A 60,948-nucleotide genomic window follows, 5' to 3' on the forward strand; every position below is an offset into this window, starting at 1 on the left:
AAATAAATAAATAGATCACCCAGCTGGGGGGGGGGGTGTGGGATCCATCACTGCACCATGCTGCTCGTGTGGTGCATCTTGGGATTTTGGGAGACCAGGAATTATTTTCTTCTCCTCCAGAGATCTGCGCTGTTCAGAGCATCATGGATCATGTGGGAGCATGAGACACACTCCACACAGGTGCCCGTGGAGCGAGGAGGTAGGTTCAGTGCAGCCTTCCCAACATCCCACACTCAACAACCTTTATTCATTCTAGGACTGGCCCCGCACTCATAATCCATCCATACATACTTACATCTCCTCTTAGTGATGAAATTACTACTACTACTGCTACTACCACAAATATTTATGACACTTTAAAGAAATGTCCTCAAAGTGGTTAATATAGGAATATGAATCAAAAATAAATACATGAAATAATATGGTTTCCGGTCCCCAGAGGGCTCAGAGTCTAAAAAGAAACATAAGACAGACATCAGCGACAACCACTGGAGGGATGCTGTGCTGGTTGGGTTGGGGTATTTGGTTGGAAGCTGGACATAAATTGTATACCGTGGTTGACATCTACACTAAATTACTCCTGGGTAGTTCTACTGAAATGGAGTTAGAGCTATTGAGTATTTTGTCTGGATGGCAGCCAATATGAATTACTTTTCTTCATGTGCAAGTCCAGCCTTGACATTGATCTTATTCCATTTCTACCCCATTTTGTTTCATAATTAGTCTTATTTTGGATTATTTCTGTGATATTATGAAAATGGGAAAAGCTAAGTCCTGAAATAGGCTGATGGGACTAAAGCTTTGAAAGGGAATAATTAGGAATTAAAATTGGCAGGGATATAAATTGATTCATCATCAGGAGCTTGCAAAGAAATGATCTGACATGAAAGAAAATTGCTGTTAATTTGATTCCTTCTCAGTATTATTTCCTTCAAAATAAACAGGTTTCTCTGTTTTGTTTTGTTTTTTAATGACATAAAAGGAACTCATTTCCATAAGCTTTTAAGAGTGGTTGTGGGTTTGATTGTTTGTTTGTTTGACTCAGAAATGGGATAGAAGAAAGTTGCTCACAAGTGATCCAACTTTAATCCCTTTTATGTAAAATGGATATAGCTTTTCATACAGAATATTCTGCAGGAAAGAGCTATTTATGGTGGGAATGCTGCTAATATCCATAATTCTTTGCTTCCAATACCAAACCCACTTTTTTTTTTTGCTGCTGCTGCTGCAGAGAAAATGTCCTGAACAGGCAGCAGGTTTGAGAATGTTATCATTGCCCCACAAGAAAAACAGCAGTGAATTGGATGTGCAAAATAATAAACAGTTAAGCCAGCAGTGGACAACATCATGCATTTGGGGCACAGTTGTGATTCAGATCTGCATTGCAAAAGCCACATGTCTGTTTTTGCTGAATAGTGTCCTGAGCATGAGATGTCAATTTATGGGTAGGTGGAAATCCATAGAAACTAGGTTTTGCACTTCCCAGATTTACTAGAGGCCCTGCAGTTGCCACCGGCTCGTCTGGTGGCTACACAGAGACGGACCTTCTCAGTTTCTGCCCAGAGGCTTTGGAACACACTTCCTGCTGAAATAAGAGCCTCCCCATCTCTTATAACTTTTAAAAGGGCAGTCAAGATGCATTTGTTCACCCTGGCTTTTAATTAGATATTGTTTTAATTGTGTTTTAATAGTTTTAATTTTTAAAATTCTAATTGTTGAAATATGTTAATCTTTTTATTGCACTGATCTCTGTAGGCTGGGGCAATGTGTCCCAGCCTCCATGTATCCCACAATGCACCGGTCAATGAGTTAAGTGTTTTGGGGGATTCCTCCAGGTGTCAGGTGCTCTAGGTGCCTGCCTCTGGGCTGCATGCTGCCTGAGCACCTACATGTCCCTGGTGCCAGGGTTAAGAGTGCCCTCTAAAGGCCAGGGTAAAAAGCAGGGTGCGGTAGGCAGGCAGTGCCGGGATCGGCTCCGATCCCGGAGCTACATGTGAGCAGCCTAGCCTAGATTGGACTGCCCATATGAATAGACTTAGTAAGTGAATAGCCTTAGAATAGTTGCTCATATGAATAGCCTTAGTATTTGCCAAGAGTGTTTTCTAAGCCCTTTTCTGAATAAGTCTGAAAATGTCAAGCACGATTCATTAGTAAGTTAAATAAACTAACACCATTAGATATTCCGTGTATACTTTTGTTCCCCCGAAGTAGTTACCTCTCATTCTGGTTTGCCACTGCAGAAAGTGTCCTGTCCCTGGTTATCACTCACCTCATCAATGAAAGTGGACACATCTGATGAAGATATCAAAGAGTAAGTGGGTCCATATGAGGACAAACAGTCATTTAGATCCTCTAGTCCCAAAGTGCTTGGGATGTTTAGGAGTAAGAACAAGCACACGGAATTGTGCTGGCAAATAAATGGGCCTCCAATAGGATCCGGTGCTCCTAGAGTGTAGGGAGTCACTAGTAGGGATGTGCACGGGCCGGTTCAGCGCTCCTTTTGTGGTGCGCCAAATTGGTTTGGATGTCTATGTTCAAGCTGATCGTCTGATGAATTAGCAGGCCCATTCCCTTAGGGAATAGGGCTGCTCTGGGAAGTGCATGCAGAAGGTTCCAAGTCCCCTCCCTGGCAGCATCTCCAAGATAGGGCTGAGGGAGACTCCTGCCTGCAACCTTGGAGAAGCCGCTGCCAGTCTGTGTAGACAATACTGAGCTAGATAGAGGGCTACTTTGGTGGGCTAGCCACCATTGAACCACCAGGCTCACCCACAAGCCCGGTGGGGCTCACAATGGGGGAAACTGGGCTGGGCTTCCTTAGCCTAGTTTCCCCCCATCGTGAGAATAGCCTCACTGAATCAGACCATAGGTCCTTCTAGCTCAGTATTGTCTACACAGACTGGCAGCGGCTTCTCCAAGGTTGCTTCTCCCTCAGCCCTACCTTGGAGATGCTGCCAGGGAGGGGACTTGGAACCTTCTGCATGCACTTCCCAGAGCAGCCCTTTTCCCTAAGGGAATGGGCCTGCTAATTCATCAGACGATCGGATTCATCAGATGCTCTTCCCATAGTGCCCCCGTTCCCTAAGTGCATCTTAAAATGCTGACATATATAGTCTCCCACGTAGGGGAGTCTCTATAGGGTTTTACCCTCCACCCTCCCCACAGCCACCTCTGCACCCCACCCCTGAGAAGGGTGGCAAAAAGCTTAATCTGCCTCTGGATGGACCAATGGTCTGACTCAGTATAAGCCAGCTTCCTATGGTCCTTTGTAACGCTATTCACAAGAGCGACACCCCCTGATTGCATAACATCTGAACAAGGGCCAATCATCTTTCAGATTCTACGTTGATGTTACCAGTCACCTGCAAGTTCTTCCTGGCTCTGCCCTGAATGATACCCCAGGTTCCATCTAACACGACCTGTTCTTTAGCTTGTTCTGGGGGACGGGTATATTTGAAATCTATATTTGGTGACTCTGTAGATGAGAGGGAGAGAGGGAGGAACAACTGCAAACCCAGGGGATCAGAAGGAAAACTGCACCATCAATCAAAGTGTTCTGTATATATTTGGACTCCCACACACGTCTATTTCCTACCCTGGAGCATAAGATCGCAGATCACTTATGCATGCTGTACATTTCAGATGTCAAGGAACAGCATAATAGCCAAAATTGGCAACAAATGGTTTTTCCTGCCTTCACTGGATTGTGCTGTACGAGACAATTAAACCCAATGACAATTGCACATATGATCAAGACAGGCCGATTAAGCATGTTCTGCATTCCTCCCATTTTCCAGCCAAATTGTGAGGGACTCTGTTAGGAGATGCTGCCAGACGGGGCTTTTCCCAAGTGGGGAGAGGTGGGAGGAATGCACAGTGACCCATTTCATGGAAATCATAGTATATTCAAGTTTGAAGGGGCTTTGAAGGTCTTCTCATCCAGCCTCTTGCTCGGTGCAGGAAACGGCTACCACATCCCTGACAGATCATCATCTCTCTTCCATCTGAAAATCTCTAATGAGAAACAACCCATAACTGCACAAAACAGATGCTTACACTATCTAATCGCTCTTACAGTCAAGAAGTGTTTCCTAAGGTCTTGCCTAAATCTGCTTCCTTGGAATTTGGTTTCCAAACCCTTCACCAGCTTGGTTGCCCTCCTCTGAACCTGCTCCAGGTAAACTTCTTTAATTGGTTTAAGAAATCAATGTATTCCTTAAAATGTGGGACACACTACAGGATAGTGCAGAATAAAATGGAATTATTATTTCTCTTAATCTGGACACTATGCCTCTGTTAATGCAGCCTAAGATCACGTTAGCTTTTTAAGCAGCTGCATCACACTGCTGGCTCATGTTCACCTTGTGGTCCACTAAGACACCTGGGTCCTTTTCACATGTGCTGCTGCCAAACCACGGGTCCCCCATCCTATATTTGTGCATTTGATTTTTCTTTTCCAAATGCAAGACTTTCGATTTGTCTGTTAAACTTCATCGTGTTCATTTTGGTACAATATCTGAGCCTGTCTAGATCACATTGGATCTTGATGCTGGTTTCTAAAGCTTTAGGTTATAGACTTCTGACTATAGCCTTGGAGAAGCCGCTGCCAATCTTTGCAGACAATACTGAGCTAGATGGACCAATGGTCGGACTCAGTAGAAAGCAGCTTCCAGTGTAACAATGTTCCTATGACTGTACCTGCCTTCATTTTAAAAATGAACCTGGTTACAGGTGCCCTGAAATGTAGGATATTGATAGCAAGTATATTGCTGTAACATCACATGTGAATAACGGTAGCTGTGTACAGATTGTACGAGTGCTCAATATAACATGTGAACAGGGTTTTTTGCTCAATGCCTTGCTGGTATCAAGTACATTATGTCCACAGCATCCCCATGATCTACAACTAATAACTCGATCAAACGTGGAGATAAGATTCATCTGACATGACTTGTTCTGGATCTTGACAAACCCCTGCTGGCTCCTGCTAATCACCAGATTATTCATGAAGGCCATCTGTTCTCGGATATTGCCAGGTACCAATGTCAAGCTGACACAGCAAAAAAGGCAATATTGATGTGCTCCTGTATGCAATTCTATCAATATCCTTTTTGTTTGTTTGTTTACTGATCTGCACATCAGTAAGAACACAACACACATACAGAATCTTGATGGGGAGAAAGACACAAATGAAATGAAGGGGCTGCAAACTTTCGTGCATTACATTCTGCACAGAATCCCCCCCCCCCACACACACACAATGAAGGATTCCTAGTGTATTGATTCCACTTCACAAACAGGATCAGCAAATTCAAAATCCATAGAGAAATTCAGATAGGCCTCCTTCTTGTACTATTGCTATACTAAGGTAACGAACAATAATTTGAAAACCCTCCTGCAGTGTCCTCAGACCTCTCACCCACTCCCAAAGCACCCAGAAAAGATACTTGTGTACTCCTTGTAGAATCACAGAGCTGGAGGGTTCTTGGAGGGCATCTAGTCCAACCTCCTCCTCCATGCAAGACATCCAGAGTCAGAGCATCTTAGACAGATGGCTGCCCAGCCTTTGTTTGGACACCTCCAGAGAACCCACCCAACTCTGACTGTCAAGATGCTCTTATCATTAAGAAATTGTATGATCAGTACTTTCCCTGCTTCCTTCAAAATACTACTGCATTAACATAAAACATTGACCTGAGGGTGCAGAATACCTCAGTCCAGTTGTCCCTTGAATCTCTATTTCCCATCAGGATTCATCTGTAGAACAATCTCTCCCTCATCTAATATTCTGCCCCGCTATGAAGTCATTTCCACAAGATCTTCTCAGTTTGATGACTCGCCTCCATAGCAGAGTGATCTTCCACCTAAAGTGTTTTATTAATGTAAGTCAATTGCATTTATCCTCTTCTATTCAATGTACTTTGCTTTTCCGCCACTCCTGCAATGAGTTGCCTCCAACCACTGCACTTTTATCCAGCAATTACTGTCGCAACTGTGAAAAGCCAGGGAGATCAACAAAGTTAAGCCTGTGCATCCATGCATTCATAAAGAGGTCTTTCTCCAGCAAGTTGATTCATTACTATTTTTTTCCCTCTAGAAAAAAAGAGAAGTGGGTATGTTAGTTATACTGGAGGAACGCTTTAATATTTTCTTGTATCTGATGAATCACTCATGTACCTCCTAGGAGAGGGGATTTTTTTTCTTATTGATCTTGAGACTTCAAACACCAGTCAGGCTCTGTGAAAATGCATGAATGAGATCGAGATGCACATGGTCTCCATTCATCACGTACTCAAGATCAGAGAGATATGGGGTGGGAAGCAGGATGAAGGTCATCTGATCCCTTCATCTTAAGCTGGTGGGTCAGTACGCAGGACTAGGTTGAGCCCTGACCTTTGGTAGGTGCCATATCCATTTTCTTCCCTGTATAAGCACTTCTTTAAAAAGAAGAGCAAGCAAGAGAAAAGGAGAAAGAGATGCAAAAAACAAGGAGGAGAAAACCAAAGACAGAGTCAGAAAAGGAAAATGATGGAGAGTTTCAGAGAGACCAATGGAAATAGAAAAAAAAAGATCAGAGACAGGAAAGAGAGAGAGAGAGAGAGAGAGAGAGAGAGAGAGAGAGAGAGAGAGAGAAGGAAAATCATAGAATTTCTATTACTCTATTTTTTAATATGATGCCCTTAAATAACAATTATCAGGGTGGTTCAGAAGTATAATATTAATAATAAAAGGAATTAAAACTCGGAAGTCTCCAAGGAGTAGCAAGGAGTGGCAGATATTTCTCCAAATATTTTCCCCACCACCACTATCACTCCCCTATCCATCAGATTGGAATTTAGAAGCAAAGTGTCAGACAAAACAGTCATATTATATTCTGCTTCTAGAGCTTGAATGAATTATTTCAAAAGACCTCTGTTGAACAGCAGCTGCAGTATTTATTTATTTATTTAAAACTTTTATACTCTGCCCCTCTTGTACACTCCTGCTGGGGGCAGCTCACAACAATAAAATAGATACAATATGCAATAAAAGTAATAAAATTAACCAAATTAAGGCAAAAAAAGGCAAGTTAAAAACCACAATCAGTATTAAGTTTAAAATTAAAAGTTATTTTTAAAAGCGAAAATTGAGAATTATAAAAACTAAAAACCAAAGAACCTACCAGATATAACCAAAGATGGAACATTAAAAAGCCTCTGTAAAATGATGTGTTTTTAGTAGTTTTTAAAAAAACACTGAGGGAGGGAGCATGGAAAAGCTCTTCAGGGAGGGTGTTCCAAAGCCGAGGGGCCACAACTGAAAAGGCCCTGTTTCTAGTCCCCGCCAACCACATCTCTGTTAGTGGTGGGGCCATGAGCAGGGCCTGAAATGATGAACAGAGGGCCCTGGCAGGTTCATATGGGTACCTGTCAGACCCCAGCTCCAAGCCATGTAGAGCTTGAATGTTCAAGAGTAGCACATTGACTCTAGCCTGAAAGCGGACCAGTAACCAACCAAACAAACAAATGTTAAACAGCATGGGGGACAGAAGAGATCCCTATGGAACCCCATAGGACAAAGTCCATGGGCTGGAGCAGGCACCCCCCAACACCACCTTCTGAGTACAACCCTCCAGGTAGGAGCGGAGCCACCTTATAACTGTGCTCCCAAGTCCCAACCCAGAGAGATGTCCCAAAACGATACCATGGTCGACAGTATCAATAGCTTCTGAGACATCCAGGAGGATCAACAGAGTCATACGCCCTCTGTCTGTCTTCCAGAGTAGGTTATCTACCAGGGTGACCAAGGCAGTTTCTGTCCCATATCCAGGTTGAACTTGGAAGCCAGTCTGGAAAGGATCTAAGTAATCAGATTCATCCAGGGCTGCCTGGAGCTGAGACGCCACAACACTCTCCAACACCTTGCCCAAGAAGGGGAAGTTTGAAACTGGCCGAAGGTTATTTAAGTCATCTGGATCCAATGAGGGCTTTTTAAGGAAGGACCTAATGACTGCCTCCTTCAGGCAAGGGGGTACCACCCTCTGATCTAGAGAGACATTCACCACCCCCACCACCCATGGACCCAGTCCCTCCCTAGAAGCCTTCACCAACCATGAAGGGCAAAGGGTCAAGGACGCACGTGGTAGGCCTCAACCTTGCAAGCAGCCTATCCACCTCCTCAGACAACACAGTCTGAAAACCATCCAATATAACAAGACCAGACAGTGCATTGGCAACATCCAGTTCTGGTGCCACAAAAATCTTAGCATCCAAGTAGGACCTGATCAGGTCAGGGCCTCAGAACGTAGGATGAGGTTATTCAACCATTTCCCACCATGCTACAGTTCCAACAAATAACACAACCTGAAAGCTCTTATTACCCCTGAATAGAAGCTTTTATTAGTGCCAAAGGAAGTTGTTTCCCAGGAATAATAATCTCTTGAAGACACAATTTTTACCCTCATCACATTCAAACATAATGGGAAACTGAAGTTAAATGAGGTTGTATTTCTTGTATGTCCAAATGCATGGAACCTATGTCCTGTTCAAAAAGTGACCTGAGGCTTCCTTCCCCAAATTCCAGTTTGAATCCATGGGTTGCTGCTCCTACCTGAGGTTTGCGTTCCGCAGCTTTACCTCCGAGCACTGAACTGGAGGCAGCCTTCTCCAGAACCGGAGTTGAGGGAAGGAAGCTTCTCCCTCTCTACATTCCAATTGGCTGCTGTGGCTGTCCTTCATGCAATGGAGGAAGCTTGGCAGACAGTCCCCCTGCCCCCCACGGACCCAATTTCCCCTTCTCTCTACAGTCTCCCTGACTGCAGTTCGGTTCCTGGGGGTTATGTCCGAATGTGGACAGGTTAGAGTGCAGTGGGGAGGGTGGAACCGTGGCTCCATTGGACCTTCGGTTCCATGTTATGTGTGAATGCTGCTCCACATGTCACACTGCTGATTCCCCACTCACCTATAACTACTACCTATAGCATCTGTTTCACTGAAAAACAAAACCACAAACAAATATGTGGGGCCAAATTAAGGGCAGGTTAACATGATATGTAAAAAGCGAAAGGTCCAGTTCCTGGAATTCAGCTATGAGCCCAACTAACAGGGGCAGGGTGGTGGGCAGGAAGCCAACTTTTGCTTTGTCATCTGAACCCACCAGTGTTGGCTCTGTTAGCCCTTTCTATAGTTCCGAAACTGACATCTGTATCCAAAACTTGAAGTCACTAACAGATGCTGCTGAAGAACTGTAAGCTGGGACAATAAAGCTGACATTGGTAGGTCAGACGACATGGCCAATGTCAGCTTCCTCCCCCAATATGCCAACCTTTATCCACATGCCTGTTGACACTCTCAAAGAACTCCAAAAAGTTAGGCAAGACTTCCTCTTGCAGAAACCATGCTGAATCTCCTTCAGCAAGGCCTGTTCTTATAGATATTTAACAATTTTGTACTTAAATATGCTTTCCATCAGTTTATCCAACTGATTGAGCCCCTGGTGGCACAGTGGTAAAACTGCTGCCCTGTAACCAGAAGGTTACAAGTTCAATCCTGACCAGGGGCTCAAGGTTGACTCAGCCTTCCATCCTTCCGAGGTCGGTAAAATGAGTACCCAGAATGTTGGGGGGCAATATGCTAAATCATTGTAAACAGCTTAGAGAGCTTCCAGCTATAAAGCGGTATATAAATGTAAGTGCTATTGCTATTGCTATCCATCACAGAAGTTAAGCTAACTGGCCTATAGTTTGTTGGCTCTCCCCCGGATCCCTTTTTGATTATCGGTTTCTCTGGTACAGAGCCTGACTGTAGGGATCATTCACAGATAGATAGATAGATAGATAGATAGATAGATAGATAGATTTTAGTACGGTACTTGAACAGAAACAGTTCACAACAGTTACAGTTCATAGCAAGCATATAGTCAGTACAGTCAATGTATCAAATGAACAGGTAAAGAACAGTTCACCTAATAAAGTAAACGTCTTTGCCTAACCAACTGAGGGAGACTTAACCATTACTTGTCAGATTTTATACGAAATAGTGTAGAGTTTAGCAACACAGAAAGTAACGAGAGCATGATAAGAAACTTATCTCATCAGCAAAAATATATGTTACATAAATTGTAAGGATCTTCCTGGTAAACCTGTGAAAAGATGTAAAATCAGTTTACTGTGTGAGCTGCTATAGAAAACACAGTGAAGTAAAATATGCACCACATCTTCCACTTCTCTTGAATCACAGGGGTACCTGTGCAAATGATGAAGTATATTTTTCTGTCTGCCCTCCAGCCATGCCGATGGAAAGACATTGAGATGGGCCAGGGTAAAAGCTCTCCAACAAGTTACCTATTTGTGCTTGGAGATCAGCAATTTCACATTTGAGTTCCTTCAGGACTCTTGGATGGATGCCACCTGGCCCTGGCGATTTGTTAATTTTTAATTTTTCAAGACAGCTTAGAACATCCTCTCTCATCACCTCAAATTGGCCCAGTTCTTCAGCCTCCAAGCCTGAGAAGCACATAAATAATTAAATAAAAGTGCTCCAAAACATGCTGATATTGGACTGATCCAGGGACCAATTTCAGCTGTTCATAAGCATGCCATCCACTTCTGCCCACTAATAGTCTGATACACAGCCGAGGGGAAAAGAAGGCAATTTCTATTTAAGGATTACAAACTCACCTGCCCAGCAGACATCATTTTCTTCCTTCTTTCGATTCTGAAAGCTTCTTTTGAAAGCTTAGACTTTTTGGCCTCCCAGTTATACATAATGCGTAGGAAATCAGCCTGAGACATATTATTGTTTTAGGCAAACCCAGATGCAATTACCAAAGGGGGCAAAGAAAAGGGAAAAAAGAAATAAGTGCTACATACTCCAGACTGTAATAACTATACTTCTTTCTGGAGATAGAGGTTATAATCTAACCATTAAAATTCCATAACCAACTGCTTTCAGCTATTCAAATGTGTGAAATGCAGCACAGCTTCCAAATTTGGTTCCCACTTCTACTTTGCCGCTTCCAGTCCCCTGCGGAGAGTCATTTTTGTGGAAAGTGACTTCATCTAAATAATATTTAACTACCCAGCAAAAGATATCAACAAAGACAAATTGCCACCATATTTTAACATAATCAAGTACACATTTGGCACTGAAATGAAATGGAGGTGACCGGCATGAGACCCGGTACACCGAGGAACATAGAATGCTCCCAAATTTGGGCACAATCCAGCTCCTTCTACAGACAGAGCAGAGAACACAGGGGCTCAGCACGAGATTGTAGCCCTCCTGTGCAGCCTTGTATCAAACTTGTGGCTTGCCTCACCAGACGCCTTGAAGTGCACCTGTTCATTTATTGATTTCATTCAGAAGATTGCTATCTGGCCTTTTGGTGTTACCGGAGTGACTTACAGAAATATAAGACAATTGAAACAAAACAAACCTTTTAACAACCGTTTTGAAAAGCACAAGCAGTGGCAGCATTAAAACCAGCCCAAACAATATTGGAAACAAAACTTGGATCAATAAGAAGGTCTTTAAAGGTATATCAAGAGAAGCTAACGGCTCCTCCCACCCAAACACCCATGCTAACTGAACAAAAAGTAAGAAGGTAAGGTTGTGCTGTTGAGTTGGTGATGACTCCTGGCACCCACACAGAGCCCTGTGGTCGTCTTTGGTAGAATACAGGAGGGGTTTACCATTGCCATCTCCCAACGCAGTATGAGATGATGCCTTTCAGCATCTTCCTCTATCACTGCTGCCCAATAGAGGTGTTCCCCAAGGTCTTTGCCTGCTGTTGAAAAGACACAAAAGTAGAAGCAAAGTGCATCACACTAAGAGTCTTGCACAAGCAGAGCACCACTCACACAGAAATAACCCTTTCTCTGGCCACTACCTGCTGAACCTGTGGCAGCTGGGGGTATCCCGAGAATGGCCTCAGGTCACCTTAACATAGAAAAGCACCTTATACTGAGTTGGAACCTCAATACATCTAGCTCAATATTGTCTACACTGACTGGCAGCAGCTCTCCAAGGTTTCAGGCAGGTTTTCCCCAGCCCTACCTGGAGATCCCAGGCAGTGAATCTGGGACCTTCTGCATGTAAAGCAGATGCTCCAACACTAAGCTACAGCCCCATCCCCAAGAACTTCAGGCAAGTTCTTATGGGAGTACGTGGCCCTTCAGATACTTGGGCTCAAGCCATATAGGACTTTAGAGGTAAGAACCAGTCACATGAATGGTATTCAGGAGTAGACCAGCAGCCAATAAAGTAGCTAGGGGTATGCACAAATTGATTTTTTGTTTCAATTTGTACTCAAATTGAATCACCCCCAATTTGTTTTGGGTCTGAATTTGCCCCTCCGAATCACCTGAGATTCGATTAGTACCTGAATTTTCAGAATCTGAATCTGAATCTATTCAGGGCAAAAAAAAAAAAAAAAAAGGAGTTCTGGGGGCAAAAGAGTGAGGGGAGGGTTAGTGCTCAATGGGTGGAAGCTACCACCCACATTTCAAAGAAAATGGGCAAAGGGGTGATTTTAAAATAATTTTTGAAGTTGGCGCATCTTTAAGCTTTTCCCCATAGGGAATAATGGGGATTTCAGCAGCCTTAGTTATGACTAGAGATGTGCAAAACATTTCAGGTACAGAACAATCTGTACCCGAATCTAACTGTTTGGGGTGATTTGTACACAAAACAAATCGCCCCTCTGCAAGCCTGGCAAGATTCAACTCCAAAACAAATTGCCCGAAATTTGTAGCCAAATGTTTTGTTGTTTCGGACCTCAGTTTTGTGGTGATCTCTGTGTAGTTTCCATTTTGTGTTTTGATGTCGATTTGAATTTCCCGCCCTTCCAAAGTTCAGATCAGTGAATGGCAGCATGGGCTGATCTGCTGAAGATTCCCTCCTGGTTCCAGATTGGCTCTTTTGGCTCTTGCCACTGCTGGATGACCCCACATGGGCCAGGGGAAGGGTTGAAGAAGGGGCAAGGGTGCAGGGAGTTCAAGGAGGGATTTTCAATGAAATTTAAAGAGGCAGCAGCCACCATTCTGCCTTTCTGTCTTGTGGGAGAAGAGACAGAGAGAGAGAGAGAGCTTTGCTTTGCTTTGCCTTGCCTATTGCCTTCTGGCTTGCCAGCCTGAGCCCAGCCTGCCTTGCCACCCAGACTGCCTGCCCCTGCTGTGTGCCAGCCTGGAATGGATTCTCTGCTGCATTGCTTTTTTGTTCCTGAGAAGAAGGGAAGGGAGTTCACTCCCTTCCTGCTGCTGAGAGAATCACTGCCTGCCTGTGCCTGCTGTGTCTGTGCCAGGTAGCCACCAGCCACAGAGCCCCTGTGGCCACTGGCCAGCCACCCCTCCCCCCGATTTTCAAGGCTTTTGCCCCAACACACACAAGACTGAAGAAGGAGAAGAACTGAAGATTGAAGAAGACAGAGTAGACTCAGAGACCAGACCACAGAAGTGGACAACAGTGGACATACAACGTGGGTGAAGCCCTAGACTGAGTGAGTACCCATTTCACACACAGACACACAGAGACACACACAGACACACACACACACGTCTCTGGAATGGTGTATTCTTGGGGTTTTTTCCCCTGTTTGTGGGGGAGGTTTTGGGTTGAACTTGAATTTAAAAAGTTGTGAGCCGGGTCTCACAATTAGTGAGACCCGGTTTGTGCAGCAGAGCGGGGAGAGCAGGCTAAGCCCACTCTCCCTGCAGACGATCAGGGAGGGAGCCCTGGGCGACTGGATCGGCCACCCACATGATTGCCGGCTCCATGACAGAGCCAGTGGGGGTTAGGGGGAGTGGGGGCCGATTGGCCTCCGGAAGCTCCAGCATGCCCTGTAAGAGCACGCAGGGCATGCTGACGAGACCCCCGGAGCCGGGAGGTGGCTTTTCACCTCCCCTCCAGGGGTCTCCTCATGAGTAGCCGTGGTGCGGAGCTGCGCCGTGGCTACTCACGATTTAAAAAAAAACCAGGTTTGTGGAGTGCTCGCTCTGCAAACCCAGTTTTAGCGGAGGGGTACTTAGGCGGTCAGCCGAAATCACACGGTCAGCCGAAATTGGGCTAGGCTCCCCTAGTCTGATTTCGGCTGATCATGGGAATAGCCCCTGTGTGTTGTTTAGTTTAGAAGACATTTAAATAGGGGTTCTGTCTGTGGGAAGGATCCCCATTAGCTCGTACTAGTAGGTGGTTAGAAGGGTAGCATAGCCTCATGGTTTTAAAAAACAATTCTGTCTTTTTTCTCATTTCAAAGGGTTTGGGGGTGGGGTGTTTTTTTGTGTGTGTTTTTTTACATTTTAAAAAAACAGAAGCCTGTCCTCCCACCCACTGTGTCCATAATAAAGATCAGTATTAATAATCTCTGCCCAACAGCCTACAGGCTCTGAGTGGGCACACACTCCAGCCTCCTCACTGCACATTTCGTTTACCACCCACCCCCAACTGTAGCCTTGAACAAGGAAAGCCTTCAGCCACCACCCCTGTCCAGCAGCTATTGTTCCCTGTCCAGCAGCCTACAGGTCTGGTGCAGAAAGGGGGCAAAAGGGGACATAAAGGCAGTGCGCAGCCTGATGAATTGATGCCAACATGAAAATGATGAGTGTCCGTGTGATAATATGATGCTGATGCTGATGCTGATGATGTAATGATGAGTTGTTCATGTGTTTCTGTTTTGTAATGTGGCTTTCCCTCTCTTTAATGTTTGTTGTCTGAGACTTTGCTTTGCTTTTTTCCACCCTTGGAAGGACTGTGACGGAAGCAGCAGCACATACACACATGCACCCACCTACCCCAGCGTATTTTGGGGATGTCATGGATGGGCACAGGACAGGTTCTCTCTCTTTGTGTGGACTTCTTTGCAATGAAGATTGGGTCATATTGTGTCCTAGCATCAGCAGTATTTTTATTCAAACCAGATTGCTTGCATTTTCAGTAGGTTGTGTTGCTGGTGCCACAGGCTCCAATCTGTTGCAGAAATGTTAAAAAAAAAATGCACCAAAGAATTGCGTGCCATTGCTGTCATCATCACTCTTCTACTCAAGTGGGGGGGGGCAAACCCCACTGTCCCACTGGCCGAATTTTGTTTTGCATCCTTACTTAACCCGCTTTTGTGGCTGGGGGCCACAGATGTAGCTGTGTCTGTTGCTTGTGGATGAAAAGGAGGGAGGGCAGAGCACATTTGATGCTGTTGTTGGCCCTAGTCTGCTGCACCTGTGATATCACACTTCTTACTTGCTGGCTTGTTTCTGGCTGCTGCTGTTATCCTGCATTGGGAGGGGACATGTAGGGCAGTGCATTTCATTGCTGTTTCACACTGTTGTGTGTAGATTGATTGCATTTCTGTCGGGGGTGGGGAGATGGTGGGACAGTGGATGTGGTGAGTGACACAGTGGATTGCATGACCTTTGGAAACCTTGTACTTTGCAAAGCTCTGCTGTTGTTGATGTGTGCTGCAGCCAACCTATGGGACAATTTCTGCCTGTGGGTGTCTCCTAGGAGTGCCAGAGAGGGCCGGATGGTGGTGTCCCAATGGGTGCCTCCTACCACCCAGATTCCAAAGGAACTGGGCAAAGGGGTGATTCTTAAAGAATTTCTGAAGTTGGTATGTCTTCGGGAAAGATTTGGGGCAGAAAAGGCGCTTCAGGGGCAGAAGAGTGGGTTGGGTGGTAGTGCCCCAATGGGTGCCCGCTAACATCCAGATTCCAAAGGAATTGGTGAAAGGGGTGATGATTAAAAGATTTCTGAAGTTTGTGCATCTTTAAGCTTTCCCCCCATAGGGAATAATGCGGATTTCAGCAGCCTCAGAACTGCAATTGGGTGGCACCGGGGTGGCCCAGAGTGAGTGGTGGTGTAGTGCACATAGGATGCTAGCCATACCCATACCCATAAGCCCAAGGGGTACTGGGTTTTGTTGTTTCTGAGGTGTTCTGAGAGTAGGTTCTCTGGTAGCAAATGAGAGTGGATTCATGGTTTGTCATTGAAAAAGCTTAAAGACCTGCAAAATTCAGAAATTCTTTAAAAATCACTCCTTTCACAAATTTCTTTGAAATCTGGATGGTAGCAGGCCCCCATTGGGGCACCACCACTTGAACCACTCATCTGCCCCCAAAATCCCCTTTCTGCCCTGTGACAGCAAGCATGCCTTGTCCCCTTAGCTAAGCAGGGTCTGCCCTGGTTGCATATGAATGGGAGACTAGAATTGTGAGCACTGTAAGAGATTCCCCTCAGGGGATGAAGCCGCTCTGGGAAAAGCAGAAGGTTCCAAGTTCCCTCCCTGGCAGCAATTCCAAGATAGGGCTGAGAGAGATTCCTGCCTGCAACCTTGGAGAAGCTACTGCCAGTCTGTGAAGACAATACTGAGCTAGATGGACCAATGGTCTGACTCAGTATATGGCAGCTTCCTATGTTCCTATGACCCAGCCCGCCAGGGATGTGGTTGCTTTATGCGCAACACAGCATGGCATAATGTCTGCCTCTCGTCCAAAGTGCTCCACCCCCACCATCTTCCTTTCTCTTCCCCATTCTGCCCGGCAACAGTGTCGAGTGCAGTATATTTAAAGAGACACTACCCTTTTCGGCTACACCTGGCTTTCTGCCGCTGTCAATATGGCTGGGGCACCCACTCACCACAGATTGTGAGTGGAAGAAGATGGGAATGATGAACAGAGGAGAGGCAGTCCAACTCATTGCTGCACCTGTCTCGCCGCTCCAGCCAGGCTGGCGGCCATATGTGCAGACACACAGGTGCACACAACACAGCGCTTCACTCCAGCAGGAACCCCTCTAATCGAGCACGGCACTCCACAAAAATTCCTTTCAGATTTTGTCCCTAAACCCATGAAGTTGTCCCACCCACACCCATCATAGGTGGCCTGGCAAGGTGCTACCTGCTGCACAGGTGTGCAAGAACAGCAGCCACCCTCGCCGGGGTCTTGGGCAGATGGAAAGGTGGTGGGCATGGGGTGCCAATGCACCCAGAGCAAGGGCTTTCTTGTCCAGAAGCAGAAAAGCAGACTTTGATACTGCTAAAAGCCAGGGACACAGGCGGCCCTTGCTGTGCTCTGCCTGCAGAATCTCTTCATTTGTTTTTTGCTCTAAATGTGCCAGTGTGAGGCAGTTGAATTCCAGCAAGCTACTGGCATGGGGGTGCCCCCCCCCACTGGTCTATTCTACCTTGGAGTGTATCTTGGCATGGGTGTGAAGACTATGATGGGGGAGGAGGCCCCCTTCACCCACGCAGCACACTTCCCCATGCATGAGCCTCACAATTGTTAACAAGGTGGCTTATTAACTTGAGAACCAGCAGGGATGCCTGGATGAGGGGCCTAGTGCATGAGAGGAACCTTTCCTGCTGCAAGAATAGGGCACAGATGTTGAGCCAGGGGCCATACAAAGCTGCCCTTAACAATGCTCACAATCCTGCCTTCTTCCTCCCTACAGGCAGTCATCGATGCCCAATATCTACTGCCCTGCAGTAACCTACTGTCCTGCAGGAAAGAGGGCTTTCCCCTTCCACCTGCCAAAGTTACAGAAGCCTCCCTGCCAAGGAGGGGTTCATGAACTTGGTGCATGGGGAAGAAAGGGAGCCCACACACATCCAGAAGGAAGAGGGTTTGAGTAAGAACAGTGTTCTGGAGGGGGGCCGGAATTGGGCCATGCTTACGTGCCTTGTAGGCATGAAGCAGGAAGGAGGTTGTGGTGGCCCCAGAAGCAGCTGGATGAAACCATGCCCCAGGCAGTCCACCATAATGGAAGCCACCTCCATCCCTGGAACACCGCCCCTTTCCCCCCATGGGTGGGTGAGTTAGGTGGGTGGAAGCTTCCATTTATTGTTTGTTTATTTATTTATTTATTTAATTTATTTTTGCATTTTTATACCGCCTTTCGTTAAAAGAGCCCCTGGTGGTGCAGTGGTAAAACTGCCTCCCTGTAACCAGAAGGTTACAAGTTCGATCCTGACCAGGGCTCAAGGTTGACTCAGCCTTCCATCCTTCCGAGGTCGGTAAAATGAGTACCCAGAATGTTGGGGGCAATATGCTAAATCATTGTAAACCGCTTAGAGAGCTTCGGCTATAAAGCGGTATATAAATGTAAGTGCTATTGCTATTGCTATTGCTTTTGCTAAAAGATAGCCCCAAGGTGATTTACAAAAGTTAAAAACATACAATAAAAACAAAATAAAAACATCATGCTAAAGGTATAAAAACATATAAAAACAGGCATAAAACAATACAACAGATAAAAACACCCAGAAGCAGCAGCAAAAATGATTATGTACAAGCCTGGGTAAAAACCCAAGTCTTTACAAGCTTTCTAAAAGCCGTGATGGAGTCCGAGGAACGAATGGCCACTGGGAGAGCATTCCAGAGTCTGGGGGCAGCAACAGAGAAGGCCCTGTCCCGAGTGCACGACGGCCAGGCCTCCCTCATTGTCGGCACCTGGAGCAGGGCCCCCTCAGATGACCTTGTCAAGAGGGCAGCAACCCTTGGGAGCAGGCGGTCCCTCAGGTATCCAAAGCCCAAACCGTTTAGGGCTTTAAAGGTCAAAACCAGCACCTTGAATTGGACCCGGAAACGAACTGGTAGCCAGTGCAGCTCTTTCAAAATGGGGGTGATATGTTCCCAACGGGCAGCTCCGGATAAAACCCTCGCTGCCGCGTTTTGCACTAGCTGCAGTTTCCGGATATTCTTCAAGGGCAGCCCCACGTAGAGCACATTACAGTAATCCAGCCGCGATGTGACTAAGGCGTGGGTAACCGTGGCCAGATCTGCCTTCTCGAGAAAGGGACGCAGCTGGCGCACCAGCCGAAGCCGTGCAAAGGCACCCCTGGCCACCGCCTCCACCTGAGCTTCCAAAAGCAGAGCTGGGTCCAGTAGTACCCCCAAGATGCGTACTTGCTCCTTCAAGGGGAGTGCAACCCCATCCAGAACCGGTAAAATCTCCTCATCCCGATTGGCTCTCCTACTGACCAACAGTACCTCCATCTTATCTGGATTCAATTTCAGTTTGTTAGCCCACATCCAAACCATCAAGGCCTCCAGCCCCCGATTCAGGACATCCACCACCTCCCTAGGATCAGATGACAAGGAGAGATAGAGCTGAGTGTCATCTGCATATTGCTGACAACTCAGTCCAAATCCCTGGATGACCTCTCCCAGCGGCTTCATGTAGATGTTAAACAGCATGGGGGACAAGACCGAACCCTGCGGGACCCCACAGGCCAACGGCCACGGGGCCGAGCAGTAGTCCCCCAGCACCACCTTCTGGACCCTCCCCTCAAGAAAGGACCGGAATCACTGCAACACAGTGCCTCCGATTCCCATACTCGAGAGGCGGCCCAGAAGGATACCATGGTCGATGGTATCGAATGCCGCCAAGAGGTCCAGCAGAACCAAAAGGGACGCACTCCCCCTGTCTAGTTCCCGGCGTAGATCATCCACTAGAGCGACCAAGGCAGTCTCAGTCCCATACCGGGGGCGGAAGCCATTCATCACCCCCCGGATGCCCCGAGTGGGGGGCATGCACAATTGAAACTCCCACGAGGGTGTGCACCATCACCAGACCTCCCTCGCAGCAAGAGAGGAAAGCTTTGCCATGATAGGCACAGCACCTAGTATCACAGTCCACACTGTAATGCAGATGATTCTCAGCACCATGGAGGAGGAAGCAATACACAGAGCCCAGCAAAGGAGTCACATTCAGTAGGCTCTGGAGTGTTCAGTGGAGGGGAGCATGATGCAGCAGCTGCCCATTTGGAGTCTTCAAGTTTCTTGGCAGTCTCCAGGAGCTTCAAGGGGCTGAGAGGATGTTCCAGGGAAGCTCTTGAAGCAACCCAGAGACATTCAATGGCCCTGTCCTCCACTTCCGATATTGAGGCTCTTCTCACAATCAGTGAGAAGAGCCATAAGGGGGTTTGGAGTCGATCAAGCCTGCAGCCCTGGGTGGCCGGATCAGCCACCCACACGACTGCCGGCTCCATCACAGAGCTGGTGGGGGCAATGGGGATCAGGGGCCATGCGGCCCTCAGAAGTTCCAGGATGCCCCGTGTGAGCACACGGGGCATCCTGGAGAGACCCCCGAGCCTGAGAGTCTGCTTGCAGATTCCCGGTCGGGGGTCTACTCATGTATCACTGCATGACACAGTGACACACAAGCAAAAAGAGGAGGTTAACGGAGCGCTCACTCCATTAAACCCATCTTAGGGGAGGGGTATTTAGGGCAGTTAGCTGCCGGGAGCTGCACGGCTCCCGTTGCAGCACACGATCGCCTGAAAGTGGGCTAGGCTCCCTTAGCCCACCTTTGAGCGATCGTGAGAATCTCCTCACTGTGTATGAAAATTGGGCAGCGGAAAGGAGGTGGGTGCTGCCAGGGTACGACAGCACCTAGAGGTCAATGGAGGACGCGGATGAGTGGGATGATGAGAGCTTTCGGGGCAGCTTCAGGATGTCTCAGGTGACCTTCGACTTCCTGGCAAGCAAGATGGAGCCTGAGCTCCACTGGCAGGACACGTGATGTGCCATGCAGTGTTGACACAAGTGGCTCGCCATAAGCATTTACAAGCCAGCCCCCAACAGGAACTACCTGGCCCTGAGCAACCTGTTTTCAACTGGCATGTCCATTGTCTGTGAGATAGTCAAGGAAGTGGTGGACCTTCTGAACTGAAAAGTTCCTGGAGGATGTGATCCCTGTGGGCAACCTGGAGGAGGTGATGTTGGGGTTCCAGGAGAAGGGGTTCCCTTGCATCTTCAGCTGAATAGGCAACACACATGTTGAGCTTTTAGTGCCCCCCACATGCCATGATGAATACTTTGGCCAGAAGCACTACTACACCATGACCGTACAAGTTCATCTATGTGTATGCTGGGGTGCTGTGCAGAAGCCAAACGTCAACACGTCCATTTTTTTGGACCTCACTGCTCTGCAGCAGTACCTGGGTAAATGCTGCATTTGTGGAGGTCACTGGGTGATGGGTGAAAGTGGTAATATTCAGGGACCAGGGAAACAGCCTGCAGGAGTAGATGGCCACTCACTATCGTGCACCAAGTAATGCCCTGGAGAGGAACTGCAATCACAGGCAGAGCAGCATGAGGATCATAGTTGAGCAGCCATTTGGGAGGTTGAACGCCCAGTGGCATGCCTTCTACACCTTGCTGGATGTGGAGGATACTGTGCTGAAGGTGATCGTGGCCTGCTGCATCCTGCACAATATATGCGAGAGTAGGAGAGATGTCCTGCTGGAGGAGCCTGTGGTCCCGGCCGCACATCCAAAGGGCAAGGGTATTGGTGCCTGGCAGAAATGGGGATGCTGTGGCCTGACCCTGAGGGTCATTGGTGGTAGCAAAGAGGAATGGGCAATGACAGCTGCCTTTGCATGGCACACCTAGGAGCACCTCCCTCTGGTCCAAGGTGTATGGGGTTAGCAGGGCGTGTCACCCTTTAAACCATTGATGCTAGCTCATGGTCATCACCCGCACTGGTGCCAGCAGCATGATCAGAGACTGCAAACACCTGTCCCCGCCTTGGTAATGAAAGGGCTGTCAGTGTATTAGTGCCAAATAAAGAGACAGAAGTCTTAAATAAACCTTAGCGTTTCTTTCAAAATGCGAGTACAAAGTTTCCCCTAAGACCTGGCCCAGTGGAAGGGAGGGAGATGAGTGGTTTAGGGGGTTGAATGGGGTAGGGGAGGACATGGGATCCCCCTTTCTAGTGGTGGGGAGGGCCTCATAACCCAGGACACGCAGAGGCCCACTGGGCATCCAAAATGGCGGCTATGACAGAGGGAAGGCCTGTAAAGGGCCAAAGAATGCACAACAGGGCAAACAGAAGAGGAACCTCCACAGACACCCCCCCCCACCTGGTGGCCCATGAGAAGCCCCCCTGGGAGGGGGTAAGTGAAAAGAAAACTTAAAAAAGTTCATGAACCCCCCCCCAACCGAGTCAGTGGGGTTCAATAGGGGGCAAATCCTAACTGGCCCAGTTTGTTTTGGGTCTGGTTCACATTCAAACTGAACTGGTCCAGCCAGTTTCATGCACACCCCTACCAGCCATCATGGAGAAGACTTTTCCCACTCCAGACAAGCTCCATCAGACCCGTGTGCAAGTGAGGAGGGGAAGAGTGAAGTGTCATGGTGGGCCTTCTTCCCCCTTCTCCTTGTTTCTCATAGGTGTGATGAGTCTTCAGACTAGCATCTGAAGGAGCCATCAGCTTAGCCCAGAACAGGATATTAAGCCATCAAATAACCATGGTAATTTAAAGCAGCACCTGCTGGCTGGAGGTACTGATCATGTTCCAGATGCCTATATATTGGTTTAATTCAACTCACACACCATCACCTTACAACTGAGATATTGATAATATATTGCAGAACAATTACAATTTTCTACAACATCTGTAACCTCCAAACCAACACTTTTGCTTTTTTTTTTTTTTTTTGTAAAGTCAATGGAGGACAAGTTACCACATAGTCAATGAACACAGCCTACAGCTGACAGGGTGGAACTGTCAGCAATGCATAATGGTTCGGAGAGGCCTTAGGGAATGAGCCATTGTATGGGGATATAGTTGTTCCAAGTGTGCCCCAGTTTTATCCTCATAATGTTGGCAGCTATGGGTCTATCAATCACCAATCCATCACGCTGGGAAGGGGAGCTAATGCTTGACTCCTGCACTGTTTATAGTCCAGGTTGTGCTGGCATTATTTAAATAGACACTGCACCATCTTAGACCTACAGAAACCCTTAAAAGCTCATTTTAGATATAACTTAGAATATATATATATATATATATCACAGACATAAAAGGAAATTTGTTGAAAAAACCTCACCCACGAGGTTATATATACATATATTGATCATGACAGTTTCTGAGTACTCTTTGCACCTAGCTATCTCCACTTAATAAAGGGGAAATTCTCAGCAACTTTTGTAGAATTATTTCTAGCAACTTGCTGAAACAAGAGAGAAAAGCTTTCTCTTTTTAGAAAAAGAGAAGTGTGTCTTAGAGATTTGCTTTCGGCGACATTTTTAGCTTTTGGACAGACTTTCTGACGACCAACTTCCTGGCAGAAAGTTAGGCGCTTCCTTAGCCCAAATGAAACTCCCCTGAACGGAAGCTGGAGCCATCACAAGAAGAGAAAGGGCTACAACTCAGTGGCAGAGCATGCCGAAGGTCCCAAGTTCAACCTCGAGCAAGTGATAAGGCCTCAGTCAAAGACACAAGACCGATTCATGTGTTATGTTCAAAGCACATAACATTTAGTACTGTTCAAGTTATCTTCAATGCAGGGGCAACCTGTGTACAGTATACACACATTGAGATCTGTACACATGTGCAGTTATTCATCCACAGTGGCCGCTCAAGAGCTCTGTGTGCTTGTGTAAGGATGCCAAATGCCACCCCCTTCTGTGACTCTGCCCCTCGTCTTTCCAGGGATGTAGCAAGATTGAAGAGGGTCCTGGGAGATGAAGTGAATCTGGGCCCCTGGGTCACCCTGGCAGTGCTCCCTGTAAGAGGAATCCTCAGATGTGGGTGAATACAACTCCCATCATCCCCTGTTGCAATGGCCCTTGGCTGGGGATGAAAGGAGTTGTTGGCAACAACATCTGGGAATCCTTCTTACAGGGAACACAGCCCTCTACTGCCGCCGCTGCCACCCCTCCTCCTCTTCCACTCCTCCCTCTGTGTCTATACTGCAGAAGAACAATGTGGACACAGTGAAAAGCAAAACAGCCCCGCCATGCCCTTCCCTCACTCCAATGCAAATAATCTCACACACTCTCCCTGCTCAGATCAAAAGCCAGAAGCTTGCCAGTGAGTCCAGGAGGTGGGGTGGAGAGGCAAGAGCAGGCTATTTCTAACAACAACAAATACTTATATACCACTTTTCAACACATTTTCCAAAGCACTTTACATAAATAAATAATAAATAAGATGGATCCCTGTCCCCAAAGCACTCACAATCTAAAGAGAAACATAAGACAGACACCAGCAACAGTCACTGGAGGAACTGCGCTGTGGGTGGATATAGCTGGTTACTCTCCCCTGCAAAATAAAGAGAATCGCCACATTGAAAAGGTGACTCTTTGCCCAGGTAGCCGGGGTGGGCTCCCCCTCCCTCATGGGCCCAGGGACATCTGTTCCGCCCTTGTTCCATTATAGCCATTTGAAAAGCAGAGGTCTTTGCCACCTTGCTGCCACCCAGCAATCTGCTGCCTACAGTGACTGCTCACCTCGCCTCATTGAAGGGCTGCATGTAAAGTAATACATTTCTAACCCTATTTGTACTCTGCATTTGAGGGGGCCTGTACCCAAGCTCACTTTTTAAATGAATGCACGTACAGTCATACACACACACACACATTTGCATATGGATGAACATCAGCACCTATGTGAACAAAAGGGGCAGTGATATACTAGGGACAAATTTTAAAACAACAACAACACAGGGCCTGGCTTTGATAAATTGAGACACTTTAAGGATATGCTATTACCGTATTTACCTGAACCCAAGACTATTCCAGGATTTTTGATATTAGAAATCAGGAGGTCATCTTAAATTCAGAGCCTTGCTCCTTTTGAGTAAATGCAGGTATAACCTAGATTTAACCTTAAGAGGGTCATCTATCTGAAATTCAGAGTAATTTTGGATTCAGGTAAATACGGAATATCCTATTTGCTCCATATTATTGAATAAATTCTGTTAAATCTATTCCAGGAGTGAGTCCTGGAATAGGTTTAACAGACTTTAAGAGAACAATTTGTTATGCCCAGATAAATCTTCTAGCTTATAGTTTTTTAATGAACCCTGTCTTGCCTGTGCATGATCTCAGATTCCAGATCGATACAGATCTGATCTGATCCAGAACCAGATATATCTGTTTTGGGTGTACACTTCAGAATTAAAATCTCAGATTCAGTATTGAATTTCCTTCCAGAAATCCAATAATTTTCAGTGAAAATCCCCATTGAAGACTATGGGGAAAGTTAAAGAAAATCACAGGAAAAATGGCTATACAGAGAGCTCTGAAATATGGCACGCAAGTAGGTAAGGATGCAGGACTCTGTGTATTTAATTACAAGCAACTCTGACTATCCATTGCTTTTTTTTAGAAAATAAGTAAAAGTAAAATATTTTTTTACTTAAAATTTAAGAAAATTTAAATTTCCTTAAAATTTAAGTAAATCATGTAAAATCATACTCACATCCAAGAATTGTGGAAGATATGTGATGTCACATCCAAGACTCACAGGGGAAGTGATGTGACATACAGGAACTGGTCACTTTATTTTTTAGATTTGTAAGTAAATAATCAGTTAAATAAAGAAATAAATTCATGCTCAGGCAGGCAGATAGATGGCAGAACATGGCTCCCCACGAGACTCCATTTTGTATTTCCACTGCCATTTGGAGCTCCAAATGCTTATAATTTTACAAAAATGTTCCAGAAATCCCCCAAACAAGTCTGATAAGGAATAGGCTTTCCTATTTTGGACTGGAATTATCTCCATATCCTCAAAAATGGCCAATATTGGACTATTTCCAGAATTCCGGATACAATACTGCACAGGCCAAGTAAGAGCATTCTTCGACTTTTCTCCAGAATTCCCTTCCAAATGATGTTATGCCATGTGCGTGTATGCACACGCACACACACACACAGCCTACAACATGTTAGACTGCTATTGCAGAGAATAATCAGAGACACAATGCCTGACATCCAGGCCAAATCACTCAGGAATAATCCCTGTGAAATCAATGGGACAAGGTGTTCACGACTAACTTGCCCAATTGATTTCAGTGGGACCACTCAAAAAGTGGGCCGACAATCAGGGGTGCATCAAGATAATTTGGACACCCACACTGTCCTGACCCCCAAGCCATGAGGGGGGCCCCCATGCGTGAGCCCCCACAAACCCTCCTTTGAGGGCCCCACCCTGCCAACCTCTATGGGTTTTTAAAAACTTCTTACCACAGCCAAGGGGTGGCTCCGGGGTGTGTGTGCAGAGCAGTCTTTCTCCCTCCTCCCCCCCTCTCCTGGTGGCAGAGAGACCAGAGGGATGCTGGCTGTGTACATTTGGGCCAGCATCTTTAACAAAGTGTGAGGCATGCTTGTGCAGTTTAGAGAATGTTGCAAGCTTCCCTCAGTCTCTCTGCTGCTGGGGGAGGGGGGTAGAAGGGAGAAGGACTGCTCAACAACCCCTCCCCCCCCCGGAGCCACACCTTGACTATGGTAAGAAGTTGAAAAAACAAACAAATGGTGGAGGTTGGGTGGGTCAGGTGTGGGGTGGCTGCTGAGGCCCCCAGCCATTTGGAGCTCCCCTCCCTGGATCTTGGAGGACCGGACCGGGTTCCCAAAGTCCGGGGGTTAGTGCACTTCTGCCGACAATGCCTGAGCTTTGGTGAACCATCTGTAGCAAAGGCAGTCTTGTTGGTATGTGCAGAGGAACTGGAAAAAAGCTGTTGGAAGAGCATGTCTGGAATGCAATGGATGCTGCCAGGTGATGTGCGCTTTCCGTAGATCATCTATGCTGCAATGAAGCACCATTGTCAGCCTAAGCATGCAATGAAGCATGCATTCTCATCATAAGAGATCATTAGGAAGGGAACTGAAAATGAAACTGCAAATATCCTAATGCCCTTATACAAAACTATGGTGCGGCCACACCTGGAGTACTGTGTACAATTCTGGTCACCACATCTAAAAAAGGACATCGTAGAACTGGAAAAGGTGCAGAAAATGGCAACCAAGATTATCAGGGGCCTAGAGCACCTTTCTTATGAGGCAAGGCTACAAAACCTGGGGCTTTTTAGTTTAGAAAAAAGACGACTGTGCGGAGACATGTTAGAGGTCTATAAAGTCATGCACGGAGTGGAGAAAGTGGATAGAGAGAAATTCTTCTCCCTGTCACCTGACACTAGAACCGGGATCATCCCATGAATTGATTGCTGGGAAATTTAAGACCAACAAACGGAAGTATTTTTTTCTCACAACACATAATCAACTTGTGGAATTCTGTGCCTCAAGTTGTGGTGACAGCCAACAATCTGGATGGCTTTAAGAGAGGCTTGGATAACTTCATGGAGGAGAGGTCTATCAACGGCTACTAGTCGGAGGGCTAAAGGCCACCTCCAGCCTCAAAGGCAGGACGCCTCTGAGTACCAGTTGCAGGGGAGTAAGTAACAGCAGGAGAGAGGGCATGCCCTCAACTCCTGCCTGTAGGCTTCCAGCAGCATCTGGTGGGCCACTGTGTGAAACAGGATGCTGGACTAGATGGGCTTCCTTGGGCCTGATCCAGCAGGGGTGTTCTTATGTTCTCATGGTTTAAATCAGGCCTGCTCAACTTTGGCCCTCCTGCAGATGTTGGCCTACAACTCCCATAATCCCTGGCTATTGGCCCCTGTGGCTGGGGCTTATGGGAGTTGTAGTCCAAAAACAGATGGAGGGCCTAAGTTGAGCAGGCCTGGTTTAAATATATAAAATAAAGACACAATAAATTAATACATGTGAACTGTTTCATGCACAATACAGATTATGTTATTTTGTTGCATTCCTGAGCCGAGACTGGGCCTTAGCAATCCTCTTCAATACAAAATTTCTCAAGGAATACCACTTTTGCAAGTTTAGTGTGGTTTTTTTTAAGTATCTCCTTGATTGCTGATTTCTTTTTTTTATGGTGAGAGAAATGGAAAGGGGGAAAACATTAAAAAACCAAGCATCATGCACAGCTCTGGATATATTATTGAATAACTCTCCTGCGAGGAAAAGTTGCTGCCTTGAAAGTATTCATTTAAAACTTATTCAGACCCCCAGTTAATAGGGGAAAATCTCTGGTGCCTCCACTCCACTCCATTAATGAAGTATTAACAAGGTGATCTTATTTTAATGTGGAAGATGAAAGCAGGGTGAATGAATTTCTCACTAACACTGCTCGGTGTCTAAGGAATTATACTAAAGCGCAAGCACATCGGCGCGGAAGGGAAAAACAGAGCTAAATTTAACTAGGTCTGGTTCTCTGACACGTGTGCCGGCTGTAAACTCTCGGCAGGAGAATGCATTGCTAGGCAGCTCCTCAGTGATAACAAGCCATAAAAGACAACTCTACTCACATGCACACGGCCTGTATTCCTGGCAGCTATGAAATGTCCTTGGTAGATGGTGACTTCTGTGAACTTAAGGGCACTGTCCAACTGTCAGAAGGCAGGGTCGCAGTCATTGCCAAATGCTGTGCCATGACAGAACTGCCAGAAAGGTAGGCAGAACAAATTAACTGGATTATTAAATTAATCCTAAAGCACCCACCTGGAGGAGGCAGGCACGGTGGGGAAAACAGGACACTGAACGTGGTAGGCCTCGAGTCTGATCCAGCAGGGCTGTACTTATGTCCATATGGTCTTAAATAGCACCTATGGGACCCAAATTGGGATTCAGACTACAGTGTAGGGGGAAGAATTAGAGTTTCTTACAGTTAAGCCACCTAATGGCACAGCGGGGAAGTAATTTGCCTAGGGAGCAAGAGGTTGCTGGTTCAAATCCCCGCTGGTATGTTTCCCAGACTATGGGAAACACCTCTATTGGGCGGCAGCAATATAGGAAGATGCTGAAAGCCATCATCTCATACTGCGTGGGAGGAGGCAATGGTAAACCCCTCCTGTATCCTACCAAAGACAACCACAGGGCTCTGTGGTCGCCAGGAGTCGACACCAACTCGACGGCACAACTTCACTTGCTTTAGTATATCGGTAGTTTAGAAGCTTGGCCTCCAGATCACTGAAGTAATCTCATTAATTTTGGTTACTGAGCACACTCAGTAAGCATTTCTGCTTTGCTCGCTGCAGGCCTACAAAATGGACACAGACTGAGCCCTGTGTGTTTGTTAACCCATTACTCAATAAGGTACATGCACATTTTACATCTCCACCCACCCTTACCATGTCCCCAGTCCAGATCACTCCCACCCCTGCAGCTGATTGTAATCCTGAAACCTCCCCAGCACGCAGAGGGGCAAAGTAGACCTTTAACATAGCGGGCCCCTTCTCCTGATCCCATGAGTGGGCTTGAGGGTGGAGGGTGGGGCAGGGAAGGCTGCAGCAGCTTACTTTCCCCACAGACCATCTAGAAGAGTTGCTGGGTGTGCGGATCGCATGCCCAGATGAGCCGCTGTTGCCCCAGGCAGCATGGAGGCTTGGGGGCCAGGACGTGTCATCCCATCCCCCAGAAATCCCACAATGCTCCACACAAGCGTCAGTGCCCCACCTGTGTCAGTGCTGGCTGGGAGGAGCCGGCACTTGCACTTGAGCAGTTCGCTCCCGTTAAGGGTGTGCTTGTGTCTTTAACCTTGGCCAACCAATGGACTCCGTAGGAAGGCTTGCTGCCAAGGTGCTACTGGGAGCCACGCAGCTCTCGGTGGTTCTCATGAGCAGCAGCCAAGCCCCTTAGCCCAGTCTTGGCTGCTCATGAGAACACCACGACATATCATTGAGCTCTAAGGCTGCAAACTGATGCACACTTGCTGAAACATCCATCCCATGGAACCCCCTGAATACATCGGAGTAACTAGCCAGGGGATCCCGCTGCCTGTTCTGCTTTGTGCAGCCACAGCCCTTCCTTTCTGGCTATTTGTCTCGCTTCTAGTTTTCTGCTCTCTTCAGTGTAACTTCCAATTAAATGCAGCACTCACAAATGTGGGAGATTAATAGAGCTGTCAAGAAAAACATGCCATGCTAACAGTCATTGTGTAAACTTCCAAACAGAGCTCCATTAATGTCTCCGTGGCTTGCAATCCAGCCGCATTGTGACATTTTCACCTCAAGCATCTCCCAGAGCTTTCTTTACTGTCCATTTCACAGCATCATTCTTGTGAGTTTTCCAGAGGTGCACAGACAAACTCCGCAAAGTAGAATGCAGAAAATAGTGGTATTCCACATGTTGTCACTCTCAACTTTCTCTTTATGTTGCAGAACAAAGGCTGTTCTCCTCCCCCTTGTATTTTGAATTATCTTTCAAGTTTACATTCAGACATTTTCTTTAAGACCACAAGTTGTGTGTGTGTGTGTGTGTGTGTGTGTGTGTTTAGTGGCTGGAAATGTCCTTGCTCATTTGTCTTAGAAGACTGCATTTGTGAGTCATGCTAAGAATTAAAAAATAAATAAATCTGACGAATCTACTCTTCCTCTTCTACAGAGTCTGCAACAGAATTGGAACACAAATCTTATAAATATCAAGATTGATGTCAGACATTATAAGATTGCAAATCATTCCTAAAACGAAAGCAGTTCCCCAAATGTCTACTAAAAGCAATATCCAATATTACGGGCTTATTATGGGCTAATTCTCTTGCAGGTTTGGTTATTCTGACACTCAAGAAGGCTGGTGTCAATGGAAAAGAGCTGGGTTAGCAACCTTCTCCACCATGGATTTGCTAAGGTGGCTTCACTATTGCTCAGGCAATGCTGCTAGACATTTTTATAGCTTCATTCAAAGGAATGATAGAGACTGATATCCAGACTAACAGCACTAGAGCAAGGACGTTGTGCTAGCTAGTTCTGCTAAGTTGGGAGTTTGCATTATGGACTAGTGTTGCAGTGGTGAAGCAGGATGCACACACAATCTACAATGCACAAACTGCAGGATGATGGGGATTATATTCCAACAACATCTGGGAAACCAAGATTGGGAACCTTTCCCTGGGAAATGCATGCTATGCTTCATCCTGGGTCAATTTGACCCAGCTCATTTAGCTCAAGTGGGAAATTACTTTACCTTTCCTCTCGTACTTCTGTTGTGTGAATTTTTCTAAGTATGCAAAAATGTGTGCATGAATATAAAATCTATATTTAAATATACAATCAACAAAAAAAGAGCTATACTTTTTTTTTGCTCTGTGTTACTTGCGAAGCTTTATTGTCTGCAGTGACAATCTGTCTTTTGAAGTGCGGCATTTGAATGAATGCATAATTTAGACTGCATAATTTGGAAATAAAAATAAAAATACTGTCCCTGAATATGCCACTTACATAAGTGGTATTGCTTTGGGAACATAACTGTACATTTAGAGATTGCATTTTGGGATAAATAATTCACGTTGCCAAATATATAGATCTATATTCTTTTTTGCTCATTTCCTAACGACTTTGCTAAAGTAATCCTCCAACCGTCTGATTGCAAAGAAGATTTGTTTTAAGGTTTAAGTAATTCATTGAACAGCTCCAATCATATCAAAAAATTCAATTTACATTATTCCCCATGAGCAACTAGATTAGAGATAAGTATTTAAAAAAATGTTCCAGAATGAGACTTGTAAAGTTTCTCATTTAATATCAAATCAGATGTTATTGTGGACCTGTGTTCATTCCATTCTATAATGGCATACTGAAAAGTCATATGGAGGGCCCCCATATTCCTGAAGTTACTACATACAGAATATGAAGAGTCTAATCCTATGAGCTGCTGCATGGATGAGCAATACAGAGTTTGCAATCCGGGATGCTTCTAAAGCTGGGGGTGATTTCCCTTTTCCCAGAGTCAGGGCCGGATTAAGGACAACTGATGGCCTAAGCACAGCCCAACAATGGTGCCCCACTCGGCCCTCTCCATTGCTTAACTGACAAGACATTAAGACTCAAGCAAATTATTTATTTATAGCTTAATATTTGTTTAAATTTTTAAAAGTTTCTTCGAGATTTTTAAAGGTAAAACAAAACAGTTCAACTGCCTATAATTTTTTTATAAATAGCTGCAACAGAATGAATGACTGAGAAAAAATATTTCATTTTCAAGGTCAGACATCATAACATATGACCATATTTATGTGAAGTTTTATCAATATTTTGTACTGCTCTTTACAGTAATCTTTCTCAAATCAATGGCTTTTTACTTCAGATACATAGTTTAGTAGCATCTTGAAACTTTAGTCGCTCACCAAGCCAAAGAAAATGTTTTTTAACAATGCAGAGTAAAGTCAAACACGGCAGATAAAAACAATTACAAAAAACCGACTAAAGTAGAGTGTGGCAGTGAAATGAAAGGTGGTGAAAGAAATGCAAGGTCACAATAAGGGAGGCAAAAAGAGAGTCTGAGGAACAGTTAGCTAAAAGTATCAAGGGGAATAACAAAAACTTCTTTATATACTTCAGAAACAGAAAACCTGCCGGGGAGGTGGTTGGACCATTAGACAATGAGGGAGTGAATGGGATTATTGAGGAGGATAGTGAGGTTGCAGAGAAGCTCAATGAGTTCTTTGTGTCCATCTTCATGGCAGAGGATACCGAGCATATTCCTGTTCCTGAACCAGACAATTCAGGGATGGAGGCTAAAGAACTGCGTCAGATAGAAGTGACAAGAGATGGTGTTCTAAACTGTCAGGAAAAACTGAAAACTAACAAATTGCCAGGGCCAGATGGCATCCATCCAAGAGTCCTCAAAGAACTCAAATGTAAAACTGCCAACCTCCTTGCTAGAATATATAACTTATCCCTGAAATCGGGCTCTGTACCAGAGGACTGGAGAGTAGCAAATGTAACACCGATTTTCAAAAAGGGATCCAGGGGCGATCCGGGAAATTACAGGCTAGTTAGCCTAACGTCCGTTCCAGGCAAATTGATAGAAAGCATCCTCAAGGATAAAATTGTAAAGCACATAGAAGAACAGGCCTTGCTGGGGGAGAACCAGCATGGCTTTCGAAAAGGTAAATCTTGCCTCACAAAACTTTTGGAGTTCTTTGAGAGTGCCAACAAGTATGTGGATCAAGGTGATCCAGCTGACATAGTATACCTGGACTTCCAAAAATATTTTGACAAAGTTCCTCATCAAAGACTTCTCAGAAAATGTAGCAGTAATGAGATAAGGGGACAAGGACATATGTAGATTGCAAACTGGTTGAAAGACAGGAAACAGAGGGTAGGGATAAATGGAGCGTTTTCACAATGGAGGGAAGTAAGAAGTGGGGTCTCCCAGGGATCTGTACTGCGACTGGTGCTTTTTCATAAATGATCTAGAACTAGGGATAAGCAGTGAGGTGGCCAAATTTGCAGATGATACCAAACTCTTTCGGGTAGTGAAATCCAAAACGGATTGTGAGGAGCTCCAAAAGGATCTCTCCAAACTGTGAGAGTGGGCGACAAAATTGAAAATACACTTCAATATTGGGACAAAAAACCCCAACTTCAAGTATACGCTGATGGGATCTGAGCTGTTGGAGACTGACCAGGAGAGGGATCTTGGAGTCATGGTGGACAGCTCGTTGAAAGAGTAGACTCAATGTGCAGCAGCTGTGAAAAAGGCCAATTCCATGCTAGCGATCATTAGGAAGGGGTCTGAAAATAAAACTGCCAATATTATAATGCCCTTATACAAAACTACGGTGCAGCCACACCTGAAGTACTGCGTACAATTCTGGTCAACACATCTAAACAAGGACATTGTAGAACTGGAAAAGGTGCAGAAAAGGGCAACCAAGATGATCAGGGGCTTAGAGCACCTTCCTTATGGCAAGGCTATAACACCTGGGGCTTTTTAGTTTAGAAAAAAGAAGACTGCAAGGAGACATGATAAAGGTCTATAAAATCATGCATGCTGTGGAGAAAGTGGATAGAGAGGAATTCTTCTCCCTCTCACATAACACTAGAACCAGGGGTCATCCCATGAAATTGATTGCCAGGAAATCTAGGACCAAGAAATGGAAGTACTTTTTCAGACAATGCATAATCAACTTGTAGAATTCTCTGCCACAAGATGTGGTGACAGCCAACAACCTGGATGGCTTGAAGAGGGGTTTGGATAACTTCATGGAGGAGAGGTCTATCATTGGCTACTAGCTGGAGGGCTGTAGGCCACCTCCAGCCTCAAAGGCAAGATACCTCCGAGTACCAGTTGCAGGGGAGTAACAGCAGGAGAGAGGGCATGCCCTCAACTCCTGCCTGTGGCTCTCAGTGGCATTTACTGGGCCACTGTGTAAAACAGGATGCTGCACTAGATGGGCTTCCTTGGGCCTGTTCTTATGTTCAGTGAAAGAGTTAAGGGCATGATGGCTAGTGGGAAAACTCTGTGGTGCCCCCCTTCCCTTGATGCCCTAAGCACGTGCTTGTTTTGCCTTATTGTTAATCCAGGGCTGCCCAGAGTGGAGAGTTCAGGCCAGGCACAAGGCCCCATAGAGTGAAGGAGGAGGACCAGGACTAGGACCAGAACCGGGAGGAGGACATACATTCCCGAACTTCTGGTACCAAACTGAAAGCTGTCAATCACATGTCAGGACTGTGACACAAATGGAGGGGAGAGGCTGCAGCTCAGAGATAGAGCACATGCTTTCAAAACCTGGCATCTTTAGTTAGAGCAAGGCAAGACCCCTGCTGAAGCCCTTGAAAGCTGTTGCCAGACAGCATAGAAAAGCCTGATCTAGATAGAACAATGGTCATAACATGCTGAAAAACTGTATGTAGTTGTTTTTATTATTAAAAACCCAAAACTTTGGGTGAGCGGAACTTCAGACAAAGCATGGAACCGTGAGTCCAATGAACCCACTGTTCTGTGCCTCCCCTCCCGCTCTCCCATCTGCGTCCAGACATCGGGGAGAGGGGCCTCTCTGCAGTCAGTAAGATTGCAGAGAGGCAGGGGTGCTGGCTTTGTGGGTTTCCTTCTTTCCTGAAGGACAGCCCACACAGCCAATAGAAACTGGAGAAAGGGAGGAACTTTGTCCCTCAACTCTGATTTCAGAGGGGTGAAACTACGGTGCCAGTGTTCAAATGTAACGCTGGCCCTGATTAATCCCAGTTGACATGGGTGAAACCGAGAGATAACCAAAGGTGATAAATAGAGTTTGGGGAGGGAAACCATGGGTCCGTTTTTTCTTTAACTCCGGTTCGCTGTGTTCGGATGTTTGGATAATGAAATCAGAGGTAAAGGGACCTCAGGTTTCGTATTTCACCTGAAGCCAGCCATAGTTTGCAATCCAGGTGATTTTAAGGGTGTTTTTGAATTTTTTGAAGTTCCCATAGAGCAGAAGGAAGGAAGGAAGGAAGGAAACAGGGTGACATGAAACCCTTACCTCTGGTTCTAAACTGAAAGCGGCCAATCACCTATCAGAACTGTGGCAAAGATTGAGGGGAAAGGCTGCCGCTTAGGGCTAGAGCCTATGCTTTGCATGCAGGCAGCAGTCTTGTGTTCAAATCCTGACAGTTCTAGCTAGAGCTACGAACCCTTCCTAAGACCCTTGAAAGCTTCTGCCAGTCAGCATAGAGTATATGTCGCAGATAAATCAATGGTCTGATGCAGTAGAAAGCATCTTTTTACGTTCATAAGTGGTACCATCTTTCAGTCTAGAGCACAGCTGCACAACTTTTGCCCTCTATCTGTTGTTGGGCCACAACAACTCGCATCATTGCCAGCCACAGTAGTGAATAGTCAGGGATGACGGAAGTCGTAGTCCAACATTGGCAGAAGGTCTGAAGTTGTGCAGCCCTGGACTAGAGACTCTTTCAGAGAGACAACACACAACATCTCCCTAACATGAGCACCTTACAGAAATCCCACTTCTATTTTCATGAAAGGAACATAGGAAGCTGCCATATGGTCAGTAAGACCTTAGGTCCATCTAGCTTAGTAATGTCTACCCAGACTGGCAGAGGCAGCTTCTCCAAGATTGCAGGCAGGAATCTCTCCCAGCCCTATCTTGGAGATGCCAGGGAGGAAACTTGGAACCTTCTGCTCTTCCCAGAGCAGTCTCACCTCCTAAAAGGAATATTTTACAGTACTCACACATCTCATCTCTATGGATGTGCAAACAGGTTCAACGATGAACGTGTTCGGTTCGACAGTTTGGGGTTGAACCAAACCATCTCCTATTTGGTCTGACCCTGGACCGAACACCCCCCAACTGTTCAGGGGGTTCACGGACTTTTTTGTTTTATAACAACAACAACAAATTTGTTACTTACCTCCTTTGGGGGAGTTGTTGGAGGTGGTGGGTCTGCAGAGGTCCCCCCTCCCCCCACTGGCCTCCCTTGCAGCATGAACCAGCCCATTTGGCCAGCTCTTCGGCCCGTTTGGGCTTTCCCTCTCTGGTGCGGCAGCCATTTTGGAGGCTGCTGTGCCTGCACAATTGGCCTGGGTCACACAGATGCCAATTGCAGGTGCAACTGAAGAGCAGTTTGGGCTGCAAGGGAGGCCGGCAGCAGGAGGGGAAAACCTCTGCAGACACACATACACCGTGCTTCTGCCTCCAATAACTCCTCCAAAGGGGGTAAGTAACAAAAAACCCACATTTTTTTAAAAAAAAGCCCACGACCCCCCCAGACCGGGGGGGGGGGTGTTGCGGGGGTGCTGGACCGAACTGGCCCACTCCGGTTCAAGTCCAGTCCAGACTTGAACCGAACCGTGCCAGCCGGTTCCGTGCACACCCCTACTAGTCTCCTATTCAAATGTAAAAGAAGGCGGACCCTGAATACCAAAGGGGACAATTCATGCTTGCTACCACAAGACCAGCTCTCCTCACTGGGCTGACATCCAGACTAAGTTACTCAACCATACTCCTCAGGGACAGAAATTTCCTTAATAGTACTACTCAGGAGTGATTTAGTCTGTCAGCCACTGTTCCCAAGAACCCCAATTCTGCACCAAATGCATGGCTGCTCACAAAACAAGTAATGTGTGCTTGAACACTTCAGGGGTGGAAAAGAAAGAAGCAACACAGGCCGATGTTCTTTCTCGTGCTTCCTTTTTGCATCAGAGGCCTAGCCCCGTTTCCCTCCGACAGTCTGCCCCACTGCCAGCCAGCTCCCCGTCGGTGAAGACAAAGAGGAGCACAGAGACAGCCGAAGCGATCCTCTCATCAACAAGTGAATATGCATTGACATACTCCACTGGTGCAGCAGCCTCCGCACACCCACAGCACGTACAGGTGTGTGACTCACAGCATTTAGACAGACTTTCTTTCAAGGTTGAAAAGGAGGGGAGGGGAGGAGAAACATCACACTACTGTAGAGAGGGACAATAAAAACAGGAGGACCGTCTCCACCATTGTCACCACCTCCTCTCTCCTTCCCTTTAAAAACAACCTTTTTTGAAGGTGATTGTCTAGCGGGCTACAGATTGCTTTGCGAAAGCCCTGCATTGCTCACTACCGGCACAGCCTTGGCAGAGAGGAATGAGGAGGATTTGGGGACTCTCTGGAATGGAGGGGGGCACAGCCAGGGAAGGAGGTGAGAGCAGAGTTTTCAGCTTATCAAAATTCTGGTGACGGTAGCTGAGTATATCTGGGCATGTACTGGTGGCCCTCCTTTATAGAAGGGAACAATGTGTGTGTGCGTGTGTGTGTGTGTGTGTGTGTGTGTGTGAGAGAGAGAGAGAGAGAGAGAGAGAGAGAGAGAGAGAGAGAGAGAGAGAGAGAGAATAAACAGATAACAGCCCTATTCAACCCCAACACAGCATCCCCCCAGTGGCTGTTGCTGGTATCTGCCTTATTTTTCTTTTTAGATTGTGAGCCCTTTGGGGACAGGGGACCATCTTATTTACTTTGAGAACTTTGGTTGAAGAGTGGTATATAAATAGTTGTCGTTGTCATTGTCATAGTAGCAGCAGCAGCAGCTGTAGTTCACATACCGTGCAACCAGGTGTGCATGTTGTGAGCACACATTGTGAGGTTGCAAGAATTGTGCAAAATGCATTTCCCCAAGAATAATCCTGTTGAAAATAATGAGATACTCTTGTGTACACATATTTTGTCATTGCACAAGAGTGAGCATATTTTGTCATTGCACAAGAGTGCCATTGCACAACTGAGTGAGCACTGTGTGGTGCAGTATGGAGGCCAACATGTTTCTGAGCATGTGCGGTAGGAAAACCCTGTCACATTTTGTTCTCCAGTAGGAACTCCCAAGGCTTAAACTGAAGCCAGGGGTCGTGCGGGCTTCACCTGAATCTACTGTTCATTGACAAGGGCTCTGACTTGCAATGAAGAAGGAACCTTCTCTGCATTATTGATAGGAGAGCTTCTCTTGGTTTGATTCAGAATTGACTCTGATCATCTGATGAGCATTTAGGAAAAAGCATGCCTGCTTTCCAAGAGTTCCTTCCTGGCTCGTAATGTTGGAACATATGTACTGATGACACTGCATGCATGCAGATTGGCCCATGGGAATTAGTTGGGTTTGCCTGCTAACATCCAGCCAAAAGCACCAGGGATGGTAGAAAGGGGCTTGGAAATTCCATCTTCCCTTCCTACCCTCCCCACAAAATAAACACACCCAGAAACAAGAGAGAATTATTATTACTGTATCATCATCATCATCATCATCATCATCATCATCATCATCATCATCCTACATCCATATTAATGCTGCGCTAGTACAACAAAGATGCACCCATGCAAGAAGGTCATGTTGCTGAGCTGATGCTCAAAGTTGCTCACTCTCCTGCACTCTTGGAGGCTGGGTTGTGTCCTACAGTTGTACAACCCAGGTTTGGAAGCTGTGTGTACTCCCAATTTTCGGTTGTGTGGGAGCAAACAACTTGGTAGAAGGAGGGAGATGTGATCATGTGGGAGACAGGAATTGGGTAGGGCAGCTTTTCCTCCTACCATGGTCAAATGCTGGGTATGAAAGTTGGATAGGCACATAATGAGGCTTTTTACACAACTGGAAACTGGACACACTTGTCCTACCCATGTTTGGGAACTCCGTGTACTCCCAGTTTTTAGTTGTGTGGAAGCAAACAACTAGGTAGGAGAAGGGAGAAGTGATTGTGAGAGAGACAGGAACCAGATAGGAGAGCTTTTCCTCCTAACTTGGTCAAGTGCTGAGTATGAATGTTGGGTAGGACAGGGCTTTCTTACCCAGCTTTTCCTCCTACCTTGTTTCCACAAAATCACTTCTCCCTCTTCCTACCGATTTGTTTGCTCCCATGCAACTGAAAATTGGGAACACACACAGCTCCCAAAACTGGGTAGGACTCTTGTCCTACCCAGTTTTTGGTTGTGTGAATGACCTCCTAGACCAGCAACCTGATTTGGTCTAGTGACTTGATTTGCTGGAGGTGTCCAAGATCCATTGGATCCCACATCCTATTTACAATAGCAGCCAGCCAGACACCCCGGAATAATATAAACTGGAAATCAAAGTGATGGCCTTCCCCTATGCACAACATGTAGTATTTAGGGATACATTGCTCCTGCAGCTGGAGGTTCCATTTAGCTACCATAGTTAAATACTGGAGAACCCATCCTCCATGTATGTGAAAGTTCCATTTAATGATACTGATGGATAAGGACTTGTCCTTATATACTGATGGATTTGTCCTCTATGAATGTGCCTAATCCAGTTTAATTGCAGTTGTGAATCCCATACTTAAGTGCTGTGTGAGAATGTGCTTCTTTTCTTTTCTTTCTTCCTGGACCTATTTAATCTGCCACTTTAATCTTGAATGCAGGAAGGGGGAGAGAGAGAGCGAGAGCGCGAGAGCACGCCAGCAATACCATCTCTGTGGGCAGATGTTCAGCTCCATTTAACTGAAATCACTGCCATTAAAATAGAAAACAAAATAAAACATTGAAGCGGGGTGTGTGTGTGTGAATACCAGCCTCTCCAAAAGGTTGTTTGTTAGGTGTTTTTATTTCCCAGGCATCTGAGTGTAACATGGATGTGGTCCCCGAAGAATTAACGGCATTAGTGCAGCATGGATGGGGATGGGGGATCAACAAATTAGCATTATTCCTCCCTCCTAACGGATGGTTTTAGAAGCTTGAAAGGCACAGCACATGGCAAATGTGCTAATGCTTTTGTATTATGCACTGGAAATTTGAAATCATTTGAAATAATGGGATATTAGGTAAGCTTCTCGTGATGTCTGATGGATTTCACAGATTTCCACCTTTAAGGTCTTGCAGTTCTAATGTTCAGTTCTAATATTCAGCAGCTACAGCTTGCTGGTATAATGTTCGTGGGAGCAACTCGCCTCCACATCATGGAAAAACCTCAGTCTGACACGCTCTCTCAGGCCTCAAATTCGCTATTGCTTCCTCTCCCCACTGAGCCATGGAAGGGCTCTTCTCCTTCTCCTGCACCTTCTCCTTCCCAGTCCAAGCTACTCGTGCCTGGACAAGGAGAGAGTTCACACAACCAAAGTGAAGAGGCTAGAGGGAAGGCAGGATCCTATGTACCTCTCACCACAGGATTGGAGCCTCTTCTGAGCTCCACTGGTTGCATCTCCACATGACCAGCGTGGCAGCGGACTCCCAAAGTGGGACTAGGAGAAGAAAATCCTCAGGGCATCCCACAATGCACTGGGCAGGCAGAGGCAGTCCTCGCCAATGCAGCAGGGCTACTCTCCCTGGCTGCACTTTCCACAGAGCTCCACAGCCTACACTTTCCACGGTGCTTTCCACAGGCCGCCAGACCTGGGAACACTTCAAATAGCAGCAATGGCGGCACAGACGACCAAACTGACATATACATAGGAACACAGGAAGCTGCCATATACCGAGGCGATTCTCACGATGGAGAGAAACCCGGCTAAGGGAGCCCAGCCCAGTTTCCCCTATTGTGAGAACCACTGGGCTCGCAACAAGCCTGGTGGTTCAACGGTGGCTGGCCCACCTAAGAACCCCTCCCGTCATACAAAGTTAGCGGAGCAAGCGCTCTGCTAACCATGTTTTACTGATCGTGTGCCGCTGCAGCACAGTTCCACGCCATGGCGACGCACAAATAGACCCCTGACCGGGAGGCTACAAGAAGCCTCCAGGCCCTGGGGGTCTCCCTAGGATGCCCTGCACACTCGTGTGGGGCATTCTGGGACTTTCAGGGGCTAGGCGGCCCCCGATCTCCAGATCTCCGCCACCCCTACTGGCTCAGTGATGAACGGCTCCCTGCTCATCTGCAGAGAGAATGGGCTAAGCCCGCTCTCCCTGATCATGTGTAGAACCTCACTGAGTCAGACCATTGGTCTATCTAGCTCAGTTTTGTCTTCACAGACTGGCAGAGGATTCTCCAAGGTTGCAGGCAGGAATCTCTCTCAGCCCTCTTTTGGAGATGCCAGGGAAGGAACTTGGAGCCTAGATGCTCTTCCCAGAGCGGCTCCATCCCCTGAGGGGAATATCTTACAATGCTCACACTTCTGGTCTCCCATTCATATGCAACCAGGGCAGACCCTGCTTAGCTAAGGGGACAAGTCATGCTTGCTGCCACAAGACCAGCTCTCCTCTTGAGAGGGGCTGTTTCTCTCCTATCTCACCTTTGACATGGGTTTGGAAACTGGGCTACTGACTTGGGAAAGAGCTGAGTGGGAGATGATCCTGTGGTTCCAGAAAGGTTTCTGTACCCAACTTAAGTCTCCCCTACCCAGAAACGACTGGTCGTGATAATGATCTCTAGACCTCCTTCCAGCAGTCTGGGTAGGGTGTGTAATTCTCCCTGCTGTCATGGCTGTCTGTGCTTGCTCTGTGCCTGGCTACCTTCTCTGCCCCTGAGGCAGCTTATACGGCTCTCAATAGTGTGCTTTCGGGTCATCCATGTACTTGCACTGGCAAGACTGCATCACATCCATCCAGCTGGGTTGGTCGCACCATGGAGCTTCCTTCATGATACCTGAAGACCCGGGAATGGTACAGCTCTTGATAGAAGCACTACATTCTACCAGTACAACTGACATCAGTGTTGACTTGCTCACTGGGAGTGGCTGTCCATCTGTTTGGAAGACTGATGTACAGGGCTGCAGACAGAAGGAAAGCGTGAGCAGAAACCTCTTACTTCTGCAGAGGAGAGTGAAGACACTTTTGGGAAAGAGAAAGTATGTTTAGGGGGAGTTGAGTAAAAGGAGGTGGGAACTCATAAAATACTTGGGGGATCTGCATCCCTGCTAATGCAAAGGATATTTCTTTAGCTCAGGGGTGCCCAACAGTGGGTATTAGTACCCCATGGAATACTTGAAGGGTTCCCAGGGCATATTCAGAGCCCTCCTGCCTCCCCACACCAAAGCCACAGTATTTTTCCCCATCTGTGGGTCGCCATCTTGAAGCTGATGCATCCACATTAGCTTCAAACTGATGCGGTGGATGTATCTGCTGAAGAAGAGGAAGGATGAGGGTACATAAGAACAGCCCTGCTGGATCAGGCCCAAAAATGCCCATCTAGTCCAGCATCCTGTTTCACACAGTAGCCCACCAGATGCTGCTGGAAGCCACAGGCAGGAGTTGAGGGCATGCCCTCTCTCCTGCCATTACTCCCCTGCAACTGGTACTCAGAGGCATCCTGCCTTTGAGACTGGAGGTGGCCCACAGCTCTCCGACTAGTAGCCCTTCTCTAAAGACCCTTCTCTGCCCTTGAATGGTTGTCTACATGCTGAAGCTAACTGTACCCTTCCCTTCAGCCTGTCTAATGGCTTCAGGTGCTGCCTTATGCATGTACCTGGCATACCATACCAACTGGAAGTTTTTCACACCTGGCTTTTAGTTGACATCTCCTCTGGAATGGAGTTGTGCATTCACATATCAGCCACATTCACCCAACATCCCTGTAAGCTTTTGGGGAGCACTTCACACACAATTCAAGGTTTTAATTGTGTATTAGAGGATAGCCTGGTTTATATCCAGGGTAAAAAAACCTCCACTATTTGTGCCAGTTTGGGGGGGCAACTTCAAATTTGCAGTAAAGCCTCGCAGTAAACCCGCAGTAAAGTCTGCTGTCTGCGAAAGCTCCTGGAGGTGTCTAACCTTCCCCAACCTCAAATGGATATCTCCTTCAAAACACTCTAGGAGAATTCCAGATATCAGAAGGCCATTTTCTAACCCATTAAAGAAGCATAAACTGACCAACCTGGGCTATTCATCATGATTCTGCCCAATAAATATTGAGGCGAATCTCATGACAAGTGAGACTCACCATAAGGGGGTTAGAGGGAAGAGTTGGCTTAGCCTGCTCTCCCCACAGACGGTCGCCAGGCAGCTCTGGGTGGACAGACTGGCCACCCACATGACTGCCGGCTCCGTCACTGAGCTGGTGGGGGCTGCGGGGATCGGGGGCTGTGCAGCTCCCGGAAGTTCCAGGATGCCTCGCGCTTGCGCCTGGGGGTCTCTTGCAGCCTCCTGGTTGGGGTCTACTTGTGTGTTGCGCAAGCAAAACACACAAGCAAATGCCGAGGTTAATGGACTGCTCACTCCGTTAACCTTGGCTAAGGGGAGGGGGCTGTTGAAGCACACCAGGCCTGCTCAGCTTAGGCCCCCCAGCTGTTTTTGGACTACAGCTCCCATAATCCCCAGCCACAGTGGCCAATAACCAGGGATTATGGGAGTTGTAGGCCAACATCTGCAGGAGGGCTGAAGTTGAGCAGGCCTGCAGCACACGATTGCCAAAAAGCGGGCTAGGCTCCCTTAGCCCGCTTTTGGGCGATCGTGAGAATCGCCTCGTTGTTTTATACCTATGTGAGGTCAACTACATGTATAAAGGTTAACTTGAGTGCCCTCTCGGAAGTTAAACTAGAGAATCTGAGTTCGCCTTATGCTCTTCATAACTTCTCTTTGCATAACTTCTCTTTGCAACTCTCTGGCTACCCTTCCTACAAACCACTGACCAATATACAAGGTGATAGCAAAGACTATCGCAAAGAAGATAGCAAAGAAAATTGGGGAGAAGGGAAGAGGGTATTCTGGCTCCGAGAAAAACATCCAATTTAAAACTGTAAACTGCCCCCCTTCTGGCCTTTCTTGGGCACTGGGCACAGTCCCGAACCTTGTGAATGGAGAAGAGGCATTGAGATGCAGCCAGCACAGCTGTGCAGAGAACTCACAAAAGAGGCAGATACAGCTGATGAAAGGAGAGCATTTGAGCGCTTGCACCTGGATCTCCTTTGACTGCAATTTCATTAAGAAGAAGGGGGAGGCATGATGATAAGTGCCTGAGTAATTGGCACCTTTGTCTGGCAGCTTGATGCTTTGAAAGGTAAAGGCCACGTCCCATCTCCCCAGTCAAATGCGATCATGTCGCAATGGTAATAGAGTTCTTGGCTAAAGGACTGTGGGCTGCTACCCAATAAGCAAAGCACTTAGGTTTGCCAGGGAAAGGAGCACTGGGGGTGAGGAGATGGATTAGCCATTTCAGCTACAAGATTATGAATCAGGATAGAACAAGAGCCCTATTTCTACATTGCAAGGGTATATTGATTTTAGACCGGTTTAAATTCCTTACCCCCCTGCCCCATAAATCATGAGAATATAGTTTGCAGAACTGAGTTCACCTCCAAGAAACTATGATTCCCAGGCTTCCTCAGGGAAAGCGATTGATTATGACATGGATATGAGCTTGGAGTGCAAAGGGCTGCCATATGAAAGAGAGGACAGTTCTCCTCTCACACCTTCAAGAGATGCACAGAAGAGGGAATTTCAGTAGGTATGGCTTATCATGCAAGGGGAAGAAAAATGGCGCCTGCTGAAATCACCTTTTCTGTGCATCTCTTAAAGCAGAGGTTCCCAAACTGTGGCCCTCCAGATTTTATTTATTTATTTATTTATTTATTTTTGCATTTTTATACCGCCTTTCGTTAAAAGATAGCCCCAAGGCCGATGTTGCTGAATGGCAACTCCCATAATCCCAGCCACAATAAATTGTAGTTGGGTGATGTAAGTCGTCGTTCAGCAATATCTGGAGGACCACAGTTTGGGAATAGCCCTGCCATGTCCCCCAGAATTTAGGGTAGCCCCCTGGTTTTGGCTTCTCCAGCCAGCCACTAAATTCCACCCAGATTTACGTGGATTTCAAATGTGCTGCCTGGATTGCCTAGATTGTACTCTGGATCCGATCACATGGGAGGGCAGAGAATGAGGGGAAAGTGTACAAATCTGTCAAATAAATAAATAAATAAATAAAATGCAGATTAGGTGCTGCATAATTTGCATAATTTGCATATTAGGCTACCCGGATTTGGGAAGCTTGAATATGGCAACCCTAGCTGGGAACCCCTGTCTTAAAGGTACAGGAGACTTACATTTCCCCCCATATGGCAGCCCTAACTCACAGCTTGACCTTACCAATGTTTCGCTCAACTCAAGTCTCCCCACTGATTTTAACAGGGCTTAGTTCTAATTAAGTATGCCCAGGATAGTGCTGGAGAGTGAGCTACACATATCATAAAATCATTAGTTCAAAACTCATCTCTGAGAAAGTAAGACAGTCCCCCCACCCTTGATATGATGATAATATAGAACTACCTTGTGGGGTGGTTGTAAGGCTTATGAACATAAAGCAGGTCTTCTCAGCCCTGAGTCCCCAAATGTTGTTGGAGTACAATTCCCATCATACCCTGCCAAATGCCATTGAGCTGGGGAAGTTGGCAGTTGTAGTCCACTAACATCTTGGGACCCACGACTGGGAACTGCCAATGTAAAACGCTTCGAATGCTATCCAAGTACAAAACATGATTTCCCCCCTTCTTGCAGTGAGACACAAAGATCACTATTTTTGCTCACTGCCTCTAGCCTTTCTGCTCAGTAGACACAGAGCCATGGGCGTGGCGAACTGTCTGGCTCCCATTCACCAAATCCCCTCCATTAAGTACATGACGAACAACAGAACAAAAATACCCATCCAGATCTCGTGCCGTTCTAGCCAGCTATTTCATGCCATTTGTAAACCGGAAAGAGCAACCTCCTCGACTGCTTGCTAGCGACAGGTGCCTGAGTGATTTAAATGCTGGTCAGTTTTTTTTTTCCCCAAAGCAGGGGGAAAAAAAAAAAGAACATGTGTATTTAACTTTCTCAGCATGCCAGAAGGCTTTTAAAGCACCATCATGCTGATGTTAAAATAATAAGGTCCACCGGCTTGGCGATATGATTGCTTTTTTTATTGTTCAGTTTGTGCCGGGAAGCTGCATTTTAATTCTAAAGGTTATGGCTTTTAAAGCAGCTGCCCTCCTTTTTCCCTCCCAGCTGTGGCAGGAAGGGAGGCGAGGCCATAGAATCCAGCACATAACATGTGCTAATGTGGCAATCATGCTTCCCGGACCTGGGTCCCTTTCTGCCTCTTTGCTTGTCTTTTCCTTTGTGGGTGCAGAAGATGCCTCTCCAAAACACTTAGATGTGGGATTAAAAGTTCTCTTAGGGAGGAAATAAAAAGGAAGGTGGGAGGAAGACGCTGTGTGGAATTACTGCTACTTGCAACTGCCTCTTCTTGTCACTGAAGATTTTCAACTTCAAATGAAGAGTGTTTGTGGGGGCAGGGTGGGGATGCTGGTGGCATGGAGCCTGCCATGCCATTATGAAGGGAGGCGAGCTGGTCTTGTGGCAGCAAGCATGACTTGTCCCCTTTCCTAAGAAAGGTCTGCCCTGGTTTGAATGGGAATCTACATGTGAGCACTGTAAGATATTCCCCTTAAGGGATGGGGCCATTGCTTAGTGGAAGAGGACCTGCAGGTTTGCACGCAGAATGTTCCAAGTTCCCTTTCTGGCTTCTAGGAGATTTAGGGAGGAGAGCTGGTCTTGTGGTAGCAAGCATGACTTGTCCCCATAGCTAAGCAGGGTCTGCCCTGGTTGCCTATGAATGGGAGACTTGATGTGTGAGCACTGCAAGATATTCCCCTCAGGGAATGAAGCTGCTCTGGGAAGAGCAGAAGGTTTCAAGTTCCCTCCCTGGCTTCTCCAAGATAGGGTTGAGAGAGATTCCCGCCTGCTACCTTGGAGAAGCTGCTGCCAGTCTGTGTAGACCATAGCAAGCTAGATGGACCAATGGTCTGACACAGTATAAGGCAACTTCCTATGTCACTATGTAAGATGAAGAGAGGGAAGAGCAAGCTGCCACTCAGCTGGTGAGCCTCCTCTCTTTCAGGGGCCAGGGGACATTCTGCCAACCCCATTCAAGTTTAGCTATGCCCCTGCCTCTAAGATGAAATCACATAGGCTGAATTTGCATGTAACACAGAACCATGGGTCCAATGGACCTGCGGTCACACACACAGTTCTCCCATCCACATTCAGATGTTCAGGAGAACATCCTCTCTGCAGTCAGTGAGACTGCAGAAAGGTGGGAGAGCTGGCTGTATGGGCTTCCTTTTTGCTTGAAGGACAGCCCACACAGCCAATCAGGGAAGGAGAGAGGGAGGAGCTTCCTCCCTCCACTCCAGCTGAATGCAGCCTCCAGTGCTGCATTTAGACAAAAAAAAAAGAGGCTCCCTGGACCAGTATTCCCTCTAACAGGGATTCCCAGAAGTTGCTGACTACAACACCCAGCATTCCCAGCTGCAATAGCCTTTGCTTGGGGATTATGGGAGTTGGAGTCAACAACATCTGGGAATACCTATTAAATGGAACACTGCCCTGGACCTTCAGTCTGGAGCAGTGAACCTTGCTACAGACCAAGGGTTCAAATTGGAGACTCATCAGCGCAACCTCGGGTCATGCTACTGACAGGAGCAGAGTTGGTTGGTTTGGATGTAACGATAAGCAAACTCAATATCCCTCCAACTTTCCTCATTATATATGAAGAAAGAGCAGCAGTCATGTGGACTATGGAGAGCTGGGTACAAATCCCTGCTCAGCCATGAACTGTGCTGTCATTCTAACAGGGTTGTTGTGGGTAAAAAAATGAGACCTATCTGTCCACCAATCTTTGCTGTTTTGGAAAAGGTTGGGATGCTGGATTTTAAAAAACACACACAAGTTGAACTGTCATCTCAGAGCTGAAATCTTCTGAGTTATATTGGTCAGGACAGCATAGGACACCAATGGGGTTCAGGAAGGTGAACTGTATCATTGGGAGGGTCCTGTCAGAATGGCATTACAATATTTGTTTTATTGTTTGTGAAAGAAAAAGTATGTGGTGGCTGACATACTGTACAAGAATACACCAGCCTAGTAATGTTGCATTTGCACAACTTGCATAAGTTGTGAAAATGCAACATTTGTGCAAATGTGTTCCACGAAAGTAAGCTATTTATTTCCAATGGGCTTATGCTTGTGTGACACAATTAGCACAAATTGTGCATTTGTGCCACTTGCACAAATTACGCAAATTGTGTTAATAACTATGAAGATGCTGTCCCTTAAATTGTGGGGTAACATAGCCCATCCTGTGTTTCAGCCATTGATTCCTAGTGGCCACAATCAGGCACCAAACATTTGGCACTGCCATTGGGCCGCCATCTTGCTGGCCCAAACCCTTAGTCCCGGCCTTTGGTGAAGCTAGGTGCTAGAGAATTGAGTGTTCAGTATGAAAATGATGGTGGGGAGGATGGGGAGAGACTGACCAACATTAGCAAAGGCAGGGTTTCCTGGAGATACAGAAGAACTGCTTCCAACAGAAAATAAATAAGTAAAGTAGTCATAGTTGCTGTCGTGATGGTGTCTTGAAGAAAAAAAAGACTTTCCCTTTATGAATTATTAGCATGTCCAGGTCATAGGTGCTCCTAGGTAATTTTGGAGCCTGGATCTAAAGGCCTTTGGAGGCCCCCCTCCCCTTGCAAATTAAGCATCATCATGCTCAGCTAGGTGACCACATCACCCGGGAATGACTAAAGAGAATTTTTGGGGGGGCAGGGGCTGTTGAGGTCCTGGACTACAACCCAGAAGTCCAGTGGTAAGAGCGCCTCTGGTCCAGGTTTTTTTAAAAGGGGGGGGGAATCCAATCAGTTTAGGGAACTGAGAGTCTCAACCTGAAAGATTCTTGTAGAAATATGATCTAGCTTTGCACTAATATCTGTTTTGGTGCTAAGATGTAGAAGCAAGAAAAGGAGAAACACCCAGACATTCCTGGCCTTCATGAACTGTGGGGAGGGGAGCCAACCATGGCCTTTAAGCTTGACAAGGAATTGGTGCTTCATGATGCAGGTGGTTCATATCAACTGGACTGGTGCGGGCGCCACTGGAGGGTGTGTGTGCAGTGAGAGGCACCTTTAAGGATACATTAGTAAGTGCTGACCTCCGCAAAGTGCTCCAAGAAGTAGCACGCTGCCTAGTGCTCCCTGTGGTGGCAGATTGTCTCCACCACTCACCTCACTTCCACAGGGCTGATCCCTCACTAGCGGCCAGGTGAGTAGCAGAGCCCACCTCCCACCACAGGGAGTGCTAGGTGGCATGCTGCTGCTTGGAGCAGTTTGCAGGTGTGTCCGGAGCTGAGGTAAGCATCTACTAATTCATGCTTAAAGGTGCCTCTACCCAGTGGTGTTCACACCAGCTCCTACTGCAGACTGCTGTCCACTTTTCCTCTTGAGGGAGTCAATCCCTCGAAGAAAATCTATTCCCCCCCTCCCCACTACCTCCTTCTCTCTGTTTTGAAATAGCTTCTAATACTTTGCGGCTTCCAATCCCCAGGTGTTACTAAGTGCGTAGGAAATAAATTAATAATGAACTTGGCGTTGCAGCTGACTAACCCAGCTGTTTTCCTCGGCCCAATATTTATTCACTCTGCTTTCCAAATTAGCCCCCTACATACTCATGTTCTCCTCTTTGCATTCAGCTACAAATAATTAATACACCCACTAAACGCTACTTCAGTGGACTATAAAGCCCAATATGACCACTAATCGTAACACAAAAGCCCATCACAAGGCAAATAAAGTATACTTCGCAATCCACCCTCTTAGCAGCGACTAAACAAAGCTATTTATTTTTAGATTCTTAAGGAGCCATGTTATTTTGAAGGCTTTTTTCTTGCTACATAAGTAAGGGAGACTGTCATTTTGGGATTAGAGGAGCAGGGCATGGAAGGAACAGAACTGGCATTCTGACACTTAAATCCACAAGGGCAAAATAAATACTTTTACCAAAATCATAGAGCAGTATTTTCCATCCTTTTACATTCAAAGTCATACTTGATTTTTTTCATTGGAGGCACACTGCCCCCTCCAACACAGTCAGCTTTCTTTTTCATGTGATGGCAAAGTGGTTGCACAATCTATCTATCTATCTATCTATCTATCTATCTATCTATCTATCTATCTATCTATAATTATCTAAGGTGTACCTGTGGCTAATCCCATGTGTGGCAGCTTTTGCAAGAGTTCGCGAGCAGAAGCACCATGGTGATTGGGCAGTGGGGCTTCCATATGCAGATAGAGGGGAGGAGCCTGTGATGGTTAAGGTCAATTGGAATGCAACTGTTACTGGTCTTGATTGTAGAGGAGAAGAATCCATATATAAAAAAGGATTGTGGGCAGGAGTCTGCGAAAGGAGGGGTAGTGAGGGAGTAAAGAGCGCTCTCAGGAGAAGGAGGCTGCCATTGTGTGAATTAGATGAAGAAAAATGATGAACAAGATCTGTTAACTCAGAAAGGGGCAGGGGGGAGAGAAAGAGAGAAAAAGAAGGGAGGGGAAGAGAGAAAGAAGGAAAGGCGAGGGACAGCAGCTTGAGGGGAATGAGCAGCTATGGCAGTGGCAGCAGCAAGGAAGGGCCCAGTCAACCGCAGCAGCAGCTGCTGCGCATATGGGGAGGAGCAGGAGTGGAGCTCAGGTGAGGAGGTCTCTGGGGATAGGAGGCTGCAGAGTGGCCAATAGGCGTTACAATACTGCAGCCATGACAATGAGGGGTGAGGGGGATGGAGTAAAGGAATGGAGGAGGAGGATCAGGACTGTGGCTCAGCTGAGGGTGGAGAGATTCCTGAGGTGAGGGGGGCTGTGGCAGGGGGTGAGAGGAACAATCAAATACCAGTGTGGGTTAAGTTAGTTTTATTTATTTCAAGTCAGCTCCAAAAGTAGGAAAACTCTCTGCCTTGAGGGATAGATTGCCCTGGGTTTACACAGTCAGACAGGTGTTATTGACTGGTTTGTTTTATCCAGACATCGAGTCCTTCCCAAGGACCTGGGTTGGCTGCACTTTATTATCAATGTTGTTGCTGTTATTATTATAGATATTGTTGCAGAATATAGGCTGTTCGCAGTAAAGTTGCTTTTTGTAATTGGCTGATGGTGATTTCTGTAGGGATGTGCAAAAAATTTTGGGCACAGAACGATCTGTGCCTGAAACGAACAATTTCGGGTGATTCGGGGCCGAACCGAATCACCCCCGATGCCCCCCGAATTTTTTCGGGCACGAGCCGAATCACCCGAATTTCGGGCACAAAAAATTCGGGTGATTCGGTTCATGGTTGATTTTTGGCGATTTTTTAAAGTTTTAGTGACTTTGGGGCAGTTCGGGGGCATAGCATGGGATTTGGGCAAAAGGAGTGGGGTGGGGTGGTAGTGCCTAATGGGTGCAGGCTACCACCCCAATTTCAGGGGGATTGGGCAAAGGGCTGATTTTTGGTAAATTTCTGAAAATTTCATGTCTTTGGGGCAGATTGGGGCATATTGGGGCAGAAAGTGGGGGCTGGGGCAGAATAGTGGGGTGGGGTGGTAGTGCCTCATGGGTGCAGGCTACCACCCCAATTTCAGGGGGTTTGGACAAAGGGGTGATTTTTTGAGAATTTTTGAAGTTTTGGTGACTTTGGGGCAGTTTGGGGGCAGAAAGTGGATCTGCCCCAAAATAGTGGGGTGGGGTGGTAGTGCCTCATGGGTGGAGGCTACCACACCAATTTCAGGGGGATTGGGCAGAGGGCTGATTTTTTGAGAATTTTTGAAGTTTGGGTGTCTTTGGGGCAGATTGGGGGCAGAAAGTGGATCTGCCCCAAAGGAGTGGGGTGGGCTGGTAGATAGTGCCTGATGGCTGGAGGCTACCACCCATCCCCAATTTAAGAGTGATTGGGCAGAGGGGTGAATTATGGTGAATTTATTTGTATGAGGTTTGTCTTCATAAGGTGAAGTGTGCTAAATTGATTACTTCCTCATATTATTCATAGTAAAGGAAAGTGTGAAAAAGTGAAAGTGGGGTCATGAGAGTTGTTTAATTGAAAAAAATCTCATTTGCTATGATAGAATGAGAATTCACACCTTAGAAGTTTTTTCTGAGGTGTGAATTCTCATTCTATCATAGCAAATGAGATTTTTTTCAATTAAACAACTCTCATGACCCCACTTTCACTTTTTCACACTTTCCTTTACTATGAATAATATGAGGAAGTAATCAATTTAGCACACTTCACCTTATGAAGACAAACCTCATACAAATAAATTCACCATAATTCACCCCTCTGCCCAATCACTCTTAAATTGGGGATGGGTGGTAGCCTCCAGCCATCAGGCACTATCTACCAGCCCACCCCACTCCTTTGGGGCAGATCCACTTTCTGCCCCCAATCTGCCCCAAAGACACCCAAACTTCAAAAATTCTCAAAAAATCAGCCCTCTGCCCAATCCCCCTGAAATTGGTGTGGTAGCCTCCACCCATGAGGCACTACCACCCCACCCCACTATTTTGGGGCAGATCCACTTTCTGCCCCCAAACTGCCCCAAAGTCACCAAAACTTCAAAAATTCTCAAAAAATCACCCCTTTGTCCAAACCCCCTGAAATTGGGGTGGTAGCCTGCACCCATGAGGCACTACCACCCCACCCCACTATTCTGCCCCAGCCCCCACTTTCTGCCCCAATATGCCCCAATCTGCCCCAAAGACATGAAATTTTCAGAAATTTACCAAAAATCAGCCCTTTGCCCAATCCCCCTGAAATTGGGGTGGTAGCCTGCACCCATTAGGCACTACCACCCCACCCCACTCCTTTTGCCCAAATCCCATGCTATGCCCCCGAACTGCCCCAAAGTCACTAAAACTTTAAAAATTCACAAAAAATCAGGACTTTGCCCAATCCCCCTGAAATTGGGGTGGTAGACTCTACCCATTGGGCACTACCACCTCACCCCAAAATTTTGCCCCTGGGCCCCTTTTTACCCCCCCGAATCGATTCATATTCGGATTCGGATTAAATCCGAATCCGAACCGAATCAAGGGTGATTCGGGTGACCCAGATTCGGGCACAAAACAGAACGGGGGTGATTCGGCTCGGGTCCGAGCCGAATCACCCGAAAATCCGAATTGCACACCCCTAGATTTCTGTGGCCCCTATGGTGTTGAGGTGCTCTTCAAGGTCTTTTGGAACTGCACCCAGGGTGCCAATTACCACTGGGATTATTTTGGTCTTCTTCTGCCACAGCCTTTTAAGTTCAATTTGTAGATCTTTGTGTTTTGTGATTTTTTTCTATTTCTTTTTCTTCTATTCAGCTATCCCCTGGTATTGCTGTGTTGATTATTTTAACTTGTTTTTCTTTCTTCTTGACTACAGTTATATCTGGTGTATTGTATGGCAGATGTTTGTCTGTTTGTAGTCGGAAGTCCCATAATATTTTTACATCTTCATTTTCTTCCACTTTTTCAATTTTATGGTCCCACCAATGTTTGGCTACAGGTAGCTTGTATTTTTTGCAGATGTTCCAGTGTATCATCCCTGCTACCTTGTCATGCCTTTGTTTGTAGTCAGTCTGTGTGATCTTCTTACAACAGCTGATCAGGTGGTCCACTGTTTCATCTGCTTCTTTACAAGGGCAGCACTTGCTGTTTGTTGTGGATTTTTTGACTTTTGCTCTTATTGCATTTGTTCTTAGAGCCTGTTCTTGTGCAGCCAATATTAAACCCTGTTTCTTTCTTCAAGTTGCCATTATTCAGTATGTCAAAGCTCTGAGGGGTGGAAAAAGAATTTTTGAAGACAGAGTTGCCAATTGACCAAAATGCTTAGGCCAACTATTTTTTTTTCTTGATCTCTAGATCAGCATTCAGAAATCATATAAAATCTGGAAACTGAGCTGGCTGATTGTGATGAGTGGCACCCTACTCATTGGCCTGGGATGCTGCTAGTGAGGTGAGCCTGTACCCAAAACTGGAAAGGTTAACAACCTTATACTTGTGTGGACCAATATTACTGAGAAATATGTATTTTTCTAATTCCCTTCATCTAGCCTTTACTGCCACCACCAAGCTCTTCCTGCTTGGGTTTGTATCCTGCAACCCCTAGCTGAATTCTGTGCGAGGAGAAAGTATAAGACACTGGACACAGCATGAACTTGTAAATAAAACAAAACCAAGGTTATTTATGTACAAACAGCTTAAAGGTTTCTCTCTCTGCCAAAATAGGGCTCCACACTCATAATGGTTTCTATAACAACAATAACCATGCTTAGCTACGGTTTATAGATGGTAGGCTGTAAGATTTGTGACACGCCGATTTCACCCACTGGCAGATGTTGGACAAACAGATGAACTAGATGACTGAGGAGGTAGCCACAGTTGGATTGCCTATCACCTATAGACACATATCCTGTCCTACCCAGTACCTCCCTGGACCCCGACCAGTCCCAGAACAGACCCTCTCTCTCTAGAGATCCTCACTCTAGCCCTGACCATCCCTATTTCCTATTTTGAGCTCCCAGTAAGTCAATTTAATTGCCTCTCCCTGCTCCATTCTAAAGCCCCTCTCTTAGGAATCCCACCTGGAGGGTGGCTCCTTGGGCTTCAAAATGTGATTGACAGGAGTGGAGCTGCTGCCAAGTTCACACTGGTGGGGCAACAATATTTGTGCTTAATGCACATGTGTACAAAGTAGTCCCCAAGGATGAATGCACCGTAAAGAGCTATGTTGCTGAGCTTTCTACCCGGAGCATGACTCTCATAAGAGTGCAAGTCCACTGGCAGCAAGCCGCTATGGGGGCAGGCGTGTGGGTTTGGTCTCCATGGACTGCTTTGCTGGGGTGAGCAATTGAAAGAGCATCCTTGGTCACAGTGGGCCAGATCTCAGCATCCTCTGCCCTCCCTCATATACATATCCCCTCCTAGGAAGTCATCACATTCCCTTCCCTTCCCTGAGTAACTTAAAAACGGTGCCCCTCAGCATCCTCCCCATGCGATAAATTGTGCTTGTGCGAGACTGTTTTGTTGTAGAGCTCTTACGATTGTGGTGCTGAAATCACTGTCAGGTGAAGGGCTTGCATGGCATTGCACTGAACGGGGTTTAAATGCCTTTCCCTGGCTAAGCACATGCGGACTATTCAAAAAAGGCATAATCGTGCTCAGCACGCCCCCTTGAAGATTGTGGCCAATGGCTGCCACCCTGCAGACGTTCTGACGCCTTGCCCAGAATCTGGCGATGTGAACTCTATGGAATTTGCTGGGATGTGGACTCAGCAGACCAGGAAGTGGGAGGGGCTCCCCTTCCCTGAAAATGGAGGTTGCCAGACTGCAGCTGGATGAATGTCTGTGATGTGATTCACAGTTAGAAAAAATAACTGTGGGTTAGGCAACCTTCATTTTTACATTGCATGCAAATGTGGCCATTGTTTCACCAGGGGGTAAAACACATACATGTTGATCGAGGGCAATCACAGATTCTACTGGTTGAGATCATCTGTGTGACTGATGCAGGGATCTGTGTGACTGATGTCTACAGTCCTAGTTGGGTTTGTGCCAAAAATGATGAGGAAAATGACTCAAAATACTCCCACTGAAATCAAATGGAACTATCTTCAGTAATTTCCCTCATCATGTCAGCCAGTGACACCATCATGGATCCTTGGCATCATCGCATTTGCAATGTTAGCCCTGATTGGCTGAGATCACTTTATGAAGGGAAAAGAAGCACTGACCTAGAAAATGTCACTGAATCATCATCATCATCATCATCATCATCATCATCATCATCATCATGTAAGCAAAAAGGAAGTGAAACAATGCCAGCAAACAACCATTCATGCATTTTGTTTGAAGTGCATCTAAATGATATAGTAAAAGTTAAAACATTACAACAATTTAAATTTTAAAAAAAAATTTTTGAAATGTTAAAACTGTTAAAACAAAATTTAATTAAAAGCCTGGGTGAATAGGTGCATCTTTAAAGACTTTTAAAAAGTTGTTAGAGATGGGGAGGCTCTTATTTCAGCAGGGAGCACATTCCAAAGCTCTGGGGCAGCAGCGGAGAAGGCCCGTCCCCAAGTAGCCACCAAACAAGCCGGTGGCAACTGCAGACCTACCTCTCCTGATTATCTCAATGGGCGGTGGGGTTCAGAACAAAGAAGATGTTCTCTTAAATACCTAGGGCCCAAGCTGTTTAGGGCTTTATAGGTTATAAACAGCACCTTGTATTTTGCCCGGAAACTTGTCGGCAGCCATTGAGGATCTTTCAATACAGGAGTAATATGGTCTCTCCAAGATGACCCAGAGACCAACCGGGCTGCCGCATTCTGAACCAGCTGTAGTTTTCAGACAATGCACAAAGGCTGCCCCACATAGAGCGCATTACAGTAATCCAGTCTGGAGGCTACCAGCAGATGTACCACTGTTTTGAGGTCGTTGATTTCAATAGGGGGTCAATAGTATCGAAAGCCACTGAGAGGTCCAAAAGGACCAACAGAGTCACACTTCCTCTGTCAATTCTCAGTTGGAGATCATCCACCAGGCCAACCAAGGCAGTCTCCACACCCTAGCCCACCCGAAAGCCAGTTTGAAATGGGTCTAGATAATCAGTTTCCTCCAAGACTGTTTGGAGCTGGGAGGCCACCACCCTCTCAATTACCTTGCCCAGCTACAGAAGGTTGGAAACAGGCCTGTAGCTGCTCAACTCTGAGGGACCCAAGGTAGACTTCTGCAGAAATGGTCTAATAATTGTCTCCTTAAAACAAAGAGGCATCTTGCTATCCCTCAGAGAGATTTGTGGACAAAACAAATAGCTCCTGTACTAGCTGGCCAGATTTGGGTCTGAAAAAAAATTGCCCAGATTTTGGACTTGAAAAATCTGTAGGTGCAGACCTCAATTTTGGGTATAGTCCAACTGTAAGAGGGGTACTCGACTTGGTCCTACATCCTATAGTTATTGTACTAGGGGTTATTCTTTTATTGAAGATTTTATTATTAATCTTATGCTTCTGGGTTAAACAGATGTATGGAAGGTGATTCGATTTGGGTACAAATCAAATTTTTAAAAAATGATTTGTTCACATCCCTATTTATAGGTCATGACCAGGACTTTGAATCTAGCCTAGAAGCCAGTGAAGCTGCCACAGGATGGTATTTGAACATCCTTGCAGCAGTATTGCTGGTAGAAGGCACATCCAAGGACAGCATCGAGGGGGGGAGGGGGGATGTCAAGGTTTTATCGTGTGTATGTGGTGATGGGGGAGGTATAGGTCACCTTCCATGAAAGTCCTATCCCATTTTTTTTACCCCAGACTGAAATAGGTGGACACACACACACACACACACACACACACACACACACACACACAGACTGTCCATGGGTGACCCAGCTCTCAGGCCACACGAGAGTGAACTGACGAGCAATTCAGTGATCAGATAATCTTCTAAGCGGCACCATTTCTAGCGTGGTCTCTTCTTTTTACTCAGAGATTTTACTTCCTTTCCCTTCTAATTTTCACAGGCAGTCTTCATCTGTCCATCTGTGATGCCTTTCTGCTCCATTAAGTTATTATAATATAAAGCCATAAAGATAATGTGAGTGTAAATTATTGCATTAACATTCCAGTCATCAACACAGAAAGCCCCAAGTGAAGACAAAAAGCTGATATGCCATTTATTTGTAAAGATCAAAATCCAGAAGCTAAACATCCTCTTACCAAAATAATTGGAGGGGGAGGGGGACACCCACCAGCAGTAGTTTCCATTTAACAGTGCACAAAATGTGACTGCACACTTGTTTATAGATAGTCCAAAAGGAGAAAATTCTAGCAGAATAAATAGGAAATAACCTATAAGAAAAACACATCGACCACATCAATGCAAGGTTATAGGCACCACTGAAAAGGGCTGAGATGCTGTAGCCCATGTTGGTGCAAGGGGCCTGTGTTTTGGTGAAGCTTTGCAGTGAATGCAAATAGGGCTGAAAGCATTTAAGAACATAACATAGGAACATAACAACAGCCCTGCTGGATCAGGCCCAAGGCTTAGGAACATAGGAAGCTGCCATATACTGAGTCAGCCCATTGGTCTGTCTAGCTCAGTATTGTCTACACAGACTGGCAGCGGCTTCTCCAAGGTTGCAGGCAGGAATCTCTCTCAGCCTTATCTTGGAGATGCTGCCAGGGAGGGAACTTGGAACTTTCTGCTCTTCCCAGAGCGGCTCCATCACCTGAGGGGAATATCTTACAGTGTTCACACTTCTGGTCTCCCATTCATATGCAACCAGGGCAGACTCTGCTTAGCTAAGGGGACAAGTCATGCTTGCTACCACAAGACCAGATCTCCTCTCCTAGTGGATCTCCTAGTGCTTATCTAGTGGAACATTCTGTTTCCCACAGTGGCCCACCAGATGCCTCTGTGAAGCCCTCAGGCAAGATGAAGGCATGCCCTCTCTTCTTTTGTTTCTCCCCTTATACTGATATTCAGAAGCATCCTGCTTCTGAGCATGGAGGAAGTCTATAGCCATCAAGACATTATGCCCTCTGAAGTCATATAGAAGGGTGGGTAGATAGATTTTTTTAACAACCTAGGAATTTATATGCCACCTTCAGCTCCCAAAGTGCCTTACAATCCAATATACTACTATGGCCTTGTTAACATAATTGCTGGAAAGTCCATATGTAGAGAGCAAGTCTATGTCAGCAAGCGAAAGCATGTGTTCCTGGTGGGCAGGATGTCTGAAACAATCCAAGTCCTTTCTCAGGATTCCCTCCCCGATATTCATCCAACATTCTCTGTCCAAGTTCATATCTTCCGATATGGTAAGTCATTACAGGCGATTGTCAGAAGCCGCCCATAGTGACAAGAGCTAGAACTCTCCAGAAATTTCACTGAGTATACAATTAGATCATGATACAGAGAACAAATCAGAGTGGTCCACCTTCTTTCATGCAGTCCAGTAATGGGCCCTGTCAAAGAGCCTCTGAAATATTCTCTTTTTATGATTGCATTACAATACATTTCCTCTACAACTCAGTCAGTACGAACTAGGGACAGTCGGAGGCTGTGTTACTTAGCATGTGTCACTCGTTATTCATGGCTCTGTAGAAAGCATGGAACGGAAAGTCTTAAACTTCCATTGACTGAATTTCCAAGTAAGCCAGCAGAGTGATGCTAATGCGGCTTATTAATAATTGTTATGCATCATCAGGTGTCAGAGTGGTGCTCAATACAAGTACAGGTAATAAGAACATACCTCTTTCTGAAGGCAACCTATCAATCTGTTGGCTTTTCACTTTTAGTCATGAGGCAGCTCTTCTATTACTGCTATTTATTCATTGAATATGGTATTCATGGTATGTAAGAGACTTTGACGATCTCATTAGTTTCGAGGAGGAACTGTTTTCAGAAGATGGAAAGGCAGCAGGGATTTTTCCCCACCAGGGGTCTACATTTATTCATCCCCCTCTATTTATGGGTCCAGCATGAATCTTAAGCAATAACCAGCGTCATTGTCTAGGAACAATAGCCTGTCCCCATACATGCTTACTCAAAAGTAAGTAAGTCTCATGGGATTACCTGGAGCTTCCTCCCAAGTGCATGTCCATAGGACTATATCCTGATTCAGGCATGGAAAACATCTCCACCAGCTTCTTTGTCATACAAGCATAGAAAGCTACCTTTTCTAAACAGTCAGAACATCGATCCATCTAGCTCACTATTTTCTACACTGACTGGCGGCAGCTCTCCAAGATTACTGGCAATAGTCTTCCCCAGCCCTACCTGGAGATTCCAGGGAGTGAGCCTGGGACCTCCTGCATGCAAAGCAGAGGTGCTACCACTGAGCTAAAGCTCCATCCCCTGATGAGGAGCTCTGCAGCCCATGTAGACAATGCGCGAGAGGGACGAATGTTCTGACTCAATACAAAGCAGCTGTAAATTTGCAAATCAATAATGTGTTCACATGAGGAGTAAAGATTTAGCTACTGAAAAGCTGATACTAGCTAAAGTCTTCCTGAGTGGCAGAACTGAGTTTATTTTGCACTAAACTTATTAAAGTAATTTTTAAAATGAGGCTTCAGGCTGCATAATTCCAACATAATCAGCACTGCATCAGCATCGTAGACATTATCTTGAAGCAATAAAACCTTCATTGTTGGGAGAAGCTTCTAAATTGTTGACATATTCATTAAAATTGGTTTGGTGAGTGTCTGATCGGTCGAGCTCCCCCCAACCCCCACCAACAAGCTTGTGCCAGAGCACTCTCTCTCCTATTTATTATTCATATGTGGTTAGAAGAACCAGCCGATTACATTTTGCATTTCTACAAACTCAGGCACCGATTAATGACCCAACGCGATGTTCCTAATGCATTCTTTCAAGCCAATTAGTTCCCATATTTATTGCAATTCCATATTCTAATGTGAGAAGTTGATTTTGTGGGAATGAGGAGGTCTAGAGGTTAAGTTTGTCAACTGTAAAATATCTACCAGGGGTAAAGAGAAGCTGATTGCTTTGGTAATTAAAAAAACGAGGTCACAGAAAATAGGTTTCATGGCAACCTCTCTAAGCCTCGGAACCCGCAAAGGCAGATTTTACTGTGTCGGATTTTCTCGCTGGGGCAAAAACAAGGAAGGGGGACAGCAGTGCAAGGAGTTGATCAGGCTGAGGAAACAGGGCTAAACTTGTTTGGGAGACCCTGGGGCACAGACTGAGCAAAGAGGCACCTTTTAAAAGTGGCAATTCTCTTTATTTACCAGGAGGAGAGCAACTGGCCCTATCCATCCCCAGAACAGCATCCCTCCAATGGCTGCTGCTGATGTCTATCCTATGTTGTTGTTTTTTTAGATTGTGAGCCCTTTGAGGACATGGAACCATTTCATTAATCTATCCATTCCTATGCATTCATTCCTACCTACCTATCTAAACCACTTTGGGAAATTTTGTTGGAAAATGACATATAAATATTCATCATTGTAAATGTGCAGAGAGCTGCTACCAGATCTGTCGAACAGAGGCATGCATATATACAGGTGAAACTCGGAAAATTAGAACATCGTGCAAAAGTCCATTAATTTTAGTAATGCAAATTAAAAGGTGAAACTGATATATGAGACAGACGCATTACATGCAAAGCGAGATAAGTCAAGCCTTAATTTGTTATCATTGTGATGATCATGGTGTACAGCTCATGAAAACCCCAAATCCACAATCTCAGAAAAAAAGAATATTACATGGAACCAAGAA

General features: G+C 46.1%; 1 long non-coding RNA gene across 1 annotated transcript; it reads left to right on the forward strand.

The window, feature by feature from the left end:
• Positions 1-37,016: 37,016 nt before the first annotated feature.
• LOC128324607 (uncharacterized) lies at positions 37,017-60,624 on the forward strand. The gene is made up of 3 exons (XR_008306982.1): positions 37,017-37,165; positions 53,566-53,659; positions 60,462-60,624. It is a non-coding gene; the product is annotated as an uncharacterized LOC128324607 (long non-coding RNA).
• Positions 60,625-60,948: the final 324 nt, after the last annotated feature.

This window comes from Hemicordylus capensis, chromosome 4 (assembly GCF_027244095.1).
Source record: "Hemicordylus capensis ecotype Gifberg chromosome 4, rHemCap1.1.pri, whole genome shotgun sequence".
Lineage (NCBI taxonomy): Eukaryota > Metazoa > Chordata > Lepidosauria > Squamata > Cordylidae > Hemicordylus > Hemicordylus capensis.